Source organism: Felis catus, chromosome A2 (assembly GCF_018350175.1).
Source record: "Felis catus isolate Fca126 chromosome A2, F.catus_Fca126_mat1.0, whole genome shotgun sequence".
NCBI classification, from domain to species: Eukaryota; Metazoa; Chordata; class Mammalia; order Carnivora; family Felidae; genus Felis; species Felis catus.
The window spans coordinates 81412983-81480272 of record NC_058369.1 but is presented as its reverse complement, the minus strand read 5'-3'; the positions used below and the strand labels follow the sequence as shown (position 1 = coordinate 81480272).

At 39.6% G+C, this 67290-nt stretch overlaps 3 protein-coding genes across 5 annotated transcripts in view; 2 read left to right on the top strand and 1 right to left on the bottom strand.

Moving 5' to 3' along the window:
* Positions 1-8981: 8981 nt before the first annotated feature.
* Positions 8982-24371, top strand: PMPCB (peptidase, mitochondrial processing subunit beta). Its single transcript, XM_003982687.5, has 13 exons — positions 8982-9140; positions 10089-10229; positions 11132-11218; positions 11548-11677; positions 16384-16582; positions 16953-17032; positions 19595-19707; positions 20943-21086; positions 21897-22057; positions 23463-23548; positions 23630-23718; positions 23879-23954; positions 24049-24371. The coding sequence occupies exons 1-13, from the start codon at positions 9042-9044 to the stop codon at positions 24111-24113; spliced, it is 1470 nt and encodes a 489-aa protein (XP_003982736.1). The 5' UTR covers positions 8982-9041; the 3' UTR covers positions 24114-24371.
* Positions 24325-61514, bottom strand: DNAJC2 (DnaJ heat shock protein family (Hsp40) member C2). Of its 3 annotated transcripts, none has more exons than XM_004001540.6 (17): positions 61223-61514; positions 58816-59006; positions 54454-54529; positions 38475-38573; positions 37109-37250; positions 35036-35116; positions 34398-34463; positions 33863-33954; positions 33456-33577; positions 32659-32808; positions 30063-30151; positions 29920-29989; positions 28060-28244; positions 27187-27287; positions 26965-27072; positions 24913-25067; positions 24325-24458 (listed from the first exon to the last, which is right to left on the bottom strand). In XM_004001540.6, exons 1-17 carry the CDS (start codon positions 61284-61286, stop codon positions 24384-24386), a joined length of 1866 nt encoding a protein of 621 aa, XP_004001589.3. In that variant the 5' UTR covers positions 61287-61514; the 3' UTR covers positions 24325-24383. The 3 variants fall into 3 exon arrangements, with proteins under 3 accessions (XP_004001589.3, XP_011278643.1, XP_011278644.1); XM_011280341.3 differs by having other exon boundaries at positions 58816-58917; positions 61223-61513; XM_011280342.4 differs by lacking the exon at positions 58816-59006 and having other exon boundaries at positions 61223-61513.
* A 3109-nt stretch (positions 61515-64623) lies between these two features.
* PSMC2 (proteasome 26S subunit, ATPase 2) overlaps positions 64624-67290 on the top strand; it is a 13077-nt gene continuing 10410 nt past the window's right edge. Inside the window, exons 1-3 of the mRNA XM_003982686.4 lie at positions 64624-64786; positions 66588-66625; positions 67196-67277. Coding sequence (XP_003982735.1) covers positions 64717-64786; positions 66588-66625; positions 67196-67277 — 190 coding nt within the window. The 5' untranslated portion in view covers positions 64624-64716. The remainder of the gene's footprint in view (positions 64787-66587; positions 66626-67195; positions 67278-67290) is intronic.

Genomic DNA, 67290 nt, shown 5'->3' with positions numbered 1-67290 from the left:
TTGGATAGTGGGATTTGGGGTATTTAAAAAAATTGAGATATAATTTATATACAATAGAATTTATCTTTTTAAAATGTAACATTAAATGGATTTTAGTATACTGTCATACAACCATCACCACTATTTCCAGAAAATGTTTATCACCCCTAATGAAACCCGTAACTATTAGCAGTCATTCCCTATTCCTCCCTGCCCTCAGCCCCTAGTAAACACTAATCTACTTTCTGTTTCTTTGGATTTCCTGTTCTGGATGTTTCATATAAATGGAACATATAATATGTGGCCTTTTGTGGCTAGCTTCTCTCATAGCGTAAAGTTTTCAAACATCCCCATTGTAACATGTATCAGCACTTCATTTGTTTAAAGTAAGCTCTGTGCTCAACATGGGGCTTGAACTCACAGCCCTGAGATAAAGAGTCACATGCTCTACTGACTGACCCAGCCAGGCATCCCAATACTTAATTCCTTTTTGTCACTGAACAATATTCCATTGTACAGGTATGCCACATTTTGTTGATCCATTCATCAGTTAGTGGACATTTGGATCATTTTCACTTTTAGGCTACTATGAATAATGCCATTATGAACATTTCTGTATAATTTTTTGTGTGGACCTATTTTTTCATTTCTGGGGTATATATAGCTAATATATACCTAGCAGTGGAATTGCGGGGTCAAGTGGTAATTCTATGTTTTACCTTTTGAAGAACTGATCAACTGTTTTCCTCAATGGTTGTACCATTTTACATTCCCATCAGCAATGTTGAGGGGTGCAATTTTTCCATAACTTCATCAACACTTGTTACTGTCTTTTTCATTGTAGCCATTTTGGCATGTGTGAAATAGTACCTTATTATAGCTTTGACTTACATTTTCCTGATGGCTCATAATATTGAGCATCTTCATGTGCTTATTGGCTGTTTGTATATCTGCTTTTGGGAAAAATATCTGTTCAAATCCGTTGTCCAATTTTTGGTAATGGATTTATTGAGATAGAATTTCACATGCCATAGAATTCATCCACTTATACAGTTGAATGGTTTTCAGTATATTCATGAAGTTGTGCCACAGTCACCACTAGTCTCAGAATATTTTAATCACCTCAAAAAATAAACCCCCTACCCATTAGTTGCCAACCTCCAATCCTCCCATTAACCCCAAGCCTAGACAGCCACTAATGTACTTTGTTTCTCTATAGGCATTTCATGTAAATGGAATGGCTGCTTTCACTTAACATAGTGTTTTCAAGGTTCATCCATGTGGTAGCCTGGATCAGTCCTTCATTCATTTTACTGCTGAATAATATTCTGTTGTATGGATATACCAAGTTTTATTTAATATTTCATTAATGGAAGAACATGTGGGTTGTTTCCACTGTTCGGCTATGATGACTCATTCTGCTATGGGTATTAGTATACAAGTGGACATGCTTTCATTTCTCTTGGGTATATATCTTGGAGTAGAATCGCTGGGTTAAATGGTAGCTCTATGTTTAACTTTTTGAGGAACTACCAGATTGTTTTCAAAAGTGGCTGTACCATTTTACATTCCCATCAGCAGTGCATGAGGGTTCTAATTTCTCCACATCCTCACCAACACTTTTTATTGTCTTTTATTTAAGCATCCTAGTGGAGGTAAAGTGGTCCCTAGGGCTTTGACTTTGACTTTGATTTTTGAGGGAGAGTAGGGGTAGTAAAGAAAATACATGCAGCAGAAGTGGCCATTGGAGAGCTTAAGAGTATTGCAAACACCAAGCTCCCAGTGGTGGCAGGTGCCCTTGACATCCTGGTCCTTCTTTGGATCCTGCTCACTTTCAGAGCTTCAGAGCTTGAATCTCCACTCACTCCATTGATTCTGTGAAGCACAAAAGTTTTTAACTTGATGAAGTCCAATTTATGTTTATTCCTTGGTTGCTTATACTGTAGGTGTCATATCTAAAAAATTCAATGCTGGGGCAACCTGGGTGGCTCAGTCGGTCGAGTGCCCAACTTCGGCTCAGGTCATGATCTCATGACTCGTGGGTTCGAGCCCCCCATCAGGTTCTGTGCTGACCAACTGCTCAGAGCCTGGAGGCTGCTTCAAATTCTGTGTCTCTTTCTCTCTCTGGCCCTCCCCTGCTTGCGCTCTGTATCTCAAAAATAAATAAATGTAAAAAAAAATTAAAAATTAAAAAAATTCAATGCCAAATCTAAGGTCATGAAGATTTATACCTGTGTTTTCTTCTAAGAGTTTTATAGTTTTGTCTTTTTGACTTACATCTTTGATCCATTTTGAGTTAATTTTTATATATGGTATGAGATAGGAGGTCCAACTTCATTCTGCATGTGGGTGTCTAATTGACTCATGACTATTTGTTGAAAGGACTACTGTTTTTCTTTTGAGTTGTTTGGGCACCCTTGTCAAAAATAAATTGCCCATAAACATGAGGGTTTATTTCTAGATTCCTAATTCTATTCCACTGTCTGTTCTTATGCTAATACCACACTACTTGATTACTGTTGCTTTGTAGTATGTCTTAAAACTTGGATGTGTGTGAATCCTTTAACTTCATTCCTCTTTTTTCAAGGTTGTTTTGGCTATCCAGGGTCCTTTGAATTTTCATATGAATTTGAGGACCAGCTTGTAAAGTTACACAGAGAATCTAGCTGAGATTCTGATCTGGATCTCACTGAATCTATAGATCCACTTGGGGGAATACTGCCATCTTCACAATATTAAATCTTCTGATACATGAACGTAAGATGTCTTTTCATTTATATAGATCCTCTTTAGTTTCTTTCAATAATGTTGTATAGTTTTCAGAGTATAAGTTTATATTCCTTTGCTAACTTTTCCTCTAAGTATTATATTCCTTGTTTTGCTTAAAAAATGGAATTATTGGGGCACTTGGGCAGCTCATTTGGACTATCTGACTCTTGATTTCAGCTCAGGTCATGGTTGCAGGGTCGTGGGATCAAATGGAGTCCTGTATTGGACTCCATTCTGGGCATAGACCCTGCTTGGGATTCTCTCTCTCTCCTTCTGCCCCTCTCCCCAGCTTGTGTGTGGTCACTCTCTCTCTCTCTCTCTCTCTCTCTCTCTCTCTCTTAAATAAAGAATTATTTTCTTAATTTCATTTTCAGATTGCTTTCCTTTATTTTTGAAAGATCATTTCACTGGATATAGAATTCTTGGCCCAATCTTTTTCTTTCAGCACTTTGAGTATGTTATATCACTGTCTTCTGGCCTCTGTGGTTTCTGATGGGAAATCAGCTACTAATCTTACTGAAGATCAAGTATATGTGATAAATTGCTTTTCTTTTGCTGCTTTTGAGGTTTCCTTTGTCTTTCTAGGTATGGGTCTCTTTGAGCTTATCTTACTTGGAATTTGTTGAGCTCTTTGGACACATAGATCACTGTTTTTCATCAAACAGTATCAAACCTTTGATTTCTTCAAAGGTTCTTTCTGCCCCTTTCTCTCTGTCCTCTGTCTCTGGGACTTGCGGACATGTGTACATTGGTATGGTTGAGGGTATCCACAGGATTTTGAGGCTGTGTTCATTTTACTTTATTCTTTTTTTAATTCTTCAGACTGATCATCTCAGTTGACCTATCCTCAGTCCTCCGATTCTTTCTTCCTACCAGTTCGTGTCTGCTTTTGAACCCCTCTAGTGAATTTTTTCATTTCAGTTATTGCATTTTTCAATTCCAGATTTGTGATTTTTAAAAAAAAATAATTATTTCTGTCTTTTTATTGATATTCTATATTTGGTGGGCGAAGGGCAGAGAAAGAAGGAGACACAGAATCTGAAGCAACCTCCAGCTTCTGAGCTGTCAGCACAGAGACTGATAGGGGCTTGAACCCATGAACCATGAGATCATGACCTGATGCTCAACCAATGGAGCCACCCAGGTCCCCCACTGCCCCCTGCTGTGGGGACACTGTCTATTGATTTTTTCCCTCTGAGTATGACCATATTTTCTTATCTTATAGTTTTTGGTTGATAACTCGACTTTTTTTTTTGTATTAAAATTTTTTTTTTAACATTTATTTATTGTTGAGAGACAGAGTGAGACAGAGCATGAGCATGGGAGGGGCAGAGAGAGGAGGAGACACAATATTTAAAGCAGGCTCCAGGCTCTGAGCTGTCAGCACAGAGCCTGGTGCGGGCTTGAACACACCAACTGGGAGATCATGACCTGAGCTGAAGTTGGACGCCCAACCGACTGAGCCACCCAGGCACCCCTGATAACTGGACTTTTTAAATAATATAGTGTCAATTGTGAATATCTGATTCTACTCCCGTCCCAGGCTTTGTTGTTGCTCTTTGCTTTTGTTTGTTTTCTGAATGAATTACTTAAAGTCATGTGTGACGGCTGAAGTCTGCCTGGTTAGCTTAACGGTCACGTAATGATTGGACAGATACTTCATTAAAAGCCTAGAAACAATGACTTTCCCAGTTTTGTGTTTGTTTGTTTATATTTTTATTTATTTTTAAAGGTTATTTATTTTAGTAATCTCTGCATCCAACGTGGGCTCAAACTCATGAGCCAGGCATCCCCTCTGACTTTGTTGAGGAGCTCTGTGTGGGGCATACCATCAATGTTTAGCTAGACGGTTGACATCTATGCCTTAGTCTTCACTTCCTGCTCATACAGAGCCTCAAGGTCAGGAGGGTTTAAGTCCTTTTCAGGTCTTTCCTGGGCAGGTGTACATCTCCAGGTATGTACACAATTGTACACATGTGTATGGCCTTGGAAAGGTCCCAGGGATATGTCTGAGCTTTTCAAAGTGTCTATAGACATCTCAGGCCTTAGCTTTTCCTTTTAAGCTTTTTGTTTTAGCTATTGTTTGCCCCTGCTGTTATCTACCACCTCCAGGCAGCCACAAAGTGAAACAACTACCTATAGATATTTTTGAAAATACCCCCAGAAAAAGACTTTTTGCTCTGAGTCAAGTCAAACAAAGACAAACTTGCAAGTGGGATCTTCCAAGGAACCACAGGATAGGTCAAATAATTCCAATTCTTTGGGTTCGGGGCCTCGAAGGAGCTTGAATCCAATTCTGCCATGCCAGGCTGCTGATTTTCATCGTGGTTGTGGGATGTGGCTTTCCAAGATTATCGTGAAGATATGGGGAAGCGGTCAGGATAAAACAAGTTAAAATACTATAAAGCTCACTCTTCTTGAAGTTTAGCTGTTTTCATGAAATAAAAGCTCCCCAGATTACGTCAAGCCTTTGTTTACTTTCTAGAGTTCTGAAAATGTTGTTTCCGACAATTTTTTAAATGAGTTTTCTCATTTCTTTTATAAGAAAAAGAGGAAAACTTTGGAGGCCTTTATTCTGTCATTTTCCCTGACATTCCAAATTAATTTTAAGTTAAAATGTGCTAACATTTCCCAGGTGTTTCCTGTGATTATACCTAAATATTTTTGTATATATACATGCATGTTTGTATTTCTTTATTAACGTTACCACACGTTTGTTTTGGAAATATGAAGAAATAACCTTGGTTGTCCTTATTATGTAATAGAGCCTGTGGGTTGAAGCTGTGAATCCTAGCAGAGAGGGTAGATGGCAGAAATGAGTCTAGAAAGATAAGTGGGAGTCAGATCCTGAAGGGTCCTATCTGCCATGCTAAGGAGCCTTCACTTTATCCTGACCATGGAGTTACTGGAGGATTTTTCATAATGGGATAGTCATGCTAACAGTTGCATTTTAAGAAGATCCATTGGACAACAATGTGAAAAACTGTGACAATGGGGCTAGAACAAATTCAAGACGCAGGATCGGAGTACATCAGTTGGATGTAGAGGGTGGAAAAAAGAGAGGAGCTGATGATGAAATTCAGGTTTCTGGTTTGGATGTCTAGGTGATTGGAGGTCTCCTTGGCTGTTTTGCATTGGATATACAGGAAAAGACTTAGGGCAAGACAGTGAATTGTATTTTGGACAAGTTGATATTGAAATGTCAATAGAATATTCAATTATAGTTTTCTAGTCATTGAATGGTTAAGAAGGCCTGGAGCTCAACAGAAAGTCGCGGGTGGCTAGACAGGGAAGTCCTTATGAAGAAGTAAAACCATTAGGGAGAGTGTGCAGTAGAAGGGGTCCACGTCCACAACCATGGGGAATACCAACTTTTCGGACAAAATATTGTGGTATTTAAGAACACCAGCTTTGCGGGGGGGCACTTGGGTGGCTCAGTTGGTTAAGTATCCGACTTCAGCTCAGGTCATGATCTCGTGGTTCATGGGTTCGAGTACCATGTCAGGCTCTGTACTGACAGCAGCCTGGAGCCTGCTTTGGATTCTCTCTCTCTCTCTCTCTCTCTCTCTCTCTCTCTCTGTGTGTGTGTACACCCACCCCTGCCACCACCACTCATGCTCTGTCTTTATGTCTCTCTCTGGAATAAATAAACACTAAAACTTTTTTCTAAAGAACACAGGCTTTGGAGCCAGACAGCCTCTTGTTAGCATGGTGACCTCAGGCAAGTTATTTTACCACAATTTCTACATTTTACAGATGTAAAATGAGCATAAGAATAGCACAGTTAGAACAGTGCTTATTACTTTTAGTCTCATTAAGAGATCTGTGAATAAGGAGTTGTCCAAGAAAGTAAAGAGGAAAGGAGTAGGAAAAGGAGGAAGGCCTCTAAAATACAAAGAAAATTTCAAAGAGATCTACCATGTCAAATTCTGCAAGATTCTGTAAGATAAGGTCTGAGACACACCTGTCTTTAAGCAATTAGTGGCTTCACCAAGAACAATCTCTATGGAATGAAATGAACCAGACAGTGAAGTGTTTAAGAACAATGAAGTGACAGAAAGAAAAATCAAGGAATCGATCCCATTTACAGTTGCACCAAAACCCATAAAATACCTAGGAATAAATCTAACCAAAGAGGTGAAAAATCTATACACTGAAAACTATAGAAAGCTTATGAAAGAAATCGAAGAAGACACAAAAAAATGGAAAAAGATTCCATGCTCCTGGATAGGAAGAACAAATATTGTTAAAATGTTGATACTACCCAAAGCAATCTACATATTCAATGCAATCCCTATCAAAGTAACACCAGCATTCTTCACAGAGCTAGAACAAGTAATCCTAAAATTTGTATGGAACCAGAAAAGACCCCGAATAGCCAAAGCAATCTTGAAAAAGAAAAACAAAGCAGGAGGCATCACAATCCCAGACTTCAAGCTATACTACAAAGCTGTAACCATCAAGATGGTATGGTACTGGCACAAGAACAGACACTCAGATCAATGGAACAGAATAGAGAACCCAGAAATGGACCCACAATGTATGGCCAACTAATCTTTGACAAAGCAGGAAAGAATATCCAATGGAATAAAGACAGTCTTTCAGTAAGTGGTGCTGGGAAAACTGGACAGCAACATGCAGAAGAAAGAACCTGGGCCACTTTCTTACACCAGACACAAAAATAAACTCAAAATGGATGAAAGACCTCAATGTAAGACAGGAAGCCATCAAAATCCTCGAGGAGAAAGCAGGCAAAAACCTCTGTGATCTTGGCCACAGCAACTTCTTACTCAACACGTCTCCAGAGGCAAGGGAAACAAAAGCAAAAATGAACTACTGGTACCTCATCAAAAATAAAAAGCTTCTGCACAGAGAAGGAAACAATTAGCAAAACTAAAAGGCAACCGACAGAATGGGAGAAGATATTTGCAAATGACGTATCAGATAAAGGGTTAGTATCCAAAATCTATAAAGAACTTCTCAAACTCAACACCCAAAAAACAAATAATCCAGTGAAGAAATGGGCAAAAGACATGAATAGACACTTCTCCAAAGAAGACATCCAGATGGCCACTGACACATGAAAAAATGCTCAACTTCACTCATCATCAGGGAAATACAAATCAAAACCACAATGATATACCACCTGACACCTGTCAGAATGGCTAACATTAACAACTCAGCAACAACAGATGTTGACGAGGATGAGGAGAAAGAGGATCTCTTTTGCATTGTTGGTGGGAATGCAAGCTGGTGCAGCCACTCTGGAAAACAGTATGAAGATTCCTCAAAAAACTAAAAATAGAACTACCCTATGACCCAGCAATTGCACTACTAGGCATTTATCCATGGGATACAGGTGTGCTGCTTCGAAGGGACACATGCACCCCCATGTTTATAGCAGCACTATCAACAACAGCCAAAGTATGGAAAGAGACCAAATGTCCCTCGATGGATGAATGGACAAAGAAGATGTAGTATATATATGCAATGGAGTATTACTCGGCCATTAAAAAGAATGAAATCTTGCCATTTGCAGCTATGTGGATGGAACTGGAGGGTATTACGCTAAGTGAAATGAGTCAGTCAGCGAAAGACAAAAATCATATGACTTCACTCATATGAGGATTTTAAGAGACAAAACAGATGAACATAAGGGAAGGGAAACAAAAATAATATAAAAACAGGGAGGGGGACAAAACAGAAGAGACTCATAAATATGGAGAACAAACAGAGGGTTACTGGAGGGGTTGTGGGAGGGGGGATGGGCTAAAAGGGTAAGGGCACTAAGGAATCTACTCCTGAAATCAGTATTGCACTATATGCTAAGTAATTTGGATATAAGTTAAAAAAAAAAAAAAAAAAAGCATAGACAGAGAAAAAAAAAAAAGAGGGACTAAGGGTCATTAATGGCACATCTTTCCCTCCTCTCAGTAAGCTGGTCTTTCCCAATAGATGCTTCCTTAAGGACAGTGAGTTCTGGATCCTATTCCACTTTATCCAGTCAATTGCAGCCATCAATGGGATAATAGGTCTCACCAGGTTACCTTTAACGCCTCCACATTTGTGTCTCGCACTCCGTAGGCGATCTAAGTAACTGATAATACAGGAACTCCTACAGACTCCCTAATTCGTGTTATTAGGGGCTTACAGCTCAGCACAAGGCCCAACTCTGTTTCTTCCGTGACCGCTTCGAAGAGTGTCATTTCCATCTTGGCCACAAGGTGGAGCCCACCTACTTTGGGACATCAGGTCACTACCCCGGAAGCATATCCTCCCGGTTCCCAACCGAGATGGCGGCAGCGGCGGCCAGATGGGTGCTGTTGCCTGGGGCCCGGCGGCGGCTTTGGGGTTTCACGGAGAGGCTTCTGGTTGGAGGCGCTGCCAGGAGGGTGAGCTTCTTTCCACTTGTCTGGGTGTCGCTTGAGACACGGCCTTTGCCGCCGGACCCCGCGCGGCGGAGCTGAGTCACGGGCCCCCGGCCCAGCGGCGGAGTCGGCGCCCCACACTCCCACGGCGCGTGGGGAACCAGGGGGCAGGGGATGCTGAATGCCCGCTGGGGATGAGCTGGCCTTGGTCACCCGCCGCGCGTGACCTGCTAGTGAAGCGTGGGATGACACCGGTTGCTGGCGCCTTTCCCGGCAGTTGCCCAGGAGTCGTAAAGAGTGCGTGTTGATTACTAAAAGCACAGTGGTTGCAAATGGGGAGAAATTAAAAAGTGAGACGAGAGTTCTTTTTGTCCAAGGCCAAGTTTCATCCTCAGCTTCCTGCGAACCCCGGAGTAGCCAAAGGAAAGTTTTGTCTGTGTATATATTTTTCTCATGATAACCTCTAGCTTTCTCCAAGGTATTTAGGAGGGACTTTAACGTGTGTTTAAAGAAAAAGAAAAATTGCCGACAGGCGAATGGTCCGTAGTCAACAAATCTTTCAGCCAGGGTAGATCTTGAGCATCTGCCCTTCTTCCTATCTTCTGTTTTTCTACCTTTTCCAAAACGTATTGCTTTTCTTGAACAGTGAAAACCTAAATCTCATTCCTTTATAGTGTATACATATTTTTACATTTTTCTCTCCCTTCATTGTCTCCCCCGTCCCCTGTTTCCTCTATAATGAATATTAAGCTTTTCTAGGAGAGGTACTGAAGTAAAAAGTTTCTGTATAATGATAATAACTGTTTGTTTTCCCTAAGGCGAAGGCATGTTTGCAGTCTTGTTGCTGGCTTTAGGAGAGTGGTTAAGGAAAGTTCCTAAGCCAAGCAAAGGGGTGTTTCTCACTGGAACAAAAGTTAAAATCAGAATAGTGATGTTTTGCTTCCTCTCTCCCACTCCTTCACCCCCAACCAGTCATTATATTTTGGAGGGAACAGATGGAGAAATACACAGGCTGCTACACAGGTTGTTCTGAATGTTCCTGAAACGCGAGTAACACGTTTGGACAACGGACTCAGAGTGGCCTCTGAAGACTCTGGGCTTTCAACATGCACCGTAAGTGATTCCAGCAACCACTGTTTCATTGTTAGGCACTTAGGAAAGGGCAGATGTTTATTTTAATCTAAGCTTTTTGTTGGATGGTGGTTGAAAAATAGGGGCAGTTCTTTGGCCTTGACAGGTGACTCTCATTTGTGAATCTTTCTTCCAGTGATACTTCCATACTGGATCTATATGTACTTTGTTTAAGGGTCTGCATCTGGTTCCTGCAGCCAGTTGTGTTGTTTGTTGTTAGTAGTTTTGATAATGAAAGAAGTACCTTCTCTAGGCTACTCTGTGCCAGCTGTTTTTGCATATATTGTCTTATGTGATCTTTAATTTTTAAACTTTTTTTTTAAAGTAATTGCTACATCCAACGTGGGGGGCTCAAACTTACAACCCCAGGATCAGTAGTCAGATGCTCCACTGACTGAGCCAGCCAGGTGTCCTCTATTTGATTTTTAAAATAGTTCTTTGTAGTAGGCACCAGCACACCCATTTTACAATTAAGGGTCAAGTTCAGAGAAGTTAAATGGTTTTGTTCAAGTCACACAGCTAATACATGACAGAGCCAGGATTTGAACCTAGATTTTTCTGACAGTCTCTGATGTTCTTCTATATATTATAGTTGTTAATTGGCTGTAGTAACAAGGGGCTAAAAATCTGGGTCCTCCATGAAACTGGCAAGTAGTATTTTAGCACTCACCGGTAGACTGATCATCAACATTTTTAAATCTCCTAGTTCTTAGGAATGTGTTGTCAATCCACTCAAGTCAAGAAAACTTTAGTGCTAAGACTGGAAAGCATTTGTTTAAAAAAAAAAAAAAAAAAAAAAGGAAGGAGACTGCTCCCTGTATACCTCTGTCCCCCCAGAAGAAAGAAAGTGATGTTTTATTTAATTTTTTCTTGATTGTATTGAGGTTGGGCTCTGGATTGATGCCGGAAGTCGGTATGAAAATGAGAAGAATAATGGCACAGCTCACTTTTTGGAGCATATGGCTTTCAAGGTAAGTTGTAAGACTTTATAAAAAAGCATTTTCTTTAAGAGCCATTAAGCACAATATCTCATTCTAAGGGAAGGAGAACTACTTCAGTAGTATAGTATAATTTATTTATTTTAATCTTTTCTTCTTTCCAGAATAATTACCTGAAACACTGACCGTTCTATAGAGTTGATGTCAGGGTCATCTGAAAGTATACACCATGATGCACTTTAGGAATCAGATTTGGTCCTTGCATGAAACTGACATGGCTTATGTCCTCATATTCATTGCCTGAAGTCCTTAGAATAGATGAGAGATAAAGGAAGGTATCATAATTTTCTTTTCTGTTTCAGGGCACCAAAAAGAGATCCCAGTTAGATCTGGAACTTGAGATTGAAAACATGGGTGCTCATCTCAATGCCTACACCTCCAGAGAGCAGACTGTATATTATGCCAAAGCATTCTCTAAAGATTTGCCAAGAGGTATTGTTATTATGTACACTGCAGATAGGTAATTTTCACAAGAGCCCAAAAATAACTTAGTACTGGTTTTATTATGTCTGTTGTGAAACCCCCAGAAATGTGAAAAAGATGAACCAAACTATGTGGGGGAGGTGGGTACCTATTTTTTCCTCCAAATATGACAAATGATATCAAACAGTTGTAGGCTGCAAGTCTTGTGCCAACCTGGCTTAGTCAGTTGAATGTCTGACTTGTTTTTGGCTCAGGTCATGATCTCAGGGTTATGGGATTGAATCTCATATTGGGCTTCATGCTTGGTATGGAGCCCGCTTAGGATTCTCATTCTCTCTCTCCCCCTCTGCCTCCCCCTCTCCCCCCCTTTCCCTCTCCCCCCCTTTCCCTCCCCCTCCCTCCCCCTCCCTCCCCCTCCCCCTCCCTCCCCCTCCTTCTCCCTCCCCCTCCCTCCCCCTCCCCCTCCCTCCCCCTCCTCCTCCTCCCTCCCCCCTCCCTCCCTCCTTCTCCCTCCCTCCCCCTCCTCCTCCCTCCCTCCCCCTCCTCCTCCCTCCCTCCCCCTCCTTCTCCCTCCCTCCCCCTCCTTCTCCCTCCCTCCCCCTTCTCCCTCCCCCCCTCTTTCTCCCTCCCCCCCTCTTTCTCCCTCCCCCCCCTCCTCCTCCCTCCCTCCCCCTCCTTCTCCCTCCCTCCCCCTCCTTCTCCCTCCCCCCCTCCTTCTCCCTCCCCCCCTCCTTCTCCCTCCCTCCCCCTCCTTCTCCCTCCCTCCCCCTCCTTCTCCCTCCCTCCCCCTCCTTCTCCCTCCCTCCCCCTCCTTCTCCCTCCCTCCCCCTCCTTCTCCCTCCCTCCCCCTCCTTCTCCCTCCCTCCCCCTCCTTCTCCCTCCCTCCCCCTCCTTCTCCCTCCCTCCCCCTCCTTCTCCCTCCCTCCCCCTCCTTCTCCCTCCCTCCCCCTCCTTCTCCCTCCCTCCCCCTCCTTCTCCCTCCCTCCCCCTCCTTCTCCCTCCCTCCCCCTCCTTCTCCCTCCCTCCCCCTCCTTCTCCCTCCCTCCCCCTCCTTCTCCCTCTCTCCCTCTGACAGTCTCTGATGTTCTGTATATTATAGTTGTTAATTGGCTGTAGTAACAAGGAGCTAAAAATCCCTCTCCCTCTACCTCACTCTATATCTTTCCCTCTTTTTTCCCCACTCCCCCTCTGTCCTTCTTGTGCTTTTTCTCTCTCAAAAAAAAAGTTTTTCTCCAGAGCCGTTCCTGTGTAGGGAAATATTTTTAGTTGTATCCAGTTTACTGCCTACTTTTTTCCCTCTCGCTTTATCACTGTGGACTACTGGGCTTTTTAAAATTTTTATTTATTTTTTTAAATGTTTATTTTTGAAGGGGAGAGAGAGTGCGAGTGGGGGAGGGGTAGAGAGAGAGGGAGACACAGAATCTGAAGCAGGCTCCAGGCTCTGAGCTGTCAGCACAGAGTCCAACATGGGGTTTGAACTCCTGAACCCTGAGATCATGACCTGAGCCAAAGCTGGACGCTTAACCAACTGAGCCACCCAGGCATTCCTACTGGGCTTTTTTTTTTTTTTTTTTTTAAACCTCTCTTATCTTTACTGCATTTGCACATTTTAGTTCTTCATCTTGGAGTACACTTCTTTGTTATTTTCCTTTCTATTAATTTTTTAAAAATTCAACTTAGAATTAAAAAACACCTAAGAAAACAGTTCACACATTTCTCTTGGTTGCATCTGGCACCCACTGATGTGTTCTCTGTATTTGAACTTGTTCTGTTTTGTTTGGATTCCACATGCAGAAGATTTGTCTTTTTGTCTGAGGTATTTGTCTTTTTCTGTCTCACTTCATTTTGCATGATGCCCTGTAAGTCCATCCTTGTTGTAGCAGATGACAAGATTTCATTCTTTTTTTGTGGTTGAATAATAGTCCATTATAGAGTATTGCATTCCACAGTGTCTTTATCCATTCTTCCACTGATGGACACAGAGGTTGTTTCCATATCTTGGCTATTATAAATAATATGCTGCAGTAAACATGGGGGTGCATAGATCTTTCTGAGTTAGTGTTTTCATTTTCTTTGGATAAATACCTAGAAGTGGAATTGCTGGGTCTTCTAGTATCTTTTATTTTTAGTTTTTTTTAAGGAACCTCCGTACTTTTACAAAGTAATTGCACCAACTTACAGTCCCACCAACAGTACACAAAGGTTTCCCTTTCTTCATATCCTTGTCAGTACTGGTTACTTTGTCTTTTTTGTTAATAGTGATTCCGATAGGTATCAGATGTTATCTCATTGTGGGTTTGATTGGCGTTTCCCTGATGATGAATGATGTTGAGCATCTTTTCTTGTGCTTTTTGGCCATCTGTCATCTTTGGAAAAATGTTTATTGATACCTTCCCATTTTGTTTTAAGTTGTTGTTTTTTTTTTTTTTTTTTAAGTTTATTTTGAGAGCAAGAATGTGTGATTATGAGTAGGGGAGGGGCAGAGAGAGAGAATCCCAAGCTCAGGGCTCCAACTCATGAACCATGGGATCATGACCTGAGTCGAAATCAAGAGTTGGACATTTAACCAACTGAACCACCCAGGTGCCCCTTGATTATACATCAGTATAGGTGTATTACAATTTTTTTTTAAGTTTATTTATTTTGAGAGAGAGAATTAGAGCATGGCTAGGGGAGGGGGAGGGAGGGAGAGAGGGGGGGAGAGAGAGAGAGAGAGAGAGAGAGTGAGAGAGAATGAGAATGAGAATCCCAAACAGTCTCTGTACCAGCAGCATGGAGCCTGACTCGGAGTTTGAACTCATGAACCATGAAATCATAACCTGGGCCAAAACCAAGAGTCAGGTGATTTACAAACTGAGCCATCCAGGTGCCCTGTATGACAAATTGAATACATGTATTGCAATACTAATACACATAATATATTAACGAAATTTTTTTTTAAATGTCTATTTTTGAGAGAGAGTGTGAATGAGTGTGAGTGGGGGAGGGGCAGAGAGAGAGAGGAGAGACACAGAATCTGAAGCAGGCTCCAGGCTCTGAGCTGTCAGCACAGACCCTAATGCAGGTCTTGAACTAATGAACGGGGAGATTATGACCTGAGCCGAAGTCGGATGCTTAACTGACTGAGCCACCCAGGCGCCCGTTAATACACATAATATTAAATATACATTAAAAAGAAAGATTCTAATTAAAACATAAACTCCAGGAAATACGAACTTCCACTTGAGCAAATACTGTCTAGACTACCAATCCCGTATTACAAGAGAGTCTTCACACGGGATTCCTTATCCTTCTATCTGTCTTTGGCCTTTTCATCACCCGTCATGGCTTTTGGTTCTTATGTGGACAGAGTTTTTTTATTTGGTTTTATATTTTTTCCCTTTGGTCATGATCTCTGCAACTGGCTTGCTTTGGTCTAGCAATCTGTTTCAGCATGTTGGGCAATCTACAGGTAATTATAGGAGGTCATTGATACTCGAACATAATTGCTTTGGAGACAAGGCCCCTTAAAGCGAATCTAAACAAGGAACAAAAGTTTGCAGTAGAGTAAAAAAAAGAAACTAAAGATTATTCATGTTTTGTATTTGTTAAAATTTAGATTGTGATTGCAACTATGTACTAGTTTTTTTTTTTTTTTTTTTTTAAGTTTATTTACTATTGAAAGCATGTGAGAAGGGGAGGGTTGGAGACAGGGAAAGAGAGATTCCCAAGTAGGCTCCCCACTGATACCACTGAACCAGATGTGGGGCTTGAACCTATAAACTTTGAGATCATGACCTGAGCTGAAACCAAGAATTGGACACTTGACCAACTGAACCACCCAGATGCCCCTGTATGAATTCTTTTTTTTTTAATTATTGCTATTTTTTTTAATGTTTATTTTTGAAAGAGAGCGTGAGCAGGGGAGGGGCAGAAAGAGAGGGAGACAAGAATACGAGGCAGGCTCCAAGTTCTGAGCTGTCAGCACAGAAGCCGACAAGGGGCTCGAACTTATGAACCGCGAGATCATGACCTGAGCCAAAGTCGGACACTTAACCGACTGAGCCACCCAGGCACCCTGCCCCTGTACAAATAGGTTAGGTTTTTCCTTTTTGGAGAAGTATGTAATTTTATAGCATCATATAGCATCCTTGAGTTCACTTTGGGCTTTTTGCAAATTTGGGTCATTCTTATATAAATAATTTGAGGGCTTAATCACTTTTTCCCAAGGGTCACTTTTAATCCTTTGATAGCAATAGGTATCTTTTTTGGGATACCTATCCTTTTCTTCACATGTTAACTTTCCATCTCTGTTAGATTATGGCACGTACTGGCTTGTTTGTATAGCAGCATCATTGCTTTGGGGACTGGGGTAGCAAATATTTGGGTGCTGTGGATCCTCTGTACCTACCTAGATGTTTTTATACAGAAAGTTTTCGACTTTTTAAAATTTTCATACAGAACACTATACACTTGGGTCATGTTTGAAGTGGTAGAGTCATTACAAGTGTTGTGGAGACCTCGGATAAATTTAGGAATTTTTCCCAAGTTCTTTACCACAGGGGTTTATATTTTATATTTTTAATTTTAATGGGAGTAAATTTGTTTCTTCCTGGCTTAATCATTTAGTCAAAATTGAATGATGGTCAGCATCATGGTTTCTGATGCTAGCTTAATAGATCTTAATATTGAAAATTAAGACTCTTCGTGTTTCTTCTTGTTTTATTTTTAATTAGCTGTAGAAATTCTTGCTGATATAATACAAAACAGTACATTGGGAGAAGCAGAGATTGAACGTGAACGTGGAGTCATCCTTAGGGAGATGCAGGAAGTTGAAACCAATTTACAGGAAGTTGTTTTTGATTATCTTCATGCCACAGCTTATCAAAATACTGCACTTGGACGGACTATTTTGGGTCCAACTGAAAACATCAAGTAGGTATAATTCTCAAGATTTTTTTGGAGAAAAAATGATGTTTTGAAAATTCAGAAATATTTCAAAGTGTAATGTTTCCTCCCTGATAATCTGAATGAAATTGTAGTTAGCTACATTTTGGCCCCATCTAACTCCCAGGTGTCTGGGCTCTTGGATAGTACTGAAATAACAAGTGACGGTATCGGCTCTTTGTTCTTGATACAGGAAAGTTGAAATTCTTCATCTTTTTTTGATACTTGTTGTCTGTATCCTATTTCTGACTGCATTTAACTTAGAGTATTTTTAAGGTCCAATTTAATTTCAGGTATATTATATAAAGATCTGTGCTTTTTAGTTTCCTTTTATATTGCTTTTCTTTCTCCATTACAGATCTATAAATCGTAAGGACTTGGTGGATTACATAACCACACATTATAAGGGGCCAAGAATAGTACTTGCTGCTGCTGGAGGTTAGTCGATTTACATTTCTGTAACTGAATGATGAATCACAAAATTCTACTCCTGAAACCAGTACTACACTATATATATATATATATATATATATATATATATATATATATATATATATCTTAACTAACTTGAGTTAACTAACTTGAATATAAATAAAAAATAAGTAAATAAATTTCTGTAACTGTTTTAAACACAGTCATAGAATGATGCACTTGCTAGTTTGATCCTGTTGGGAGAGGTCCTGGGGTTTTTTATTTAAAGAGCAAATTGTTGAGTATGCTATTTAAAGGGAATGTGGAGCACTGGAAATAGACTTTCTTCTCTTCAGTAGAAGAGGAGGTTAAAAAAACCTATTAAAAAAACAGAAAAACTTACAGATATGAGTGTACACACATAACTTGCAAGGAAAGGGCACATGAGCGAACTGGGAGATAATGACATTTGAAAGATAGTGTACTAGAGTATGGGAATCTCTTGAGATTTTAAATTATTTCTTGAGAACCAACTTCATCCTCGGTCAGGCATGAATTGGATATGTTACGTTGTTCATTCTTTGATTTGTTCATTCAGTAGCTCTACTAATTACTGAGAAGGGGAACTGTGCAGGGAGCTTAGAGTGTTTAAAGGGAATCCCACTATTTGAGTGGCTTCAGGGCAAGGCTTCCTTGGGGATGTTTGAAGCCAGTGAAAGAAAATTTACGTTAGACTCTGCTGGATTTCGTGGCAGTCTGAATTTAGGCAAACAGTACATTTTATTGGTTTCCAGTTTTGTTTTCACTTTGTCGTTTTAGGGCAAAACAAAGATAGATGGAGTTTTCTTTTGTGTAAATTTAATTTTTGTCTTTAGAAATGACAATAAATTAAAATTCTAGTTGCCCTAGTTAGACTTGTGAACTAATTACTTGGGAATGATGGAGAAAATGAATATGAGGGTTAAATACCTTTAACAGTTTATTCATTAGGCTCTCAAGCTAAATCGTATTATCTTTGTAATAGCCGTCAGCGCACTCTGAAATTCTCTTGTGTAACAGTGTTTCTAAAATGGATGGTGCCGACTGGGGGTCCACATTTGAAACTGCCTCAGAACAGGAAGACTTAGGCCTCAATGACCACACTGGGAGGTCTCCGCCATGGTCGTTGGCACATGGACACAACAGGGTTGTTTTGTTTTTTTTTTGTAATTCATAGGCTCATTTCGACCTTGCTGAAGTAGAGTTAATGGCTTGTCCTGTATTAATTAGTATTTTGTCTTTTTAGTACATAAGTTATGATGAGCGTTACAAACAATGGCATCTTAAAATCAATGAAAAAGACCAGACCTAGCTTCATTAAAAAATTTACTGGCTCCCCTGCCTTCTGCATGAGGAGAAGTAAAGGTGTGGGAGCAGGAGCTATCTGGAATGTCTAATCAGGAGGGCAGTAGGTGAAGTTGTTAAAGCAGTGGAAGTTGGTGTTACCAGGTGCTGAGAACTGTGTGCGTGTTCATGGTTTTTCACTCTCTGGTTGTCATTCTTGGACCACCAGGGTTTCCCGTTGTTTTTTTACTGTCTGGATTGGTATCCGAGGTGGCTCTCCTAGACAGTGCTTCTGAAAACACACGGTCTTGTTTTATACCACAGATTTGTTTGGAAAATAATGGGTGTAAGTTGTGCTTTTACATTCTAAAGGAATGTTTCATATAAATAACATGGCAGTATTTGTAAAAGCACTTGCACATGTCTAAGTTTGTTTCCTAAGTTTATCCTTGTGTTTAAGAATCCTTCATTGGCTGAATCTGTTTGGGTCATGAGTTTGGATTAGTAACATGTTTTTTTGTTTTTGAGCGAGGTAGAGGATCCAAGTGACTGAGGGGCGGAGAGAGAAGAGGGAAAGAGAGAATCCCATGATGGGGAGGGGGGACAGAGAGAGAGAAGCAGCGTTCATCTGAGGTGGGGCTCAAACCCACCACCTGTGAGATTATGATCTGAGCGGAAGTCAGATGCTTAACCAACTGAGCCACCCAGGTGCCCCTAGAATCTAAGTAATCCTTAAGTTTTGGATGGCCAGCAGTGAATATTTGGATAGCTCTGGATTTATTCAGAAATTTAGATGAAATTCTTTTGAATTTTGACTGCTGCATTCTGATAGCAGAGCTCAGAGAACAAAGCATATTTATGTACCCAGCCTTCTTTAAATTAGAGCTCATGTTCATATTCTTTTCTACTTTAAAAAAATTACTGAAAAGGGGCTTTTTGCTAGTTTGCATTCTAGGACCTTGAGTAACTTAATGTAACAGGATTTTATATAGAATGTATTCTCCAGCTGTTTTCTTATCCTCAGCTGTGAATTTGTTGGTATGTTAATTGTTCTACAGACTGAGAAAGCTGTGCAACCCCAAGCCTGTAACAGCAGGGCAAGTGTGCTGTCAGCTCACTCTGAAGTGGCTTTCAGTGAGTGCGAGTAGATCTTGTGTAACTTTGATCACATGATACTACCTTGAGCTTATTGTAAAGTTTGGCAGTTATTGGTCTGCTGTAGATTGTACTGCTACTAGATGTATGAAATATTTTCCTTCAATTTAGGAGTTTCCCATGATGAACTGCTTGAGTTAGCCAAGTTTCATTTTGGTGACTCTTTGTCCACACACAAAGGAGAAATACCAGCTCTGCCTCCCTGCAAATTCACAGGAAGTGAGGTAGGGCAAGCCTCCTTAGCTAGTATTTAGCCCTTTGGGTTTCTTGGGTTGTATTTATGAATGAGTGTACAAAATGTGCTTATTTTAACAGGAGTAAAATGGAAGAAACCAGAGGCTTAAATTGAAACATAGAAAAAGGGAAAAGGATGGATTCATTTGCTTATAGTCCATATTATTTAACCACTTACTTTCCTAATAAGGAAACAAGGTTTTGAGGGGAATGTGATAATTTGGTCTTCTTGTGCTTTTTCTTTGACACTGTGCCCAGTTATGTATTGTGAGCTATAAAAGTGTTTCTATTTTTAAAACTCCCCAAATTTTTATTTTCACATCAGGTTTATTCTTCATTAAGTTCTGCCCACAGTACACTTCTGGGAGTAGCTGTTAGAGCCAGAACTTGCAGAGAATCTGCTACTTGTCAGCTGTAGCCATAAGTCTTGTTCGGAGGCCTAGTTTGCCACATTAGGGATGGTGCTCAAAGGAAATCTATCAAAAGTGGTCTGATGTTGGCACATGCATAGAACTGTAGCATTGGTAGGACAAAAATAAGCTTTGTGTCCCTGTTAGAAAATAGTTGTGTCACGATTAGAAATTAGAATGTTCCTGATTTCTGCCAGTGAAATAATGCAGTCCTTTTTGACCAGGTAACCATCTGGTGGCTATGTATGTAGTTTTTGTTTGTTTGTTTGTTTTAAGTGTTTGAGAGCAAACATGCACATGTGGGGTGGGGGGGGGGGTGGGCAGAGAGGAGAGAGAGGATGCAGAATGCACAAACTGTGAGATCATCACCTGAGTCAAAGTCAAGAGTCAGACACTCAACTGACTAAGCCACCCAGGTGCCCCAGTAGTATTTCAATTGCAGATCTTTTGGTGAAGTTTTTTTTTCCAGAACTCAAGAAATCTTTCTGGATTAGACTGTTCAATGTAATGAGGCATGATGTGTTTCTTTCCTGTTAAGCCTGTTACACAGTGGCAATCTTTTTTTTTTCCCCCCAAGTTTATTTTGAGAAAGAGAGGGTGTAATTATAATTAGCAGGGCAGGGGCAGAGATGGGGAGGGAATCCCAAGCAGGCTCCGCACTGTCAGCACAGAGCCTGACTCGGGGCTCAATCTCCCAAACTGAGATCACGACCTGGGCTGAAACCAAGAGTCGAACGCTTAAATGACTGAGGCATCCAGGCGCCCCTATACACAGGCAGTCTTCACTAGAGTTGTGCTTTCTTTGTTTTAACTAGATTCGAGTGAGGGATGACAAGATGCCTTTGGCACATCTTGCAATAGCTGTTGAGGCTGTTGGTTGGGCACATCCAGATACAATATGTCTCATGGTTGCAAACACACTGATTGGCAACTGGGATCGCTCTTTTGGAGGAGGAATGGTAAGTGATTTTAAGAATAATTTTCCATAATAAATGTCAAGGCACAACTCTGTCTTGTGAATGGACTTTTAAAATACAGACTGATCCTGGAGTGCATCCTGGGCTGGGAAAGATTTTTGTGTGTGTCCTAAGTATGTAAGTTGGATAATTAGCAAAATTTGAAGAAGGATAGAATTCACTAATAGTACCATTATCAGTGTTAATATTCTAGTTTTAATAATTGTTTTGATGTTAATCTCCTTGGATTTTAGAAGTGTACACAAAACATCACATCTCTCAAACAGTTGAAAAAATATGTTAAAGAGGAGGATAAAGCAAACATGGTAAAATAACAGTTGTTAGAGAATTTGGATAAAGGAATTCCTCATACTGTTTTTGTACCTTTTCTGTCTGAAATTACTTCAAAATATAAAGTATGTTTGTACTCAAGGATTTCAACAAAATATACTTCATATAAACATCGTAGGCTTCACATGCAATAGAATTTGAAATCTTTAAGCATACACAGCGAGGAGCCCTACAAATTGGGTTGGTAACGGGAATGAATTATTTTAGAATTGGTGCAGCTGCTATGTTAATTATAAGGATTCATTGCTTTTACGTTGTGAATTTCTCTGGGGGTACACTGGGCTGGTGAGAGAAGTATTGTTCTTAGTCTCATTGAATTTTAACTTCATATTGAGATGCTGCTAGATAAAACGGAGACACAGCTTCTCAGGGCATTCACTATTTGCCACAGAACTCATTTTGCTTTCTGGTAATTTGGGCACGTATACCTACAGTTCTCTTGGACAATTATTTTCGTTACAGAATCTATCTAGTAAGCTGGCCCAGCTCACCTGTCACGGCAACCTCTGTCATAGCTTCCAGTCTTTCAACACATCCTACACAGATACAGGATTATGGGGCATCTATATGGTTTGTGAACCGGCCACCATTGCAGATATGCTACATGTTGTTCAGAAAGAATGGTGAGAAAATAAATCTTGTTTAGAATTCACACTGTTTTTAAGTTTACATATTTATTTTGAGAGAGTGAGAGCGAGCAGGGGAGAGGCAGAAAGAGGGAAAGAATCCAAGCAGGCTCCGCATCAATGTCAGCACAGAGCCCAACACAGGGCTATCTCACAAACCATGAGATCATGACCTGTGCTGAAATCAAGAGTCGGACACGTGACCAACTAGGGCACCCAGGCATCCCTAGAATTCATGTTTTTACACTGTTGACTAGTTTTCATGGTGATAACTAGCATTTAGTCAAGAGAAGACTAAATAGGGGCACCTGGGTGGCTCAGTCGGTTAAGCGTCCGACTTCAGCTCAGGTCATGATCTCGCAGTCTGTGAGTTCGAGCCCCGCATCGGGCTCTGGGCTGATGGCTCAGAGCCTGGAGCCTGTTTCAGATTCTGTGTCTCCCTCTCTCTCTGACCCTCTCCCATTCATGCTCTGCCTCTGTCTCAAAAATAAACATTAAAAAAAAAAAAATTAAAAAACTAAATAGCTGGTTGCCATGTTTTTAAAGATCACAGATGTTTAAGTCTCATGTGAAGTTGACTTATAGAAAATTCTTAATCTTTAAGAAGGTTACTTCAGAAAGAAGTTCCTAAAGTTTTGCAAGTTACCTGGTTTGAATGGTGGTGTTATGCAAATCTGAAGTTGCCATTGCTAAAGAAAAATGTATTGTTTTACTCAGAACCACTGCCTTGAAGCAGGAAGTTCCTCTCCTCCACCATTCTTAAATGGCTTGTATGTCTCTAAAGCTCCTCAGTGGGGTGTAATTGTTAATCAGTAGGTATAAGTCAGCTGGATTCTTGTGAGAACCTAGTGGTCCACTAACTTCTCTCTTCTAGCAGATCAGATCCTAGTATGAGGATTAGTGAAGTCTCAAAGTGATGGTAGCATGTCTCAAAATGTGGTCAGCCTACCTTTGTGTTGTATCGAACCTCTATCTGCAATCATACTAAGGTTAAGAAAAATTAATACCAGGATAAGAATCAGTATTATTTCAGGGGTGCTGGGTGGCTCAGTCAGTTAAGCCTCCAGTTTTGACTCTGGTCAGGATCTCGCAGTTCGTGAGTTCAAGCCCTGCGTGGGGCTCTGTGCTGAAAACTCAGAGCCTGGAGCCTGCTTCGGATTCTGTGTCTCCCTCTCTCTACCCATCCCCTGCTCATGCTGTCTCAAAAATAAACATTTAAAAAAAAAAGTGAAAAGCATCAGTATTATTTTAGCTTTTGTGTAGCTATTGAATAGGATCAATAACTTTTCACTAAGTTGAAATCATAATTATGTGTATATTGTGGAATAATATGTATAGTGTCTTTAAGTCATTAACTCAAAAAGTCATTTTCAAACTACTTGACATTTTGATTTGGTTTTAGGATGCGACTCTGCACAAGTGTAACAGAAAGCGAAGTTGCACGAGCCAAAAATCTTCTGAAAACAAACATGTTGTTGCAACTTGATGGTAAGAATAAAGACCTACGTTCTATTTTCATATGGTTGATCAATATTCCAGTACCTAAGTGTTTCCTCCTCTTGTAAACAGGTTCCACTCCAATCTGTGAAGATATTGGCAGGCAAATGTTATGCTATAACAGAAGAATTCCCATCCCTGAGCTTGAAGCAAGAATTGATGTAAGTAGTGTTTAGACACTGTGAGGCTTGTACAAAAGTTCCTTGTGACAAAGCTGAAAATAGGTGTCCTAAATTCCTGCTTTAGTTCTAAAAAGTTCCAGGTACAGAATGTGTCTTTACTATGAAAAGCTCCGAATGCTAGTTATCTTCTCTATTTTAGGCTGTAAATGCAGAGATAATCCAAGAAGTGTGCACCAAATACATTTATGATAAGAGTCCAGCTCTTGCTGCTGTTGGTAAGCCTGGCTCCTTTTCTTTGAAGTACAGGGTGCCTAATGCCTAAGTACTTGTCTTTTATTCAGTTTTAACTGTTTGTCTTTTAATCCTTAGGTCCCATTGAGCAACTGCCAGACTTTAACCAGATTCGCAGTAACATGTGCTGGCTTCATGATTAAAATGCTCCTAATCAACATATTTCGACCATATATATTTATACAGCTAACAGATCTGCAAGTTTTAAGCTACCAGTCCCTCGAGAAAAAAAATATACTTGAAAATTTGAATGAAATACTGCATCAGACTTTGAAAGGCTGTAAGACCACCACAGCGAATGGTAGATAGCACACTCTGAAATTATCACTTGAAATAGAAGCTTAAGAATGAAAATTTGTACAATATTTTCAGTTTTATTATAAAAATGCACACACAACAAAGATTGTCAGAAGTCATTTCTTGGCTCTACTTGCATTCAGCACTTGCTCTTGGGCAGCTTTCTTTGCTTTTACCATCTCGACGAGTTCCTAGGAAGGGAGAAAGGTGTTAGAAATTGGCAGGAAGTATGTAAAACATTGAAATTGGGTAAATCTGTATATTATGATTACCACCAAAAAGGCTGATTTTACTGACCGCCAGAGTTGGAAAGCTTTCTTTTTAAAAATTTTTTTTTTTTTTCAACGTTTATTTATTTTTGGGACAGAGAGAGACAGAGCATGAACGGGGGAGGGGCAGAGAGAGAGGGAGACACAGAATTGGAAACAGGCTCCAGGCCCCGAGCCATCAGCCCAGAACCTGATGCGGGGCTCGAACTCACGGACCGCGAGATCGTGACCTGGCTGAAGTCGGACGCTTAACCGACTGCGCCACCCAGGCGCCCCGGAAAGCTTTCTTGTAATACTGACCCTCACAACTACTGTGGTGGTGACATCACACACACACAAATAGATGGTAACGGAATTTATAAACACTAAATACTACCTTATATCGCTTCATGCAGTCCTTCTTTGTCCTGCCAGGCACTGCTTCTGCTATTTTCTCCCATCTTTCAGGTGTATTTACTGGGTACGTTTTCAAAGCCTGCTCCAGAAGTTTCTGTTCTTCTGTTGTCCAAGGGGTAAAATCTGTGCATGGACCTGTTTAAGAAAAATTTTTATTTGATAAATCTCATCCTGATAGAAAATTCTGTTGCAACACCTTTCCAGATAAATCTTTTGGTGCACAGGTATCTTGGTAAGTGGCCATTCAGATCTGTGGTAATTTTGAACAGATTTTTAGAGATGACACACACAAAAGCCTCTCAAGTATTAAATAAGAGAAAAAAACTCGGAGATCTAGCTCACATCCCCAAAAATCTCTCGAGGCGTTTTTTTTTTGTTTTTTTTTTTTAAAGTAAATCGGAAATACCTATTATAATGCTGATCTCTTCAACCTAATAATCTTACCAGACTGGTTCAAAAACACAAGTGTAAATGATAAATCATAAGGAAGCTGCCTGACAGTTAAACTTTTAGGCCGATGAGACCCTGAAAAACATTTTCAGTTTACACTGGAAGAAAGAGCCTAGGAAAATTAAGCCAAGTGCCCAAAGTTTCAGTGTAGAGGCAAGGTGACGTTAGATTCTGTGTTCCAGTGTGGCATTTTCAACACATTTCTTGCAGAACCAATGCTAATAAGAACCTCTACTAAACTAACCCCTTTATGCTTGACAAGACCTCTCAACATGTATCAGAAACAAATATAGGTCTATCTAAGATTGTAAGTATTACACATCCCATTTGTAGGAAAATGTTAAATAGTTAAAAACCTGGATGTAGTCCGCTTTCAAATTCCAGGGAAGCCCTCAGTGGAATTTCCTTTCATTGGTCTGAAGCCCACATTTAACACCATGGATTTCTCTCTTGGAAAAAAGATGGAGGGCATAAAAGGAGGAGAATAAACCCCTTTAGAAGTGCCTTCCAAGTGTTTTGTAACTTGCTTTTGTTACTTAAAAAAAAAAAATAATGCCCGGCCTAGACCCCCCCCCCCCCCCAAAAAAAATCACCTCTGATTTTTATAACACAGTGTGATAAGCCTCTTCTAGTATTTTCAAACTGAAATTTTGGGATAACATACCAGATTAGTAAAAGTGGGACTGTTAGAGGACAGAGGTAGGTTATCACATTGAGTTATTAGTTAATCCCAAAACATGCATTTGGAACTGTGATCCGGAAAGCATATTCAAGATTAGTGGCTCAAAAATGCACGAAGTGAAGCAGAACTTTTTCCAACTTTGTCAGCCACTCACCGTAAAAAAACAAGTCACATCCCAAATGTATATACATGAACAAAAGTTTCACAACTTTGTTTACACTTATGTAAGAGGTGTAATGCTCTCTGATATTTTCTATTCATGACCCACTTAGGGAGTCACAATTTGGAGTTTGAAACACTGGTCCAGGTTAATCAAATTAGGTAGAACACCTAAGACAATGTCAGCACCCTAATATGTTTTAATATTTTAAAATGATTTCAGAAGAACAAAGAATCCCTGTACATGCCACCCAGATTCCCCAAATGTAAACATTTTCACCATGCCTGCATTTTCTCTGTATATCTCAGACATAATTTATTCTGAACCACGTAAGTTGCAGACATGATGCCCCTTTACTTCTTAGCTTTTTCCTTACAAACAAGGACATTTTCTCTCATAATTATAGTGTATTTTCCCAAATCAGGAAATTAACCTTGATAAAATACTATTACCTAGTCCATAGAGCTTATTCAAATTTCAGCTGTCCCCACATCCTTTAATACTGCTTTGTAAAATCTGGTAAACAAAAGAAACCCAGCTCCTTCCCTAATGGCCTCTGAAATGGAAGAACTGTGATTTTCAGTTGTATCAATGTCCTGAAAATGCTTGCTGTCCATCTTCTAGTCTGCTAAACATTTTATTTTCTAATTATTCTGAACACAGACCCCTACATTTTGTTTATCTTCACATAGTATGGGTACAGGGCTAGCATTTTCTACTCAGAGAAAAACAAAATTTACCTTCAAACCGTTCCGAAGGTGTTGCGTTGTCTGCTTGAGGCACCACTCCATGTTCTTTTTTAAATTTATCAAATGCCTTTTTGTTTATGTCATCTTTTTGATGAGGGTCTGAGAAATGAAAAAAACTTATTGCAGGTCATCTCATTCAGTCATTAAATTGCACAGATTTTTGAAAAATGCATTTGAGGTAGCAAACGTATTGATTTTGCAAAACTAACTCACCAAGTTTCTGAAGACTCTTTGCTTTGCCAATAACATCTTTGGCGGTTCTCTTGACTCCAGAAGAAGAATGGATGTTCATGTAATTAGCAATAACCTCCCATCTAGAGACACCAATGTAATAAATTTAAGAGGGAAAAACCCCCAAATAAAAGCCAGAATGATCCCTATGTTTGTAATGTATACAAGTTAGCTATAATATCTACAGAATTCACTCTAAACTGGTAGTCTCCTTACTATTACCTGGATTATACCTTTTGCTTTTCATATGTTTAAACCAACTGTATATAATCTTGGCTTCAAGTCTGTATAAAACCTTACAGATTCTGTGTACAAACCAAGAGAAAATCACACATTTGTGTATACTGCCATTTGGACGCGTAGAGATAAATCATTCTCTGCCAACAGCTTTAGTCTCCTCAACTATAGAAAGAAGGAGGCTGGATATATAAGTCTTCTTTTGAGTTCTAAACTCAGACTCTGCAGTAAGTTCTGGTTTGAGGTGGGAAGCCAGAAAGAAGGATTAAGGCTGTAAGAGAAAACTTCAGAATGCAAAAACCTAGTCCCTAGTACTAGCCACAATGGAATAAGCCAACATGAGAGTCACGGTTTATGTCTCACGATCTTTAAGTTCTTGAAAAATTGGTGAAGCATCCACTGTATGGCATCCATATATGTATGTGAGTTGGTGTAAACTGAAAAAAACCAGCAGGTTCAAAATACACCCTGCTTTTCACACTTTCTACTGTGGCACAAAATTTAGACTCCAGCATTCCCTGAAAGTTTCTGCTCTAACCAGTGCTCTCTGGGTGCTTGTCTGCATTCTCCCCAGGCCCCAGTATACATGCTCAAGACAAGTTTCATTAAAACCAGTACCTTGAATTTGTTCCAGCAGGGAAGAGGTTCACAGCTTTAATTAGTAATTGCAGATCATCTTCTGACCAGTTTTTACTGCCATTTCCACTCCCACCAGTTGATTTCTCTGCATTCTTAGATGCCTGTCGCATTCGAGCCTCAGCTTCCTCTTTCTCTTTTCTGATTTGCTCATTTATTTCTTCTATCTACACAAATATCATAGGTAAGTCAAAGACTTAAAGCATCTAGCTACTCTCCCTGCAATTCTCACATCTCACTATGCTGACAATGACCGACAACACCTCCCGAGCCAACCCCAAAACCAGCCATCAGCTTTTCACTCTGGCTTTGCCTCACTCCGGCTTCTGGGCTGCAGAGCCCTGCTTGAGGAGTCAAGAACAAAGCATAGCCTGCCCTGCCCTGTATTCATACTGTGTGACTTCTGTTTGCTTTGGACACTACTTGTCGAGTCTATGGACACTGGGTTATTTCACCCACAAGCCATTTCACATCTCTCTTCAAGCTCATCCCCACTCTTTTCAGAAGAGAGTATCCTTTATTCTCTACAAGGAGGTAAAGGCATAGAAAGTGGCCTGTTATCTTCAAGTTCCACCCTTAACGTTCCTTCCAGTCTACCTTTAGACATGCACAGACAAAAAAGAAAACCTTTACGTGGCCTTCTTGCTCTGTTAACGGCTCTCTTGGGGTCGGTCATCTGTAACTCATTTCCCTCCTTCCACCCCTTAGAACCATTCACCCCAGTGCCAGCGATTCCAGTGACTCCCATCATCCCTCACAGTCCCAAGTCCTTCTGGCGCCAGTCCTGTAACTAGTCACACTTACGTGGCACATCCTGCCTACAAACGCCAGACTAATAGTATGTTAACTCTTTGCTACTCAGACCTCTGCAGTAATGGAAACCAGGCATCATGGTATTACAAACCTGCTTAATTTGGCTCTACTTTTTCTAACCATCTCCCATGTCTCCCCCATGTGATACAGTTTTTCATGCATTCCTCTGACCTTCATCTTCACCCTGTCCATCTTCCAAGGCTGGCTCAAACCCTTCACTGAACCTTCCCTGACCACTCTGCCCTGTACTGGGCACTTCCTATTTAACCTACAGCACCTACTGCAGATCCTCCATCTTTTGGTCCTCAGGCCTTTTTTCCTCAGTGTAGTTTCCTGAACTCCTTTGTGGCAGCAACAGCATTAAGCATTTCTCCAAACTACTTAGGGACAGTGCTGTATATTGTAGGTGCTAATACTTACTGCATTAAATTGGATTTCGGGCCTGTTTCCTCATCTGTACCATAAAAGGTATACACTAGACAGAACAAACATCTCTTTTGGTTCTAAATGTTAATGTCCTACAAAAATGCTCAAAGGGGGCGCCTGGGTGGCGCAGTTGGTTAAGCGTCCGACTTCAGCCAGGTCACGATCTCGCGGTCCGTGAGTTCGAGCCCCGCGTCGGGCTCTGGGCTGATGGCTCAGAGCCTGGAGCCTGTTTCCGATTCTGTGTCTCCCTCTCTCTCTGCCCCTCCCCCGTTCATGCTCTGTCTCTCTCTGTCCCAAAAATAAATAAACGTTGAAAAAAAAAAATTAAAAAAAAAAATGCTCAAGGAATAGTCAAACAATGATTAACGTGCTAGATACACAAATCAAGCACTATACATGGTAACAACTATACAGACAAAGTCCAATTTAAAATAACAAAAGCGCTTACCAGAAGTAACACATACTGAGGGACACAAAGAGAAATGAGATTCTTTGCCTTTATTAGTAACTTCTATGTAAGGTGGGGAAATCCTGAGGTGAAAGCAATATTGTAAGCAGAACTAAACGCTAAATACAGGTAGAAGGGACGCGTTCTTCTATTACCTGTTTTTCCAGAGCAGCCTTTCCTACTTCTTTTGTAGATGATGTGAGTGTTTCATTCAAGCACTGTAAGCTAAAGGAAAAAAAGGGATGAAACTTTATCCAAAGCCCAAGAAAAGACTGCAACAGCCCTCCTATGGTTATACCTTGCTAGTTCAAGCCGATCACAAAGTTTTTCCACTTCTTCCATCATTTTAACCCGCTCTGCCTCATTGTCAGAGAAGTGATTCCAGGTCTAGAAGCACAAACACAAACATTTTCATTTTTTATCTACTGACACTGAACGATATGTCCATAAACACAATAAGCAGAGCATTAAGTTCTCAAGAGATACCTCAAGTGAACGTATGGCCTTCTGAACATTAACAACCACACTCCCAGGGCTCTCCCCTGACCAGCTAGCAGTAAAAATGCTTTTACCAAGACGATGGAGAAGCAAAACAGAAAAAAGGTGATGGTGTGGAAGATCTCTGGATGTTATAAAAGAAGGATTCCTCGGAACCACCTACGAATCAAATCCTGTATGAGTACTCAATGTTCTCTTTGTTAGGCTGCCTGTTCTATCTTCTGTGTGCTCAACTGTAACGTTTGCTAGAAATTTTAAATGTGAAATTAAAAAGATAATGTAATGTGTTAAGGAACAGGAGATATTAGAAAAATTATGATTAAGGATTATGCCCAATGTCTCCCATTCCTTACTTCTCCTTGCTTCCTTAATGCACGCAGTCTGGCTCTCACTAAGGTCCCAATGCTTTTACTGCTGACCCTTCCCTAGCATCCAAAAAGCACTACTGATTTTCTTCCTACCTGTCTGCGTCACTCCTCGGGCTCTTCTTCCTCTTTCAGTACCTAAATTTGGGTGTTTGCATCCCCCACCCTCCTCCCTCTCAGCCCTCTCTCTGGGTGATCTACTCACACGGCTCCTAGTGCCACTGAGATAGAGAAGACCGTGATCCCAGAACTCCAGACCTGTACACCCAACCACCCACTCAGAATTTCCATTTGAGCATCTCAGTGCGCTCAACATGCCCTAAACTGAAGTCAACTGGCAGAGGTGGAAAGGGCTATAAACTGAACTCTTCATTTCCTTTCAGCTTTTTCCTCCTTTATTTTCTGTTTCATTGAATTATACCAGCATCCATCCAGGGTTCCATGCAAGACACCGGAACACATGAAAATACTCCTGAACTAACACTACCTCCCTCCAGCACACAATCAGTATCACCTAGGCAGCAGCCTGTCCTGCCTCCCAAATACTGGCTCGTTTCATTCACCTTATTCTATTCCCACCCTCTCTGAAAGGCACAATATTCTCACCTGGATTATAGCAAAAGACTCCCAACTGTTTCTGCCTCAAGCCTTCCCTCAGCATCCTGACCAAAACCAACTGAGGAGCAGATACGAACTAGCAAGACACAGAACATCCTTCAAGACCTGGCTCTTTACCTCTTCGGTGGCCTTTGCTTCATTAAACCGCACTTCATGGATCTCTGCCTTCTCTCAGTGCTCCCTGACCTCTCTCATCTCTGACCCCATACACATACTACTTCACCTGGATGAATCCTACTAGATCCAGAAAACCTCCCTTGACTACCTGTTTTTTGGTCCTTCCTCATCCTAGTAAGATAAAATGTTTGAAATGCCTGTTCCCTTGTCATTCTCCACCATTAACCAGATTTCTGGAAGGCAAGGACTGTATGATCATTAGATCTACATCAATTATGACTGCTTGCACATAGTAAGCGCTCACCAGATACATGATGAATGAATACATGAACTCCTGGAAAGGAGCAATAAAAACAAAGTCACGTAACGCCAGAACTTTAACCCTCGTTTATGCATCATCTCAAAGAACTATTCAAGCTTTCTATTTTCTAATTGGCCTCTTTAAATTTTTTACTGATTTCTCATTATATGCCAAATATGCTACATACTGCGTGGGAATGTTCTCATTTAAACATCATAACACTATTACTAGGTACCAATTCAGCTAATGTGTAGGTGAGGAAACTAAGGCACAAAGGGGTTGACGTAACCTCCTGAGGGCCCATAGATAGTGTTAAGTGAAGAATGACTTCAAAGCTAGGCAGCTTGCTCTCAGCCCATACCCTTTACCACCATGATACACTGCATCCTTCTCAAAACAATTTTCTTGGTGAAATCTGAGGAAAACATTTCATTTTTTCCTATTTAGACTTTCCTCTCACCAACCAAAAGCCTGAAAAGACCACCTGTTGTTTGTATTCTGGTTAAACCTTTTTCACAGCCTGCTGACAGGGCAGAGTCATTTCAATTATATTATCAACTGAAGGTTCAGAATGGCATATATTAAAATATATGGGGACCTGTTACAGACACAATAGGAGACATACACTAAAGCCTTTGAAATGGTCTTATTTGGATCCTAATTTGAATAAACCAACTATACAAAGACATTGTTGGGATAATCAAAAAGATATGAATATGGACTATTAGAATATTAAACAAGTCTTTTGGGGGTTTGAAAATAGCATGATGGCTATGTTAAAAAAAAAAAGCCTTGATCACAGTTGCACGTGAAATGAAAAAAAAAAAAACATGAATTTAAAAGCATTTTAAGGATTTAAGAGATGTTTAAATGAGATAAAATGTGTACACCAGTTTAATTATATTTACATAATATAAAAAAGAAATATTCTTAAGTTTAATTAGCAATTGGATTTACTTGTTACCTAGTGTTGGTTCAATCACAGTCTGACGCACCTTGCATGAGTTTCGAAGTTTTTGCCTTTCCTTCTTAATGGCTTTTTTCTGGATATCTTTTTCCTTCTTTGCCAATAATGCTTGTTGTCTAACTTCCTCCTCTTCTTTCTCTTTAGCTAACCGAGCAGCTTCCAATTCAGCTTGTCTTTGCTTTAATGGAAAATAAAATTATTTTAATAAGAAAATTAGGATTTCTAAATGTCTGTTTTACAAATTCAATCTTTTAATAAATTAGGAAAAAATGTGACATGTCAACTTATTGAAGATGGAAGGTTAAACTGAGAAAAGCAGCTGGTAAAGTTCTTTCTACATTTATTAAAAATATAAAATAGAAACATTAGAAAATGGGGCGCCTGGGTGGCGCAGTCGGTTAAGCGTCCGACTTCAGCCAGGTCACGATCTCGTGGTCCGTGAGTTCGAGCCCCGCGTCGGGCTCTGGGCTGATGGCTCGGAGCCTGGAGCCTGTTTCCGATTCTGTGTCTCCCTCTCTCTCTGCCCCTCCCCCGTTCATGCTCTGTCTCTCTCTGTCCCAAAAATAAATAAAAAACGTTGAAAAAAAAAATTAAAAAAAAAAAAAAGAAATAAACATAGTTTTAAAGGAATGTATACGACATGTTTTTGCTTAGTAAGAATTTGCTGGTAAAAAATATCCCTGTAATTATCAATGGTACCAACTTACCAAGATTTACGCAGTCGCACCTAATTCTCTGCTTCAAGATTATAGTTTTTAAAAGAGACCTGAAGATTAAAGATTTTATGAACAATTTGAAGTCTAGCTTCATCAAATGTCACCTTACTTTTTCTTTAGCTTCTTGCTCCTTCCGTTTTGCTTCTGCTTTTGCTTTCTTTTCTGCTTCTTTCTTGGCTTTTTCTTCTTCCTTAAATTTTTTTATCCTTGGATCACAGCTATATGCATTGTCTACCAGAAAAAAAAGTTAATTTTTTCAATTTCTAATTCAATTTCTAACATTTAACTAAAGAGCCTTTTAAATTAATTGACTGATTTTGGGAGAGTGCACACCTGTGAGCAGGGAACAGGGTCAGAGGGAAAGAGAGACTCTTAAGCAGGCTTCATGCTCAGCACGGAGTGTGACACAGGGCTTGATCCACGACCCTGGATCATGACCTGACCCAGAATCAACTGACTGAGCCACCCAGGCAGGCGCCCCCAAAGAACCTTTTTAAAAATACTAATTATACTTACCAACTAATGTTCTTATCCTATTCATTTCTTCTTTTTTTCTTTGTGCCCTTGTTGCTCTGTTCTGCTTTTCAATCCATCTCCTCTCATCACGACTATAAAATATTGGAAACAAAGTATTGGTTATAGATGGTATGACTGGAAAATGTAATATTTTATAAATTTATGTGTAAATAATGTCTGATATTAACATTAAAGGGTGATTCTACTTAGTATTAATTTTTGTTGACTTTTTTAGAATATTCATGTCGAAGGTATTTCCCTACACACACAAAGAAAACTAAAATTAAACCAGTTATGCAAACAGAAGAAAAATGATTTGCTGAATTGAGCTTTTGTGACAATTATATTCGTTGGTCATTTGTTAACATACCCTAACCATTTGGCCCCATCTAGTTTAACTTGTGAGATGGGATCTCAAAACACTCAACTCAAAAAATGATACACAAAGAGAAAATTTATACAAAAAAATATATGTAGTATATTTTTACATCATCACAAATAACCATCTTCCTTTATTAGTGACTTACATACATACCATTCTGCTTTTTCTTTTTCTTCTTCATCTAAATAAGAAAATTCTCTCCAAGAATCAAAATTATACCTAAAACAGAATTAAAAAAAAAAATCAAGCTAACAAATAAAAAAAATCTTCCTTGTAAGATTAAGTTAGGTGCATATAGTGCTAAGAAACATTAAAGGCAAGGTTGTCTTGCAGACAGCGCCCCTCACATGGTGGCACTAACACTATGCTCAAGTCGTCTTCTTCCTCTTTGTTAAATGACACTGATTTGGTATGAAAATCTAAAAGTATACTCCTCACCCCTAAACTAAAATCACACCTCCCTGCCATCTCTCCATTAGCTTTTTCTCTTGCCTGGAACTTGAGCAAGACAAATGAAAATATTTTCATTTTTACTGAAATCAAATGGCTCCTTAATAGTATGCTTGATATCTAGAAATGTGATGATTAGAAAACATATTTTAAAAATCATCGAAGCCTAAATATCACGTAGGAGATTACAGCAGTATGTGAAAACTATTATGATAATTTCTGAATAGAGTGCTTTTGTTCTGTGATTCTATTTTTCAATAAATTTATGAAAAATCAAGTATTTATTGCATACTTATCCTTTTAAAAAATGACAGCATCATAGGAACAGTGTATTCACTTACCAGAAAGAATAAAATGCATCTACATCTTCAAATGATGAATTCATATCACCAAGTTTAGGAACATTTTTTTTATTTGACCATCTGAAATAATAAAAGACAAAAATTCAATTCAAAATCTGTACAAAGGTCAACAGACAAACTAATATATTAAAAAACATTTTTTATAAATCCTCTACATCCCCTGTGACTAAGAAATGGGGCTGGAAGATCAGCAGTGAGGTGTCGAACAATACAGGAGCAGGGAGAGAGGACAAGGGTAGATGGGGTTGGGGAAAACAATGGAACGATGTTCTCACCATCAGGTTGTCTTCAGTTCTACAAATTACAGGCTTGTGGCAGCTGCCATACTAGCTAGGAAAAACAGGCAGTGCCCCCTTTCCCAAGCTCACATACTCCTGCCTCTAAACAGGCAGCACAGAAGCAACCTGCAGGCTCACATTTTTTTTTTCTTACAGAGTAAGAGTGTGAGCGGGGGAGAGGGGCAGAGGGAGAGAGAATCTTAAGCAGGCTCCACACTCAATAGGGAGCCCAACTCAGGACTGTGGCATCATGACCTGAGCCAAAATCAAGAGTCAAGCACTCAACCAAATGAGCCACCTGTGCACCCCCCAGATTTTTAAAAATGTTAATATAGAGGGAAGATTCCCCCACCTTCTCATTGCCATGACCATCCCCACAAAGAGTCAGGACTTCTAAAGCAGCTCATCCATCATCTCGTAAAGGATTCTGTGGCTGTTACTGACCCATGTTTTCTACTCTATGAAACCATTCCACAACAAAATGTATTACACCATTTTGTTTTTACCACCTTCAACACTATTATAAAAAAATGAGGAGAGTGGATGGAGAAAATATTTAAGTTGCACTAAGCCGATGAAGTGGGTCTTAAGCCTGGCTGCACATTAGAATCACCGGGGAGTATTTAAATACCCTACAGGCATTCCAAGCTAATTAAACTGAAATCACAATTAAATTAAAATTTCTCCAAGTGGAACACAGCCATCAGGAGTTTTTTAGCCTCTCCAGGTGATTCCAACATGCAGCCACACTGTGCTCTAAGGAAACCCTCCAGTGCAGATGAAACCAAAAAACACAGAATATTGATATACACCATTTAAAAACGGACTTCGATGAAATAAATTACATATACAGTAACATTAAAGATATCTCATCCTTGGGGCACCTGGGTGGTTCAGTGTCTGACTTCAGCTCGGGTCATGACCTCACAGCTCGTGAGTTCGAGCCCTGCATTGGGCTCTGTGCTGACAGCTCAGAGCTTCGAGCCTGTTTCGGATTCTGTGTCTCCCTCTCTCTCTCTGCCCCTCCCCTGCTTGTGCTCTGTCTCTCTCTCAAAAATAAATAAACATTAAAAAAAAAAATCACCAAAAGAGAGAAAAAAAAGATATCTCATCCTTTGTCAGAGAACTTTATGATAATGAAATGCTCCAAGAAAACAGTTCCAAAAGAACAAAAGCTTTATCAGATGATAAGGGGCAAGAAAGAGTATGTACCCATCAGCAAAAGGGAAGCAAAAGAATGGGAAATTACTATCACCTAAGTAAAATATCACACTACATAAAGTCAGCTACTGTTCTTTCCCACAAAGGAAATCAAAAAGAAAAATATCCTATGAGGTGTAAAGGAATTTCACCATCAAAAGGCAGAACTTCTGGGGTGCCTGGGTGGCTCAGTTGGTTGAGTGTCTGACTTTAGCCCGGGTCATGATCTCATAGCTTGTGAGTTCGAGGCCTGCATCAGGCTCTGTACTAAAAGCTCAGAACCTGGAGCCTGCTTCTAACTCTGTGTCTCCCTCTCTCTCTGCCCCTCCTCCCCTGCTCATGCTCTGTCACTCCTGTCTCAAAAATAAACAAACATTAAAAAAAAAAAAAGGCAGAACTTCTGTTCAGAGAGCAAAATAAATGAGAGCAGTACATTCTCCAGAGGGGCTCAATACTGTACAGAAGAGGGACAAAGAGAACAAAACTTTTATCAGGGGAAAAATGCAGAAACCTGGAAGATTACATGAAGCGGGCCAATATAGCATTCTGATCACAAGGGAATCCCTTAACTCACCTAGAATTCCGTTCAAACACTGGGGAAAACACTTCGAAGAAATTGTCCTTTGCTTCACTTTTAGAAGGAACTGAGTTATCAAAAGTAGGATCTACACTGTTGAATGCCCGTCTTTTCACTGGATCAGATAACATTTCATAAGCTGAGGAAAAAATGGTAAGGTCACATTATTATGATGCTACATTTTTTCTCTGTGAGAAAAAAATCCCCTTCCTTTAAAAAAAAAGTTATTTTTCGGGGTGCCTGGGTGGCTCAGTCGGTTAGCTGACCAACTTTGGCTCAGGTCACGATTTCACAGTTCGTGAGTTTGAGCCCCTCGGGCTCTGTGCTGACAGCTCAGAGCCTGGAGCCTGCTTTGGATTCTGTGTCTCCCCCTCTCTCTACCCCTCCCCTGCTCACACTCTGTGTCTCTCTGTCTCTCAATAATAAACATTTTTTTAAAAAGGTTATTTTTCATATTTAAAAATTTTGTGTGTTTGTGGGAAGGACAATATTGAATGCAGGTAATGATACCACTAGTGCTACTGGATAGAATCTGACTTCATAACTTCTTTCAGTACCTCTTCTGGAAGGCAAGTGACAAAACAGTGGTTAAATACTCATCCCTTAAGAATGCATGACTCCAAGGAAATAGAAATAGCTAGAAAATTAACTGTTAGAGTCCAAGATTGTAAAAAAAAAACAAAAAAAAAAAAAACCAACAAAAAAAAACCCAACAAAGAACCTTTAGCATCTAGCATCTTGAGCACTACATAAGAGTAGGCCCAAAAGAGTAAGTCTGAAAGGGGTGTACACGATTTTAAAAAGCTATCATCAAAATGTAAAATCACACCTAACAACACACACTTAGATATGGTAACAATCTATATTAATTTGCTTAACGAAGATATGGCTATGTAAACAGCAATAAACGTCGTCTTGAGTCCCACAGCAGGATACAATCAACTTTTGGATTTAAATTAGCAAAACATCTGAGGACAATTTAGTCCTACAAAGTATCTGAAACGGAGAAATAACTTAGCATTCTTAGAGAACACTTAGGATGAAATGACTGCAGGGTGAGTTTCTCATATAAGAATCCCCAGAAGATCTCGTTAACACACGGACTGTCAGCAGACCTGGGGTGGGGACCTGGTTGCCGCATTCCTGATAAGCTGCCAGGTGCTGCTGATGCTACTGGTTGAGAGAACCTTGCTTTGGGAGTAAGGCTCTGGGGTGGGTTATCAGAAACAACCAGATATAACCGAAAGTGTTTTTAAATGTCATGGTATACTTAAATTAACTACAGTATATACACTAGAAATCCAATCCTAGCACTTAATGATCACCACCATTACAAATTCCTGACTCTAAGGTATTTTCTTACCTTTAGTTATGCAAGTGAAGTAGTCATTATCTCCTTCTTTGATTGGTTCACCAGCTGCTTTCCGTTTGTCTGGGTGATGTTTTAAAACCATTGCTTTATCTACAAAACAAGCCAGATTTAGACAGTTTGTCACTTTATGCATCAAAACTAAAAATAAAGATGAGGAGCTTGGGAAGATGGCGGCGTAGGAGGATCCTGAGCTCATCTTCTCCCACGAACCCATCAAGGCTGCAACTGCACACAGTGCAACTCACTCTGAAAAGGACCTGAAGACTAACAGAACAGCTTTTCCATAGCTAAAGATGTAAAGAGAAAGCCACGTTGATAAGAGGGGAAGAGGTGCGGCTGGGAACCAAATCCCTGGGGTGGCAACCCTTAAGCAGGAAGGAATTCACAGGTGCAGAGGTCCTCCCTGGGGAGTAAAGGGATCAAGTCCCCACTGGGCACCCTTGCCCTGAGGTTCTCTACACAGGGAAGAGAAGCCCCCATTAACATCTGGCTTTGAAAGTCAGCAGGGCTTACTTCACTCCAGGAGCTGGAAGGCTATCCTGAGACTCTGCTTTTAAAGGGCAAACACGCCATATCACTTGCTCTAAGACCCAGCACAGAGGCAGCAGTTTGAAATTGCCTGGGTTATTTATATGTGACAGAGATTTACTAATTATACAGTATGTGCCAGAGGAGCAGAAAATTCCTACGGAATTTTCTCCAGAACGAAAAGTGCTGGCAGGTGCCATTTTCCTTCCCTCCTTCAGCCTAGCTGTCCCGATGCTGGTGGGAGCCAGTTGTGACACTCTCCATCTGCCTTGCTAACACTCTTGTCCCACCTCATGTTCCCTGCAGAAACACCCCACCCAAAGGCGCCCATCCAATGTGGCGGCCATCCCACCATACTTGGTGGGCAGCCCTGGTTAGAACTAGTGCCTCTCAAAAGCAACTATGGACAGAAGAGGGGGGCAGCCCTATTCATCAACATACCTGCCACAGTTTGTAGCCTGACCCTTAAGCCAGCTATGTTGGAGGAAGCCTTGCCTGTCAATGCACCACACCCACAGTAGTGCTGGACCAGTCACAACGGGAGAGTGCACACAACCCCCACAGAAATCATTCCTGGAGAGACTGGTTCTGGTGACCAGGTGGGAATCGCACTACTGGGCACCACAGGACACCTTTTATATAAAGCCACTACTCTCAAGAGCAGGAGAAGGAGCTGACCTACCTAACACACAGACACAAACACAGAGTCAGACAAAATGAGACAGGAATATGATCCAAATGAAAGATCAAGACAAAATCCAAGAAAAAGAGCTAAACAAAATGGAAATAAGCATTCAACCTGACTAAAGGCTCCAAGTAATAGCCATAAAGATTGGAGGGAAGAGTGAATGATACTGTGAGTACTTCAATAAAGAGACAGAAAATATGAAAAACAAGCTCGAGGGAATCAATGCCTGATTAGAGGATGCAGAACAGATCAGTGATCGAGAAGACAGGGTAATGGAAAGCAACCAAGCTCAACAGCAAAAAGAAAAAAAGAACTTAAAAAATGAGGATATGTTAAGGGACTTCTGCAACAACATCAAGTATAAGAACATCTATATTATAGGGGTCACAGGAAAGGGGAGATGGGGCAGATAACTTATTTGAAGAAATAATGGCTGCAAACTTCCTCAACCTGTAAGGAAATAGAAACCAGCTCCAGGACATAAAGGGAGCCCCAAACAAGATGAAACCCAGGAGGTCCATCCCAACACACAGTAATTAAAATGGTAAAAATTAAAGATGAACAGAGAATCTTAAAAGCAGTAAGAGAAAAAGCAAACAGCTACATACAAGGGGAACCCTATAAGGCTGACTTTTCAGCAGAAATTTTGCAGACCAGAAGCGAGTGGTGACACATTCACATTGTTGAGGGGAAAACAACAACAACAAAACCTATAACCAAGAGAACTGTACCCAGCAAGGTTATCATTCAGAATGGAAGGAGAGAGAAAGAGTTTGCAAGACAAACAAAAGTTGAAGGACTTGATGACCACTCAAGCAGCTGTACAAGAAATGTTAAAGGGAAGTCTTTAAGTGAAAAGAATAAGAGAAGAACATGGTGAGAGGAACACTTCACTGGTAAAAGCAAACATACAGTGAAGATAGTAGTTCAATCACTTATAATGCTAGTAAGGAGGTAAAAAGACAAAAGTAGTAAAATCAACTATCTACAAATATCAGTCAACAGATACACAAAACAAAAAAATGTAAAAAGTACTTGAACTTAAGCAACTATCAACTTAATATAGACTGATGTTATATATGAACTTCATGGTAACCACACACCATAAAACTTTAATAGGCACAAAAAAAATAAAGGAATCCAAGCATAGCTCTAAAGAAAGTCATCACATCATGAGGGTAGAGAGCATGAGAAGAATAAAAAAAAGGACAAGAGCTACAAAAAACCCCCCAAACAAAACAAAACCCAGCAAGCAATTGGCAAAATGGCAATAAGTATATACCTATTAATAATTACTTAAAATGGGGGTGCCTCAGTCAGTTAAGCATCTGACTCCTGATTTTGGCTCAGGTCATGATCTCACTTTTCATGGGATCGAGCCCTGCATCAGGTTCCATGCTAATAGCACAGAGCCTGCTTGGGGTTCTCTCTCTCTCTCTCTCTCTCTCTCTCTCTCTCTCTCTCTCTCTCTCTCTGCCCTGACCCACTCATGCGTGCGCGCTCTCTCTCTCTCTCTCAAAATAAATAAACAAACATTAAAAAAAATAATTGCTTAAAATGTAAAAGGTCTAAATATGCCAAAAAAGACAGAGTGACTGAATGGATAAAACAAGACCCCTCTATGTAAGAACATGATGTCTACAAGAGACTCACTTCAGACATAAAGACATATACAGACTAAAAGTGAAGTGATGGAAAAAGATAGTCCATGCAAATGGAAGCAGGAAAAAAAAGTTGGAGTAGCAATACTCTACCAGATGAAACAGACTTTAAAATAGGCTGTAACTAGAAACAAAACAAAGCATTACTTAATGATAAAGAGATCAATCCATGAGAGGCTATACCAATTGTAATTATCTATACACCTAACAGAGAAACACCTAAATATATAGAAAAATTAATAGTTATAAAAAAAGAAATGGATGGTAATACACAATAATCATAGTAGCCTTTAACACCCCACTTACATCAAAGGATAGAATATCCAATAGAAAATTAGTAAGGAAACAGTGGCTTTGACAACACATTAGACCAGATGTACTTAACAGATACAAACAGAACACTGCATCCAACAGCAGAATACACATTCTTCTCAAGTGCACATGAAACATTCTCTAGGATAGATTTCATGTTAGGCCATAAAACAAGTCTCAATAAATTTAAGAACATAGTAATCATACAAGCATCTATTACAACCACAACATTATGAAACTAGAATCACAGGGGAAAAAAACAGGAAAAAGCAAACATGTGGAAGCTAAACAACATGCTACTAAATCAGCGGGTCAAAACATTACCTTGAGACAAATAAAAATGAAAATGCAATGGTCTAAAAACTCTGGGACATGGCAAAAGCAGTTCTAAGAGGGAAGTTTACAGCAATACAGGCGTACCTCAAGAAAGAAAAAAAAAAAAAAAACTCAAACAATCTAACCTTATACCTGAAAGAAAAAGAACTAGCAAAAGAACAAACAAAACCTGAAGTTACTAGAAGGAAGGAAATAATAAAGATCAGAGTGAAAATACTGAAATAGCGAGACTAAAAAAAAAAAAAAGAAAAAAAAATCAATGAAACTAAGAGATGGTTCTTTGATAAAATTGATGAACCTTTACTATGGCCATTAAGACAAAGAATATTCCAATGAATAAAACTTGAAATGAAAACAGATAAGCTACAACTGACATCACAAAAATACAAAGGAATGAAAAATTATACACCAACAAATTGGATAACCTGGAAGAAATGGATAAATCCCTAGAAACATACAATCTTCCAAGACTCAATCAGAAAAAAGAAAAAAGTCTGAACAGACTGATTACTAGTAATGAAATTGAATCAGTAACCAAAAAACCCCTAACAAACAAAAGTTGAGGATCAGATGGCTTCATAGGAGAATTCTATCAAACACTTGAAAAAGATGGGGCGCCTGGGTGGCGCAGTCGGTTGAGCGTCCGACTTCAGCCAGGTCACGATCTCGCGGTCCGTGAGTTCGAGCCCCGTGTCGGGCTCTGGGCTGATGGCTCAGAGCCTGGAGCCTGTTTCCGATTCTGTGTCTCCCTCTCTCTCTGCCCCTTCCCCGTTCATGCTCTGTCTCTCTCTGTCCCAAAAATAAGTAAACGTTGGAAAAAAAAAAAAAAAAAGAAAAAGAGTTAATACCTATCTTTGTCAAAAACAGAAGAGGAAGGAATGGTTCCAAATTCATTCTATGAGGCCAGCATTACCCCAATACCAAAACCAAAGACACTACAAAAAAACCAAAATTACAAACCAATATCCCTAACGAATACAGACGCCAAAAATCTTCAATAAATATTAAGAAACCAAATTCAGCAATATATTCAAAGGATCATACACCATGATCAAGTGAGATTTAGTCAAGGAATGTAACAATGGTTCAATAACTGCAAATCAATCAACATGATACACCATATTATCAATGAAGGATAAAAATCATATGATCACCTCAATACATGTGGAAAAAACATTTGACAAAATTCAACATCTATTAATGATAAGAACTCTCAATAAAGTAGGTACAGAAAGAACATACCTCAACTTAATAAAGGCCATATATGACAAACCCACACCTAACATCATACTCAATGGTGAAAAGCTAAAAGCGTTTTCTCAAGATCAGGACAAGGTGAGGATGCCTATTTCTTGCCTCTTTTACTCTCAACATTGTACTGGACGTCCTAGTCACAGCAATTGGGCAAGAAAAAGAAATAAAAGCCATTCAAATTAGAAAGTAGTAAAACTGTCACTATTTGCAGATGACACGATAATATACATAGAAAACCCTAAAGACACCACCCCCAAGAAATTAGAATGAATGAATTCAGTGAAGTTGCAGGATACAAAAATCAATACACAGAAATCAATTGCATGTCTATATAATAACTAGCAGAAAGAAAAATTAATAAAACAATCTCATTTACAACTATAGGTGAAACACCTAGGAACAAATTTAACCAAGGAGTTGCAAGACCTGTACTCTTAAAAATGTAAGACACTGATGAAAGAAACTTAAGATGACATAAATAAATGTAAAAATATAGCATACTCAAAGATTGGGAGAACAATTGTTAAAAATGTGCATAACTACCCAAAGAAATCTGCAGATTCAATGCAATCCCTATCAATCCCTATCATCCCTATCAATAGTGTTTTTCACAGAACTAGAATAATCCTAAAATTTGTATGCAACCAAAAAAGATTCTGAAGAACCAAAGCAAATCTTTGGTTCTTTTGATACCTGGAGGTATCACAATCCCAGATTTCAAACTATACTACAAAGCTATAGTACTGAAAACAGTATGGTACTGGCACATAAACAGACACATAGATCAATGGAACAGAGAGCCCAGAGATAAATCCACATATATATGGTCAATTAACATATGACAAAGGAGGCAAGCATACACAATAGGAAAAGACAGCCTCTTCAATAAATGGTGTTACAAGTGAACAGCTACATGTTAAAGAATAAAAGTGGGTCACTTTCTTACACCATACACAAAAATAAACTCAAAACGGATTAAAAACTGAAGTATGAGATGTGAAACCATAAAATACCTAAGAGTAATGTCTTGGACATTGGCCTTAGCAATATTTTTCTGGATGTGCCTCCCTAGGCAAGGATAATAAAAGCAAAAATAAACACTTGTAACCTACACCAAAATAAAATCCTTCTGCTCAGTGAGGGAAACAACCAAGAAAACAAACAGGCAACCTGCTGAACAGAAGATATTTGCAAATGACATGTCTGATAAGGGGTTAATATTCAAAACACAAAGAACTCATACAACTCAATAGCAAAAAATCCAAATAACTTGATTAAAAAATGGGCAGAGGACCTGAACAGACATCTTTCTAAAAAGGATATACAGATGGCCAACAGACACTTGAAATGATGCTCAGCATCACTAATCATCAGGGAAATGCAAATCAAAACCACAATGAGACACCAGCTCACACCAGTCAGAATGGCTTCTATCAAAAAGACAAGAACTAAGCTTTGGCGAGAATATGGAGAAAAGGGAATCTTCATGCACTGTTGGTAGGGTTATAAGTTGGGCTTATAAATATAATAGGGTATTGGGGTTATAAATATAATAGGGTGTTAGCGACTACGAAAAATAGTATGGAGGTTCTTAAAAAAATTAAAACAGAAATATCACATGACCCAGCAATTCCATTTCTGGATATTTATTTGAAAAAACAAAACACAACAACCCAAACCAAAACAAACACATTCATTCAAAAAGATATATGTGCCCCTATGTTTACTGCAGCATTATTTATAATAGCAAGATATGGAAGCAACCTAAGTGTCCATCTATAGATGATTGAATAAAGAAGATGTGGAACATATATATAATGGAATATCACTCAGCCGTAACAAAGAATGAGATCTTGCCATTTGCAACAACATAGACAGACCTCCAGGTATCATGCTAAGTGACACTAAGTGAGACAAAAATAAATACTATATGGTTTCACTTATATGTGGACTCTAAAAAACAAAACAGAGGGACAAACAAACCTTCCCCCACCCAAAGACTCATAAGTATAGTGAACTGGTGATTGTTAAAAGGGAGGGTCAGAGGGTTGGGTAATTGGTGAAATAGGTAAAGAGAATTAAGAGGTACAAATTTCCAGTTATAAAATAAATAAGTCGTTGAGATGAAATGTACAGCACAGGGGACAGAGTCAAAATATTGCATTCAGTTTGTATGGTAACAGAGTGTAAGTACACTTATGGCAAGCATTTTGTAATGTATATAAATGCTGAACCACTCAGGTGTATGCTGTACACCTGAAACTAATATAATGCTGTACATCAACTATACTTCAATAAAAAAATAAAAAATAAAAAAACATGAGCTACACAGAGCCATTTGTAAAATCATAATATCAATTTTAAAATATTTTATGCTATGGTAAAATATAAACTTGTTACATGTGGAAATCATAGAAAAAGAAGGAATTATTTTAAGGACTGGCCAAAATGCCAACACCCAAAGACAATTACTGCTAACATTTTTGACATATTTTCACGTAGATCTTTTTTCCTTAAACATGTTTAAAAAAAACTAGGTATAATTGTAACATATATACCAATTTACAGTCTGATTTTTTCAAATTAACATTACACATTTGCATTTTCTGTTGTTACAAACTTCAAAAAAACAATTTTTTTTTTTTTTTTAACTTTTTAACGTTTATTTTTTGAGAGACAGAGAGAGACAGAGCATGAGCAGGGGAGGGGCAGAGAGAGAAAGGGAGTCACAGAATCCGAAGCAGGCTCCAGGCTCCGAGCTGTCAGCACAGAACCCGATGCGGAGCTCAAACCAGTGAACTGTGAGATCAAGACCTGAGCTGAAGTTGGATACCTAACCGACTGAGCCACCCAGGTGCCCCAATTTTCGTTTTTTAAAGTGGGCTCCATGCCCAACATGGGGCTTGACCTCATGACCCTGAGATCAAGAGTCAGATGTTCTACCAACTTAGCCAGCCAGGTGCCCCTTCGAAAAATTTTTAATGATTGCTCAGTAAAGTATTTCAAATAGATTTATCATAATTTATTTCTCTATTGCTGGATATTTAAATTGCTTCCAGTTTTTCACTATTATAAGTAATGCCAATTTTAATCATTTTGTAGAGATGTATTTGTACATATTCAGGATTCTTTCTTCTGAGGATGTACTTACAGAGATGACATTAGTGAGTGAAAATGTAGGAACAAGTTCCTTTCTAAATGTTAGGCTACTTCATACTCTTATGTGAACATGTACTTCACCACAGCCTCGCCAGCAATGGGTATTAATTATTTAAACCTACGATTATTACTGGGCTCAACAATATTTTTGGTTCTATCTTTCATCCTTCATCTACAGAGGAAGGAGAGGTTGTTCTGGTTTCTCTTCTTTGTTTGATTCACTTTACTAGGTTATGGCTAGCTGTTAACATCTGTTGAACACTTAATATATACTAGCACTATTCATCAGTTAATCTTTCTAATAACCCAATGAAGAAAGTGCTATTATTTTCTCCATTTTATGGAAGAGGAAATTGAGGCAAAGAGAGGTTAAGTAACCATGACTCTTTCAACCCATCCAAAAGTCCCCAGCAAATCAGGCTTCTGTCCAATGCTTGATGCAAATGCTTTCTCCAACTGCTGTTATTACACTTGTTTTTTTACTTTTTATTTTTTTAATGTTTCTTTATTTCTGAGAGACAGCAAGCGAGTGAGCATGAGCAGGGGCGGAGCAGAGAGAGGGAGACACAGAATCCAAAGCAGGCTCCAGGGTCCGAGCTGTCAGCACAGAGCCCGACGCGGGGCTCGAACTCACAAACCGTGAGATTAAGTACCTGAGCCGAAGTTGGACGCTTAACCAACTGAGCCACCCAGGTGCCCCTACACTTATGTTTTAAAAAGTCTTTTTTGGGGGGGGGGGGGAAGTTTCCTCTCTGTACATCCCCCATGAGCATCACAAGCTACCTATTACTTAGTGTTACATCAGATAAAGGTTTAAAAAAATATAGGATTTGAAACAAGAGTGTTTTAAAACAAGTTTTCATTTCCCTTAAACTCATAACTTCTGTTTATAATGGAAAGTGCTCAGTTATTAATAGAGAAGAATGCTTTAAGAGTGATCAATAAAATTCTTTAAAAATAATTTTGTCTGAAGTGTTTTCTACATTTTAAATTTTACAATGAAAACCTGAGACCTCCCCCCCCAAATTCCCTCCTGTTCTATTCCTGTTCAGCAAAGCTCAATTTTCTTAATGTAATTCCTCAGCTTTAAATTCAAAAGTGATTGCCTACTATATTTGCTTCTAAAATGCTTTTCTATAAATACTGTTGTCATTGTGTCTGTGATATACATTTTTTATATTCCATTTATATTTATTTTTTAATATAACTTGTTTCTGTGATATATATAATACATATAAATCACACCTATGTATACATGTGTATGTTTATGACACACACACACACGATTTATGTATATGTACAACTTCTACTTCTTGAGATGGGAGACTTTCACTGCCAACTAACCTAACGAGAACCTATGGGGGGGGGGGGGTGGAATCCTCAAAATAGAAGTTTTACATAAATAAAAAGAACATGTGTACATGTTACATATATGTATACTTACATATAATTTATATATGTACAATATACAGATCAGTCATTTTCATTTATATTTACTGATCATTTCTTTTATAATTTTTTTCTGAGTACTTATAAACTTAGAAGGCACTTCATCCTCAACAATTTTAATGTATTTTCTAGTTTCATTAATATTTTCTACAGTTAGAACATTTTTAAATTCTTTTTTTAATTATAATTTTAACATATTCAAGTTAATACCTAAACCATTCATGTTTTTGAAGTCCTAATTACACTGAATAATCCTTCCCTTCTCCAGTGATGTATGATATCTCCTTTATCATGGTAAATTTTACCAGGGTTTGTTTCTGGTTACCTATTCTTGCCCTGGGATCATCTTTAAAATGACTATACCCTTCTATATATTTGATGGTAACGTCCAAAAAATTATATTATTTCTGCATCTTTCTCCTACATCTAGCCACCTGACGCAACCCCCTTTTGGTTTTCTAGGTAGATCCTGTATTATCTATAAATATTTCTTTTCTTCTTTCTAATAGCCCTCTTATTTAATCTTAACTCACTAAACCATACTCCTAATAGCATAAAAAAATAATAGGCAGGTTAGCTTCTCCCAGGGATTTTACTGGTAATATCACCAAAACCACATGGTTAAGTTTGTTAGCTGTGGGTGTGAAATATTTACCAAAATAGAAAATTAGCTGTATTTCTTTGCGAAGTTCTATTTATCAAAAAGGAATGGTTACTGTGTTTTATACATTTTCCCTAGAGGAAATCACATATTATCTAAACCATAAATAGATTTAACTATATTAATGTATTTCCTAAGTTGGATTCCTAAGGGAAATCCTACCTCTACATGGGTATTATTCTTTTAATGTGCTGTTGAGTTCAATTAGCTATTATTTTAACTGGCATTTTTTGGTTTTATATTACATTCATGGATGAGATCTGTCTGTAGTTTTATTAAGTCTCTCCTTGTCAGGTATTAACATTTTATTATTTTTAAGGCAATTTTTTAGAGCAGTTTTAGCTTTACAGTACAAGTGAGAGAATGGCACAGAGACTTCTTACATGCCCTGTCTCTCTACATGCATAACCTCCCCCTCCTCTGTTACCACCATCAGGCATCAGAGGTGACGAACTGTTACAACTGATGAACCTACAATGATACATCATAATCACCCAAAGTTCGTAGTTTACATTGCTGTTCACTCCTGGTGGTGTACATTCTATGGGTTTGGACAAATGTATCATAACATGTATCCATCACTGCAATATTTTATAGAATTTCCACTGCCCTAAAAATCCTGTGCTTGCCCTATTCATCCATCCCTACTCTCCCAACCCCAGGCAACCACGATTTTTTTTACTGTCTACATAATTATCTTTTTATGCCAGGTTTTCATACCAGGATTACGTTAACTTCACAAACTAACTGTTCCAAAACAGTTTTTTTTTTAATTTTTTTTCAACGTTTTTTATTTATTTTTGGGACAGAGAGAGACAGAGCATGAACGGGGGAGGGGCAGAGAGAGAGGGAGACACAGAATTGGAAACAGGCTCCAGGCTCCGAGCCATCAGCCCAGAGCCTGACGCAGGGCTCGAACTCACGGACCGGGAGATCGTGACCTGGCTGAAGTCGGAGGCTTAACCGACTGCGCCACCCAGGCGCCCCTAATTTTTTTTTTTTTTAACATTTATTTATTTTTGAGACAGAGAGAGACAGAGCATGAATGGGGGAGGGTCAGAGAGAGAGGGAGACACAGAATCAGAAGCAGGCTCCAGGTTCTGAGCTGTCAGCACAGAGCCCGACGCGGGGCTCGACCTCACGGACCGTGAGATCACAACCTGAGCCGAAGTCGGACGCTTAAGCGACTGAGCCACCCAGGCGCCCCCCAAAACAGTTTTTAATTCATCATGACAGTTTTTAATTCCTTAAACATTTGGAATAATTCATCTGAAAAATCACCTGGGTCTAAAAATGTGTTTTTATTTTTTCAGTAATCTCTACAACATAATATGGGGCCTCAAACTCACGGCCCTGAGATCGAGTTGTATGCTCTTCTAACTGAGCCAACCAGATACCTAAAAACATTTTTTAGGAGTCTCCCTTCCTTCCTCTCTCTTTCTTTCTTTCTTTTTTTTTTTTTTTTAGAGAGAGAAAGAGCAAGCAGGGGATAAGGGCAGAAGGAGAGAGAGAATCTTAAGCAGGCTCCACACTCAGCATGGAGCCTAACGCAGGGTTTGATCCCACGACCCTGTGATCATCACCTAAGCCGAAATCAAGAAAGAGTTGGAGGCTCAACTGACTGAGCCACCCTAGTGTCCAGGAGGTATTTCTTTCATACTTTTTAAAATTTTTTTCCTCAATTTCAGAAAAGTTCATTTTATCAAAATTTTTGAATCTATTTAATAGTGGTCTCAATTAAAAATATCTTCTGTAATGGTTTTTTCTTTTTTCTTATAAATCCATTTTTTCCTCCATGTTCCTTAGTGCTAGTCTTTTAAACCCTTGAATTGAATGCCTACTTTATTTTTCCCTCTTTAGGCCCCAAAGAGTATATCTGATTTCCCAAGTGACTGACCTTTTTTGTTTTGTTAAATCACATCTTTTATGGAATTTAAATCAAATTTACATAGGACAAAATGCTCAAATTTTAAGTATTCAATGAGTTTTGACAATTGTATCTACCCTGTAACTACCACCAAAGAAAATACAGACCATTTCTATCACCCAGAATTCCCTTTACCCTTTTCCAGCCAACTCTCATGCCCTGCTACCTAATTTCCTTCACCATAGACTACTTTTGCATGTTCTTGAACTTCATGTAAGTGGAATCACAGAGTAGATCTTTGTATCTGACTTCTGCTCAACCAATGTTTTGAGATTCATCACCATTCTTGCATGTCTTAGTAATCTGTTCTTTTTTTAACTACTGAGTACTAATTTACTGTATGAATATACAGCAGTTTGCTTATCCATGATCCTGCTTGGTGAACATTTGAGTGGTTTCCAGTTTTTGGATATTGTGAGTAAGGTTGCTATAAACACTTTAATACAAATCTTTTTTGGGCATAATAAACTTAGTGATTTCTACATATACAGCAGGTCTTCAAAAACTGACAAATACATTTTTGTTTTTTTGAACTCCAAGATTTTTTTTATAGTCAAGTATATTATCAATTTCTCCACTAATACTCCAGAAGAGGCATTTTGTCTTCTAGCCGATTTAAGCAGAAAAGGAATTTATTAAAAGTTATTAGACAGCTCACAAAATCTGTTAAGAGTCAGACTTGGGCTTGGAAGTTATGTAGCTAGGAATTATGATCAAATCATAATGGACAGTTTAGGGGTGTGATGATCCACAACTGTGGGGCACTAGGGAAACAGCACAGGCTACTTCCACAGCCAGGGTGTAGGGTGAAAGCCACAAGTTTTGCAGTGCTCTTCCACGTTTGCTGGCAAAATGGATTCTGTGCAGCACAGCCTAACTCATACTTGAATTTCAAAGGAAATGTGCTGAGCAGTGAAACCTAAGTCACATTCCTGCAAACACTCTCAACCCCAAGATGTATCTTTTTATAAAAAGGGTAAGTTTCCTTCTTTATTTGCAATTACGGTTTCTGTTACATTTATTCTGACTTTAGAAATCAGGCATCTCTTTATTCTTCCCCTCTGAATCTTGGGAACATTCCTCAAGGTTGTCCTTTGCTTTACTGTTTGTCTAATTGTATGTCAGTCTTTCTAATTCTGAATTCTGCTTTCATGTTTTCAGTTTCCAGGCAATTCTGCTTATCTTCCCCTAGTCTCTTTCTTCAATGCCTACACCCCCCCCCACACACACACACAAAAGCAGTGTCTTCATATCTTACTGACAACATGTAGTAGATACTTGTTTCCTTTTGAATCTTATGATACAGTCTAAGAGAGGTGATATCTCAATTTTCTGTTGGACAGTCTCCTCTTATGTTACACTAGTTTTTTTCTTCATGGAGCTTTCTGCCTAATCCATGTGCAGTAGGGAGTCCCAAGATTGTCCTATACTGTCTTGTGGAGGGAGCAAAAGATGTTACTCAATTTTAAAACTAGGAGGCCAAATAACATGGTCTAAAATACAAACAAGGGTAATTTGGAAGCAGCAGTTGTTTACTGAAATTTCAAAGATACACCCCCCCTTCTCCCACTGAAGAAGACAGTTTCTAGGATGTTTTGAGGGTACACTGCAAAAAGGTTTTTCATTATACACTCATACTGCTATCATTATAAATGTCTCCGAATAGGATTTTTAATCTTTAAGAAGCATAATATAGAACAGCTTCAGTTTAAAATGTCAGAAATATTTTGAACCAGAAGTATTAGAGTTGGAAAATTCAAATCACCAAAGACCATTTCCATGCAAAGAATATCAAACCTACAGGCCAGTATGGCAATTTTACTTCAAAACAAAATTATGCAAGCGATTGAAACACCACTTTTAGTATTCAAATACTTCCTCTTAACCCATCGTTCAACTTTTGAAGTGATTTATTCTTTTCAGATAATGCACAGAAGGAAAAAAAGACTCACTTTATTGACCCTTAACTGACTTAATTTTCATTTTAGCAATTCAAAGTACATTAAACAAAAATAAAACTTTTATGTGTATGTAATAGGATGTAAGAACTCTAAGGATCTCAAATGCATTAAAACTTGTATTTTTATGGGGTTTGTCTGTCCTAATAATTATATATTTGTAACCACTAACTGCATTTTTACCTTTGGACTAGATTTCAGAAAGCAGTAAAGCAGTCGCTGTCTATTTTATAATGACAGAGGTAAGAGAATGAGTTTCCTTTTGAATAAATACTGAGAATATTCAACACAGTGGCAGAGAGTGAATTATAATTATACTTAATGTTAACAATCTGTTCACCGGGGTTGCAAAATTTCAGGCTACAGAGTATTCAAAAATTCATTTCTATTATGCCAATAAAAAGAATGGGCTTAGAAACAAAGGAATGTTTCTTTTACAGTTTATTGTACATTAAAAAACTTTTTTTTAATGTTTATTTATTTTTGGGATAGAGTGTGAGCAGGGGAGGGACAGAGAGAGAGGGAAACACAGAATCCAAAGCAAGCTACAGGCTCTGAGCTTTCAGCACAGAGCCCAATGTGGGGCTCGAAATCATGAACCATGAGATCATGACATGAGCCAAAGTCGGACGCTTAATCAACTGAGCCACCCACACAGCCCATAGTTAGTTGTACATTTTTTATCTTTACAGAAAAAAACCAAATCCTTCACCTTACAATATCAATTATTTTCACAGTTCTAAATCACTTCTAATTCTTTCACATATTTATCTGTATCAAGACTCATTTGGTATTTGTATGCTGTTCTTTCATATAGCAAGACTGCAAATATTTTTCCATGGCAAATGAACTTCCCTGGCATTTATGTATACTGCAATGACTATTCATATGCATTAACATATGCTTAATCTAAAACCATGCCAGTTCTTTAAGAAACCGAATAACAGATCTGAAATAATCTCATAAATTCCTTCACCTTGTTAAAAATGTTTCTTGTGATTTTCCTAACCATAACAATTAATGGGGAAAATTTTAAGTTTATCAACTATACCTAGTCTCAACTAGTATTTTTCAAATTGAGATGGGTCTCATTCAGCGACCTTCCTCCAAGTGTAATACTTTCTCCTCTTGACTGGCCTTGACTCCCTAACTCCTTTCCCATATGGCCGCATCTTACCTCCTCTGACCTTAATATCCATTCTCTAGAGTGGAGGGCAGAACATTCTCCTAAGATAGAACACAGAAAACTAATCATCTTCACCTCTTTCATCAAACTTTACTAACCAAGAGAACCGAATGGTGTGTAGGGCACTATGGGATGGTGTTTTTAAATTTTTTTTTTAACGTTATTATTGAGAGACAGAGAGACACAGCGTGAGCAGGGGAGGGGCAGGGAGAGGGGGAGACACAGAATCTGAATCAGGCTCCAGGCTCTGAGTGGTCAGCACAGAGCACAACACGGGGCTCGAACCCACAAACCATGAGATCATGACCTGCGCCGAAGTCGGTCACCTAACCAACTGAGCCACCCAGGCGCCCCGGGATGGTGTTTTATAAGGCACATGAAGACTAGGATCCTACAATTCCCTGAAATTTTTCATCTTGTCAATGAAAAAAAACAGTGAAACATCAGATAATTCTTTTTTGGACAGAAAAGACAGGTGGGATCAACAAAAATGTAACCCAAAACTACAAAATAATATCAGAAAACCTAACTAACAAGGCAGCTTCCACTAAATACAGCTGGCTGTATTACTGAAAGGAAGTGAAATACTAATTTTTAAAAGGTTGCTTTTAGAAGAATGTTCTTTATCTTGGTCACAAACACACCCACCCACCCTCTGTCCATGCATGAGATTGATTGCTTTCTGGTTCTGAAGGTAAAGGAGACTATGGGTTATACATTGTTATGACCATACGACAAATGCTGTTGAATCTAGATTTATGGCTACAGAATATGATCATGCAGATCTTTTCAAAAGGATTAACATTTCCTATACCAGATACTGGATTATTTCAAAAGAACTAGGTACTTACGAGCTGCTTTGATCTGTCTCTGTGTAGCTTTGTATCTTACATGGCCAAGTCCAAGTACTGCATAATGATCTTGGTTCTGATAAAGACACAAAAGGAAGTCAAGCGTGAAATGGAGCTGATATCCCTTGTGCTGGCACCCATTTTAGTGCTTCCCAAAGTGAGAATCCCATAATAGGAGACATTCTATATATAATGGATTCTGTGGTATGTAAGTCTGGGAAATGTGGATTTTGATACAGCCTTCTTGATGATTTGTATGCATATAAATCAAAGGCTCTGAGAAGTCTTGCAATTAAAAAAAACCAACCAAACAGAAACCTGCAAAACCCAGCATTTTCTTAACTTACATGACCACTGAGCCCATTTTTCTCCTAACACCTAGTAATATCCTATGGCCATCCTTAAATCAAGAGATTTCAGAACTGAGGGAAGCACTATCACAGCCCCACAGGGTTGGGCCAGGGCAATGAAAGGATAGGACCAGGAGCTATGCAGAGCAAAGGTAGGCTGGATGGAAATTTTGAGAAACTGAGAGATGAGGCTTCTCTGGAGAGGAAGTACCTGCTGTCGTTAACATCCTTGCAAACTGACAAGTTGAAGCAGCAACTGGAGTGAAGGTTCCCTACAGAACTCAAAAGGTGAGTCTAGTACTGGAGAACTGAGAGGGGGGGAAAAGGGAGTTGGGGGCATGAAACACAGGAGAAAAAAGTTAAATAGAGCTGACTGGTTTCCCTTCAAATTCAGGATTACAAAGTTCATGTGGATGGGCTTTTTCATTACGCCTGGCCATCATTCCAACTGGTTTACCTTTCCACTCCCTAAGGTTACTATTTCTCTAGTCTCTCCTCAACCCTCACAGATCCTTCTCCACCCTCTTATCAACAGCCCTGCCTCCCAGTTAACTATAAGATGTAAATTATCCTACTCAAATTCCTACTCAATCTTTGTACTACCCTACCTGCAACCATACATCTTTCCCCTTTTCCTCCATTCATAACTGAAGAAGTCTGTCCTTCTGAGACAATCTACTCCACCCCTCCTCTTGGTTCTGAGCACTGTCTTCTCTACGTCTCCTCATATACTAGTATCTTTCAGGGATCTCCCAAGCTTCAAGTGGATTATCTTCATCTGCATAAAAAGATGCTGTTAGTTCTCATCCTTAAAAACACATCCATGACCCCCTTTCCAGTTACCACTCTCTCCATCTCTCTGCTGTCCGTCAACATTAAACTTCTTGAAAAAGGTGTCCACACATTTTACCTCCTTTCGCATTCATTTTCAAACCACTCCAGTTTGGTTCTGTTCCACCCACTCCCACCCCCGGCACAATGAGGCTGCTCTCTTCAGTATCAATTTCCAGGTACCAAATCCAAGACCACTCATCTGCCCTCACTTGACTTCAGCTCCCAGTGGCAGCACAGCTGACTCATTCCTTAAAATATTATCTTTCTTTAATGTTTCCGTGCATTCACTCTGTTTTCTTCCCACCTTCCAGTAACTTTTTTCAGCCACTTTTACTGGCTTCTCTATGACCTGCAAAGCTCAGTTCTGGGGCTTCTTTTGTCTCTCTCTACATTTCAGTTCAAAGTGATTCGATTCAGTGCCAGGGCTAGAATACACTTATGACTCCCCAGTTCACTGGAGCACAGACGTCTCTTCTGAGCTCCAGATGCACTGAGCACCTCCATTTCTCACTATTCCTGGCTTGTCTCTCTCTACCTCGATCACTCACTTCCAAATACATGACTGGTGCTGCAGTTCACTGCAGATACCGAGCTCTTCCTCCCCCCAGCCTGGCACATTACCCCTTCTTCATGTGGCTGCCGTCTTCTCATCCTTCAGCCTCAGCTTAAATGTTATCACCTTATTTAAAACAGACAACCTTCTCTGCCCATCTCTGCTCCTTCTTGTTCCCTCTGAAGTATTTAAAAATTGTCATTGCTTTAAACTCTCCACTGGCTTTCCAGTGACTATTGCTCCTTACCTCCTCACACCCCCTATCCACTCTGTACCACCTATTTGCCTCCTTCAGTTCCTGGCACTTCGAACTTCTTTCTGCCCCCACACAAGATCTCTGCCTGGAATGGCATTCTTGCGGATCTTTATGTGTCATTCAGGTTTTATCTTAAATGTCAACTGCACAGGCCTTCCCCACCTACTCACTCTAAAGCAGTCATATGGACACTCTATCACATCATCCTGTTCTACTTCTTTGCCCAGCATTTGGCGGCCACATCTTTGGTTGTTTACTTATTGCCTGTCTCATTAGAATACAAGCTATGTGGGAGCAGTGATCCTGTCTTGTTCAGTTGACTTCTCAGCACCCAGAACAGGGTCTGACACATAGAAGATGCTTGATCCTGTTTGTTGAAAAGAAACAACCAACTGAACAAAATGTATGAACCCTGCTACCTGTTGTCATATCATCTATTCTTTTCTATACCAAAGACTTTCTTCATTCTTTCTTTTCTCTCTTGTAGACCTCAACGATCCCCAGTTCTATCTTCTCCTGACCCTGCTTTTCCCTCAAGTTACTATTTTCTCTTATTTTCTTTACAACTCAGCTATGAAAAAGAGTATTTTGCACTGTGGTCTCCTACAACCCAACTATAATCGCTCGCCATCCCAACCTTTTTATTGGAATGGCTTTCAGTGTGGTCTCCTAAGATTCATTTGCCAAACCCAGTAGGTTTTTATCATTATTCATGTTATGGGATGACCTCCAAAGCAGTGACACTGGTGACTGTGTTTTTCTTCTTGAGACTTCTTCTTCTCTTAGTTTCTGGAAGTCTAGTGCCTGATGTTTAATAAACCTTTGTGGAAACTAACAAATGTCTTTTTGTTTTCTTTCTACTACTTTCACCCTTCTTAGTATCCTTTGCTGCTTCTACTCCTCTGCCCACACCTTAAATATTCATGCTCCACAACGTTCAGTCCTTTTTTTTTTTTAAATCAATAATGACAATATGTGAATCAGCTAACATTCTCAGCACTTACTTTTCTAAGTGCTTTACACATACTCTTTATCTTATTTAATCCTACAAGCGAGGAGAGAGAAATTATCCACTATTATTTATCCTATGTCAAGCGATAAGTGTTTTACACGCATCATTGCGTTAATCCTCACTAAACTCCTTTGAGGTGTTAGCAATCTCACCATAGGAAACAGACTTCTCAAGTAACTTTGCCAAGGTCCCACCACACTAAATGGGCAGAGCCAAATTTGAATTCTGGCACTCTAATTCCATAGTATACATATATATTTAAATATTATACTAGTTCTCTACTTAATAGGGCTTTATGATACCTATTTGTCTATATTCTTCTCTTTGACTGATGCCATTCAATTCCCCACAGCTTCAACTACCACCTAAGACTTGCCAACAACTTGCAAAAGTTGTTGGCTCTATTCTCTTTCAGAGTCACAGACCAATTTCTAACCATCTACTAGAAGACCTCACCAGTATATTAGTAGAACCTCAATTACAACATAGCCAAACTTGAACACAAACACCACATTCCCTCACAAACTTCCTTTTTCCTGCATCCCAGTGTTAGTGACTGATATCAGACACGGGCAGGTCATTCAACCTGGAATGCTCAGAGGTCTTCTGAGTACATCTCCGTCTCTTATACGGCACAGCCAAGGTCACCAAGCTCTACCAAGTCTACCTCCAAAAAAAAAAAAAGCCAGTGGCCCCTCTTCCTCAAAGCTCAGCCACAAATTTAGCTCAAGTATGCATCTGCAGGCTTGGATTATTGCACTTGCCCTACAATAGCAAACCATTCACTTCCCCTCCAGCCCTGTTCTCCCTCTTCAAATAATTTTCTGTACTGCCAAGAGAATTACTTTGCTAAAATTAGCTCAGAAACTTTTGATGATTTCCTACTGCCCTGAAAATAAAATCTGAGTTCCTTCCTTAGCATGGCATAAAAAGGACGCTACAAAAGAATCTGGTCTAGACTGTTTCAGGACTAAATTCTCACCACCAAACCTTCAAGCATCCTACTCTACTCTTCACTAATCCCTGAAGAGGCAGTATACTTCTTTACTCCTTTGTGTCTTTGCAGATCTATTCCTTCTGCCCAGATCACCTTTTGTTCCCTTCTCTGCTTCACAAACTGCTACTCATTCTTTTAAGGCCAGTTCAAACATTATGTTTTCTGTGAAAACTTCCTGGATTTTTCCAGCAGAGACAGTATCCTATGGCCATCTCACTCAGAGCTTAACAACAGACAGGTGCTCAATTATGGTTCTCTTGCTGAAGCATCTTAAAACGGTTTACTGACAGAAAACTTGTGGGAAAACTGCCTCTGCCTAACAAAGCATCTGACTGAACAAAAGATTCAGATATTAAGTACCTTCCAGTCTTTGGGATCAAGTGTTTTCAACATGGGAAACTCTTCTAACTGCAATTCTTCATCTTCCGATTCCTCTGATAACTCTTTCTTATCCTCCAGTTCCTGAAAAGAGGCAGAAGCATTCCTGTTTCTCCTCTTAACAAAAGCTTCAAACCATCTTCCCACAGGTTCAACTTGACAGAGTGTTGAGGCTGTGATTGAAAGCGTTAAGAGAGGCTTCAATGTATTGCATGGAATAAATCTATTTCAAGGCAATAAATAAGATCAAAACAGCGATAGCATCAGAATGTAATTTTAAAACCATCAACTAAGGAAATAATTGCAGTACAGGGATACTTGGGAGATAGTGCAGGTTTGGTTCCAGACCACCACAATAAAGCAAAAATACTGCAAAAAAGTGAATCAAATATGTTTTTTGGTTCCTCAGTGCATATAAAAGTTCTGTTTACGCTATGCTAACGTCTAAGAAACAATGGACACACCTTAATTGAAAAATACTTTATTGCCCAAAAATGGTAACCATCATCCAGGCTGTCAGCTAGTCATAATCACTGATCACAGATCACCATGACAAACAACAATGAAAAAGTCTGAAATACTGTATTACCAAAATGTGACAGAGACCCAAAGTAAGCAAATACTGCTGGAGAAATTGTGCTGATGGATTTGCTCAACACAGGGTTACCATAAACCTTCAATTTGTAAAAAAATGCAGTATCACTGAAGCACAATAAAGTAAAATGCCATAAAACAAGGTATGCCTGCAATCCAGTTAACATGAGGGTTAGCAATAATCATTTCCTAGTATTCAGAGTATTCAATCCACCTCTTTGAGTTATCTGACAAAGCATTCAGCAACGTCAACAATAAATCAATACTTTTCTGAAGGTATGAGAGGAAGGTGAGGAACAGGGATAACTGCTGCCAACTGCTTTACTGTTAGACCAATAACTGTAATAAAACAATAAATGATAAACTGTCTCCAAAATACTAACCTCATCAAAAAATTTTTCTAAAAACAACTCAAAATATTTTAACTAAAACCTTGAATTCAGCTTTTAAAAATTTTAAGAACTCACTAGCAATGATTCTGGAAGACAATTCTCCAAGCAGCTAAAGAGGTTTAACTAACACAGCTATGCTATAGGGTAAAAGCTCTGGATCTGATATCAAAAGCTCTGGATTTAGTCTAAGTCTGATTAGCAACTATGTGCAATGAGTCAGAGATGTCTTCAACCGTAATATGGGAACAATATTTATCTTCTATGGCTCCTTGGAAGACTGAATGAAAAACCGTATTTGAAACCACTTTGAAAATCACAACCTCTTGAATCAAAGTAAGGTTTTATGAAGATAAATCACTGCACATTTGTACATTAACGACTCAAAAAAGGTCATCTGAGTCAGGGGGAAAAAAACCCTGAACACTTTAACTTCATAGTCCACGCAAAAGCAAAAGACTTTGCCCTGTCCAGCAATAAGTAACTCAAATGTTGTTTCCCATTGTACCTAATGGCCACAATTTTCTAAAAATAACTTATTTTTCATGCTTTAGTTGGTTTGGGAAATTAAGATTTCCTGTACCATACACAGGAGAGGATTCAAACACTATGTTCAAGAAGGACTAGCTGTGTGGTATGGGTGTGGCTTTTAAGAACATCACCTTTCAAGCCTTTCCTTTTAGTTTAAGATCACAGAGACTTCCGCAAGCAGAACACAACACGTGCCATGAGATAGGATCAAAATCCAACAACTGTCTCTATAAGTGGCTATGGTAATTAACGTGGATGGCTGAAACTAGAGACTAAGTTTACCATACCCACGACTGTCCTGGGCTATAAATTTAAGAAACTACAGAAGCAGTCAACTCTCAATGACTCTTTCAAAGTCTGTCTACACAAATCTTAGCAGCATCACCGGCAAAGGTCTTTTCATACTGAGGTTTTGAGTATGAGGAGCAGTCTCTAAGCTTTGACATTTAAAAATCAAAGAAGGTACTAACACAGAGAGGGAGAAAGATGTTTAACAGAGCACCAGCAGCAAGGCTTTGTACGACGCGAGGCACGTGGGAGCTCGCTGCGGGCAATCTCTTGACCTAGGCAAGGAGATGCTTACAAGAACCTTTTTAGGCTACTAGACGGTTCGGCCCCGAACTGCTCCGCCCGATCCATGAGTCAGCAGCGGCGAAAGGAGGAAGAACTGTCGGGGCAGAAAGAAGACGCCCCCTCCCTTCTTCCAGTCTGGAGAAGGATTTCTTTTGCCTGGAGCAAAAAGTCACTCGTCATGGCCCACGCGTCCGGGTGCCAGGCACCAGGGACAAGAAGGGAGAGATTTCGGGGTCGCGCAGGTGGAGGGCGGAGGCAGGGGCGGCTAAGAGGGGACGAGCCGGGGTTGAGTGGGCACGTACCAGAGGTCAGAGCGTGGGTGATGGCGGTGCCCTGGCCGTCCGCAGCGCTCGGCAGGAGCAGCATGATGGCGCCGGGGCCGGCCCCACAGGCGCAGCGGTTCGCGTCCTGGGCCGGGGGCGCTTAGGGTCCCCTCCGGCTCTACCTCTGGGTCCGAGCCTCGCGCCTTGGCTCTACGACGCCCAGGAACCGGCGCATGGAGACGACCAACAACTACTTCCGGGATGGATCTTTCGCGGTGCGGAGGCCAATTCCACCCGCACACACCGCGCCAACGTGTGCGGCAGCCTAGTTACTCTAATGACTCGGATCCGGCTGGGGACCAAGACTCACAAAAGAAAGGTTCCTAGATTCCTCAGTTCCGCGGCGTGTGCGGATACTACCCCTAGGTGCGATACGTGGAGCATAATTTTCTGAAGCAGTTCCTACTATGCTATTTTTATTTTTAAATCACTATTTGCCCGAGACTAACCACTAACTTCTCAAGTAGCTCTACTTATATAAATAAAAAATGAAAAGATACCTATGCATTAATATTGGGAACAATTATTGTAGTCTATATACATCTATAGAGAATTTTGTACATATACCTATATTTGCACTTATATAAATAATAATGGCAGCCTGTATTTGTTGCGATATTACTCAGTAATTTACCTGCGTTGTCTCGTTTAATCCTTGTAACGTTTGGCAAAGAACACCTCCTCAGTGTTAGCTTCTACTGGAAGGCCGGCAATCTTTTTACCCTGTTCTAAAAGCATGAAGTTTTTTTGTTGTGTTTTTTTTTTTTTTTCTAAGATATTACCAATCACAGAACTCTGGAACTTAATTGTTTAATGTATAATAAAATCCACTGTACGCTTATTATGATTCCTTCTTACGGTCAAAAGCAAGAACTAGCAAAAGAAAACCAGTCGATGAAGATTCACACACATCCCCTCCACACTAAGCTTCCCCCCCACCCCCCACCGTCCCCAGTATCTGGAATAGGTTGCACAAAATAAAAGACTTGATGTGCTACCCTTTGGGAAAGAGCACCGGAAGTTAGAAAATTATTCTCTATAAATTACATTTTCAGTTAAATCCATTGATTTGTCCCGTTATCTACCCCATGACAAAATTGTCACTTCACAACTGACATTTCAAAAACTAAGATAAGCAACTCCCCCTAAAGCTATCCCTGACCCCTTGCTTAAAAAAAAAAAAAAAAAAATATATATATATATATATATATATATATATATATATATATATTTTTTTTTTTTTTTTTTTTTTTTTTTTGAGAGAGAGAGCAGGGGAGGGGTAGAGAGAGAGAGGGACGCAAAGGATCCAAAGCAGACTCTGGGCTAGAGCCCTGACAGGAGAGAGCCCACCTGATACAGGGCTCAAAATCACAAACTGTGAGATCATGACTTCAGCCCAGGTGGGTTGCTTCACCAACTAAGCCACCCAGGTTTCCCAACCCCTTTCTTTATTAATGCAACCACTTGTTAAAACAGGCTCTAAGGCTCAAAGTAACCTGACTCCACTTTCTTAATTTTATTCTCACACTTGCCTCATCCATTCTCCGCCCCCCCCCCCACCCCATCTGGTCTTACAATGACCTCTAAGGTCGTAGGGTTTTTTTTTTTTTTTGATTGTGATAAAATACACTTAACATGAAATTCACATACTAACCATTTTTCAGTGTGCAGTTCAGTAGTGTTAAATACGTTTGTTTTGTTGAAATACCATTTTCAAAACTCTTAATCTTGCAAAATTGAAACTCTGTACCCATTAAGTAACAAGCCTCCATTTCTACCTCTCCTCAGTCTCTGGAAATCACCATTCTAATTTCTGTCTTTATGAATTTGACTACTTTAGGTACCTCATATAAGTGGAATCATACACTATTTGCCTTTTGGGGACAGGCTAATTACTTAGCATAGTGTCTTCACAATTCTAATGTGTCAGAATTTCTTTCCTTTTTAAGGCTGAATAATACTCCATTGTATGTACATTTTACTTATCCATTCGTCTGCCAATGGGGTTGCTTCCACCTTTTGGCTATTGTGGCTAATGCTGCTATGACCACAGGGACATAAATTTTTTTGAGACCTGGCTTTCCATTCTTCTGAGTATATCCAGAACTGAATTTGCTGGATTATATGGTAATTCTACTTTTAATTTTTTGAGGAACAGCCATACTATTTTTCATAGAGGTTACACCATTTTATATTCCCACCAACAGTATAGGTTTCCTTTTTTTCACATCCTCACCAACAGTTTCTTTCTCCTCACCCCCGCTTTTTGATAATAGCCATTCTAATGGGTCTAAGGCAGTATTTCATGGTTTTGAAATGAAAATGGCTAGTGGTGTTGAGCATCTTTTTTATATGCTTGCTGGCCATTTGTATATCTTCTTTGGAGAGATTTCTACTCAAGTCCATTCCCTATTTTTAAAATGGGGCTGTTTTCTGGGGCGCCTGGGTGGCTCAACCGGTTAAGCCTCCCACTTCGAGCTCGGGTAATGATTTCATGGTTTGTGAGTTTGAGCCACTTATCAGACTCTGTGTTGACAGCTCAGAGCCTGGAGCCTGCTTCAGATTCTCTCTCTCTCTCTCTCTCTCTCTCTCTCTCTCTCTGCCCCTCACCTGCTCACACTGTCTCTCTCTCTTAAAAATAAACGTTGAAAAAATAAAATGGGGTTGTTTTCTTGTTGATTGGTAGTTCTTCATATACTCAGGATATTAATCCCTTACCAGATATATGACGTGCAAATACTTTCCCCATCCAGTAGGTTGTCTCTCCACTATGCACTGAGTCCTTTAACGCAAAGAAGGGTCAGACTTTTCATTTCCAAATTCTATAGTTGTTTATCAATTCCTGTTTGCCTCCTAAACGAATTTATTTCAAAACCTTCTCTTTTCCCGGACTTCCCTATATCTGAGGCACCACTCTTCTTTGGCAGGAGGCTCAAAAATTGAAACTCTTCATCTCCTCATCCCATGCTAACATCAAATTAAGGAACAACTTCCATATCTCTTCACTGTATTCGTAGATCTAGCCACTACTTAATGCGTATCTAATATGCCAGATACTTTGAAAACACTAGTTGTTTAAAGCCTCCACAATGCTGCGAGGCAAAGGAAAAATTAAAGCAGAGAGAGTAACGAAGTTATCCAAGAGTGAACAGTAAATGAATGACTAAATCAGGATTTAAAGTCAGGACTGAGCCACGGTTGGTCTTAAAAGGCCGTCGCTCAGGAAATCTCCCCATGGTGAGGGGCCAGGGACCACCCGCGTCCTCCTCCCACAGGGAATTCTTCCCAGACCACGGAACCAGGAGCAGGACACGAGCCCGCCTCCCGGGGCTCCCTTCCGGTTCTCGTGCTCAGAGTAAAAGGGTCCGTAGAGCTCAGCTTACTTCCGGTGAGGAAAGGAAGGAGCGGCACCACCGGAAGCGAGAGAGGTGCTGTGTAATCACCTAAGAGCCGAGGCCTTTGGAGCTCCTAAAATGCCTGATTACCTCGGTGCCGATCAGCGGAAAACCAAAGAGGATGAGAAGGACGACAAGCCCATCCGAGGTCAGTTGACATAGGCAGGAGCTCCGGGCCGGAGCAGGGCCAGGCTTGGCCCCGGAGGAGAGGCTGGAGTCCCGCTCACCACTCGGCCCTGTGTCCCTTTTGTGCCCCCGATGATTTCGTCGGGGCGGCAGCCGGCTTACCCTGGCTGCCTCTTCTGTGTCCCTCATGCTACTCCAAGTTCTGTATTCATCTCTCGCTGATCGACATTTTTATTCATATTCAGCTCAGGTCCTGATGAAGTTACTCACCCTGCTTGGTCTTGCAGGCCTTGAAAAGTTTCCCTGCCTGGTGGTGCTTGGTCACCTGTATCCTCTTTCTGCTCCTCCTCCCCCTCAAGTGGGATGGCTTGGTGCTGTCACTGTGTAGCCAGGATCCTGAGAAGTAATTTTCTTTTTTAAAAAAACATTCCTTTGACTACGTAATTTATTCATATGGTTCAAAACACTAAATGCATAAAAAAAGACACATTGAAAAAGTGGTCCTTGGCCCCAGGCGTGCATGCATGATCCGCCGAGGCAACTAGTGTTGCCATTTTGCGTTATCTTTCTAGACATTTTCTGTGCATATCAAGGGTTTGTTCTTTACATAAAATGTAGCGCATTGTATATATACATTTTCGGATTTTAATGTGTCTTAGGGATAAGTTCATATCGTTATATGTAAGGCGTCAGTGCTGTCTGCCTGTCTGCATCTGCATAGTATCCCACTTTTTTGGGTGAGTAGTAATACATATAATTAATCCTTAGTGATGCACATATAGGTGTCTTTCAATCTGGTGGCCATTCTAGAGCAGTGAATAACCTTGTTCGTGTACCTTACCACAGACACAAACACAAGCGGGAGGGTGAATGTTGGAAGTGGAGTTGTAATTTTGAAAATGTGAAATTACTCTGTAGAGAACACCGCCACGTGATACTTCTCCTCACAGTGCAGGTGATACGCACACGGAGCTCACAGGATTTCTTCCCCTTTTAGTTCCATCTTTATGCTCTTTTCTTCTTTTGTTCCTGACAGGCTATTTAAAAAATATTCTTGCAGTGTTTTTGTTGTTGTTGTTGTTGTTTTTCCCTTTTTCTCTCTTCCCTTCCTAAACAACTTCAACCTCTTCTAGCACTGTTTTTTCTTCTTTTCCACCTTCCCCCCACCAAAGAGATTTTCTCTTTATTTCATCCCACACTCTACTGTTTGCCTTGAAAGTGTTTTAGGATACTGCAGACCTCAGAGCTACTCAGGCACCTGGTGGAAAACTTAGTCACAGAGGTCTAATACCTCATCTGTGCATTTCTCTGGGTATGCCATCATTCTGTAAATGTATTACTAGATTTATTCCTTGCATATAATTATGATTAACGTGTATAGAGGTTTAGGTGCTTCTTCATCCATATCTTATCTGACCTTTAAAGCAACATTGTGAGGGTAAAATTATTGTTATCTCTGTTTCTCAAAGATGGCAAAACTGATGCTTAAAGTGGGGTTTCCAACATTACCTGGCAATTGCATGACGTTGCTGGGACTTTGCTAGTACCCAGGTCGTTTTGATTCTCAAACTCTGTTCTTTGGGCTTCCTGTTTTTGTGTCACATCCCTTTGAGACTCTTCAGCAGCTGTGTTATACACTTTGTAAAATTCTGCCTTCGCCCAATTAGTTAAAAGTTCCTGGAGTCCAGGAACTAGTTGTTGGGTGTGTTTATATCATTACAACTTTGCATAGTTTTTCTCACTCAGTTACTGAATGTAAATTGAACAGAATTGTTAGCTCTACTTTCCTCTTTTTGAATCTCATGTATTCTCTCTTATTTTAGCTCTGGATGAGGGGGATATTGCCTTGCTGAAAACTTACGTAAGTCGTTTTCAATGTCTATCAAGTATAGATGTTTTATGTTGAAAGAACTATTGTTGGTACTAGCCTCCCAAAATAATTAGAAGAGAATGTCTGGCAGTTTATAGTAATCCTCACTGAAAAAAGTTACATACCACAGTTTCTCTCCAGATTAGATCAGAGAGCAAATATTTAGCATGTCAAAGCGCATACATTTTTTATACTATTTGTAATTAAGTGTGGTGCTATATTGAAAGATATTTGAAATAACTTAGACAAATGTTTACTATATTTAAAATGTATGTACCTGAATTAGATCTGAAATAGAAAGTTTCAATGCTTAGGGCTTATAGTTGGGTTAATTTCAGGCATGATTTTTCATTTGTTACCTTGCATAATACTGCATTGTGTCTTTGGGCAAAAATATTAGTTTGGGAATACTTCTGAAAATGATATACTCTCTCTACTTCCACATCACAAGCATTGGGACAATAATAGCTATTGAGATTGTAACTGTTAAAAGTTTCTGTCTGCAGTTTCGTAAATTGTTGATGTCTTGATATTCTAATTACAGTGATTTTTATCTCCTAGGGTCAGAGCACTTACTCTAGGCAGATAAAGCAGGTTGAAGATGACATTCAACAACTTCTCAAGAAGATCAATGAGCTTACTGGTGTGTATTTCAT

Excerpts from the sequence above, each read along its gene's own strand:
- PMPCB (XM_003982687.5), top strand. The coding sequence starts at position 9,042 with ATGGCGGCAGCGGCGGCCAGATGGGTGCTGTTGCCTGGGGCCCGGCGG. Across the intron at positions 11,678-16,383 it reads CTCTAAAGATTTGCCAAGAG|CTGTAGAAATTCTTGCTGAT; the intron begins GTATTGTTATTA and ends ATTTTTAATTAG. Across the intron at positions 23,549-23,629 it reads CATGTTGTTGCAACTTGATG|GTTCCACTCCAATCTGTGAA; the intron begins GTAAGAATAAAG and ends TCTTGTAAACAG.
- DNAJC2 (XM_004001540.6), bottom strand. The coding sequence starts at position 61,286 with ATGCTGCTCCTGCCGAGCGCTGCGGACGGCCAGGGCACCGCCATCACC. Across the intron at positions 54,530-58,815 it reads TTGATCCCAAAGACTGGAAG|AACCAAGATCATTATGCAGT; the intron begins GTACTTAATATC and ends TGTCTTTATCAG. Across the intron at positions 27,288-28,059 it reads CCTGCTGGAACAAATTCAAG|ATGGGAGGTTATTGCTAATT; the intron begins GTACTGGTTTTA and ends TGGTGTCTCTAG.